This window comes from Lepidochelys olivacea, assembly GCF_965140295.1.
Source record: "Lepidochelys olivacea isolate rLepOli2 genome assembly, chromosome: 28".
Classification (NCBI taxonomy): domain Eukaryota; kingdom Metazoa; phylum Chordata; order Testudines; family Cheloniidae; genus Lepidochelys; species Lepidochelys olivacea.
This window is the reverse complement of record NC_140438.1, coordinates 82,930-136,110: the sequence shown is the minus strand read 5'-3', so window position 1 is coordinate 136,110 and position 53,181 is coordinate 82,930. Positions and strand designations below refer to the sequence as shown.

General features: G+C 62.3%; 4 protein-coding genes across 9 annotated transcripts; 2 read left to right on the top strand and 2 right to left on the bottom strand.

Annotated features, from left to right (window-relative positions):
- Positions 1–1,341: 1,341 nt before the first annotated feature.
- COPS6 (COP9 signalosome subunit 6) lies at positions 1,342–6,088 on the bottom strand. The gene is made up of 10 exons (XM_084616378.1): positions 5,907–6,088; positions 4,923–5,048; positions 4,381–4,512; positions 3,544–3,632; positions 3,142–3,204; positions 2,587–2,634; positions 2,377–2,491; positions 2,154–2,246; positions 1,816–1,916; positions 1,342–1,556 (listed from the first exon to the last, which is right to left on the bottom strand). Exons 1-10 carry the CDS (start codon positions 5,992–5,994, stop codon positions 1,416–1,418), a joined length of 996 nt encoding a protein of 331 aa, XP_084472504.1. The 5' UTR covers positions 5,995–6,088; the 3' UTR covers positions 1,342–1,415.
- A 2,797-nt stretch (positions 6,089–8,885) lies between these two features.
- Positions 8,886–13,806, top strand: LOC311514006 (lysophosphatidic acid receptor 6-like). Its single transcript, XM_084616262.1, has 2 exons — positions 8,886–10,436; positions 11,838–13,806. The coding sequence occupies exons 1-2, from the start codon at positions 10,122–10,124 to the stop codon at positions 12,924–12,926; spliced, it is 1,404 nt and encodes a 467-aa protein (XP_084472388.1). The 5' UTR covers positions 8,886–10,121; the 3' UTR covers positions 12,927–13,806.
- Positions 13,807–28,424: 14,618 nt separating this feature from the next.
- Positions 28,425–43,355, top strand: LOC311514080 (lysophosphatidic acid receptor 6-like). 3 transcript variants are annotated; one of them, XM_084616408.1, is made up of 4 exons: positions 28,425–28,501; positions 32,028–32,166; positions 35,094–35,199; positions 40,422–43,355. In XM_084616408.1, exon 4 carries the CDS (start codon positions 40,570–40,572, stop codon positions 41,581–41,583), a length of 1,014 nt encoding a protein of 337 aa, XP_084472534.1. In that variant the 5' UTR covers positions 28,425–28,501; positions 32,028–32,166; positions 35,094–35,199; positions 40,422–40,569; the 3' UTR covers positions 41,584–43,355. The 3 variants fall into 3 exon arrangements, with proteins under 3 accessions (XP_084472534.1, XP_084472535.1, XP_084472533.1); XM_084616409.1 differs by lacking the exons at positions 28,425–28,501; positions 32,028–32,166 and adding an exon at positions 30,351–30,401; XM_084616407.1 differs by lacking the exons at positions 28,425–28,501; positions 32,028–32,166 and adding an exon at positions 31,088–31,168.
- A 1,240-nt stretch (positions 43,356–44,595) lies between these two features.
- Positions 44,596–48,626, bottom strand: LOC311514079 (uncharacterized protein). 4 transcript variants are annotated; one of them, XM_084616403.1, is made up of 6 exons: positions 48,603–48,626; positions 48,143–48,369; positions 47,663–47,801; positions 46,447–46,577; positions 45,890–45,942; positions 44,596–45,735 (listed from the first exon to the last, which is right to left on the bottom strand). In XM_084616403.1, the coding sequence occupies exons 2-6, from the start codon at positions 48,355–48,357 to the stop codon at positions 44,951–44,953; spliced, it is 1,323 nt and encodes a 440-aa protein (XP_084472529.1). In that variant the 5' UTR covers positions 48,358–48,369; positions 48,603–48,626; the 3' UTR covers positions 44,596–44,950. The 4 variants fall into 4 exon arrangements, with proteins under 4 accessions (XP_084472529.1, XP_084472530.1, XP_084472531.1 ...); XM_084616404.1 differs by lacking the exon at positions 48,603–48,626 and adding an exon at positions 48,587–48,598; XM_084616405.1 differs by lacking the exon at positions 48,603–48,626 and adding an exon at positions 48,558–48,573.
- Positions 48,627–53,181: the final 4,555 nt, after the last annotated feature.

Genomic DNA, 53,181 nt, shown 5'->3' with positions numbered 1-53,181 from the left:
CTTGTCATATGGAAGCTGTTTCATACTTCTAATAACCTTTGTTGCCCTACTCTCTACCTTTTTTCATTTCTAATATAACCTTTCAGAGATGGGGTGACCAGAACTGCACCGAATATTCCAGGCAGGGGCCTACCATGGATTTCTATAGTGACATGATATTTACTGTCTTGCTATTCCTTTCTTAAGGGTTCCTAACATTGGGGTAGCTTGTTTGCCACTGCATGTTGAGTGGATCGTTTCAGAGAACTATCCCCAATGACTCCAAGATCTCTTTCTTGAGGGGTCACAGCTCGACCCCTGGGGGACACCACTATTCACCTCTCTCCCCTCTGAAAACTGACCATTTATACCTCCCCTTTGTTTCCTTTTACCCAGTTACTGATTGAGGAGGGGACCTTCCCTCTTATCCCATAACAGCTGACTTTGCATAAGAGCCTTTGGTGCGGGACCTTGTCAAAGGGTTTCTGAAAATCTAAGTACACTATATCCACTGGATCCCCTTGTCCACGTGCCTATTGACCCCCTCAAACAGCTTGTCCCCAACAAGTTATGCTCATCTCTGTCTGATAATACTGGCCTTTGGTCTAGTAATAACCACTGGGCCTGGGACTGAAGTTAGACTGAAAGCAGGTGTCCTGTGAGCTCTCGGCCACTCAGCTAGTCCGGAAGTGGCTTTAAATGTGTGATTACACCTCACAGGTAGCGTTCTGCATTTGTTATTTGAGTTCCTTCAGAAGGCTTAGGGGCTGCCATCCAGTCCGGGTGACTCATTTGTGTTGGATTTATCAATTCTAACACCTCCTCCCGTGACGCCTCAGTGTGGGGCAGTTCCTCGCAGGGGCCCAGCTCTACCCAAGGTGGCCTGGGGAAGAGCTGCATGAGCTCAAAGCTGGCCTCTCTTCAACAGAGGTTAGTTGGATATGATCTCCTGCGCCTTGTATCCCTCATTGCTTGTGACCAACGCAGCTACAGCACACATCAAGGCGAATGCGAGGACCCCACTCCCCTCCCAGAGCTGGGGAGAGAACCCAGGAGTCTGGGCTCCCTGCCCCCACTCCCCTCCCAGAGCAGGGAATAGAGCCTGAGAGTCCTGACTCCTGCCCTTTCTCTGGGGAGCCCAACACTGGAGCTAACCCAGCCCAGCATCCCCTCGCTGCACCCTTGTGCCATATGAAAGGGGAGGGTGTCGCAGGCAAGCTTGGGGTGTCGACTTGTAACTTGCTTTCACAGGGGCGGGGTGAGGCCAGGGGGAGCAGCGGCTGCTGTCCGGGGGGGGGCAGGGCTGTGGGGAGCCTGCCCCCGCACAGCCCGTGGCCAGAGCAGCAGTGAGCAGGCACCAGCGTCTCTCCAGCAGGAGTTTATTGGCGGGGAGGGGAGAGGGCCGGGAAGGGGGCCGCGCCCCCCAGGCCGAGGGATCAGAAGAAGAGCCCGCGCATGCGACGCCCGATGCCCTGCCGGTCGTACAGGATGTTGAACTTGTTGACAAACTGGTTCATGGTGTTGCAGGTTTTGGTGATGGTGCCCAGGTAGGCCATGAGCCCCACGTCGTTGCATTGCTGTGGGGGGAAGGGAGGGCAAGGGGGTTAGTGAGATGCTCTCGGCCCCCCACAGCCCTGGGGAGACTGCTTCCTGCCCCCCCAACCTCCCCACCCCAGCACTAGGGAGACGGCTTCCCACCTGCCAGCAACCCCAGCAGAGATGCTCCCACCCCGGTCCCTGCCTGCCCTGGCCCAGACACCCTCCAACCCCTGCTCGCCCCCCTGCCCGCCCCGCCACAAACATCCCCCCAGCCCAGATGCCCCAGCCTGCCCTCACATCATAGAAGTCGGTCTTGAACTTGTCGGTGCTGAGGACAGGAAGGCAGTGGCAGAGGGCATAGGCCTCACGCAGGATCTCGTGGTTGAAGGGCACCTCGCCTGGGGGGGCAGGGGAGAGACAGTTAAAAGGGGCAGCACCATGGACCCTGCCCCACCTGGCGGGGGGTGGGGGGCAGCCCAGGCCTGACACACCAGGGCCATGGGATCAGTGTCAGAGCTAAGGGGGCAGCGCAGCCCAGGGCCCCGACGCACCAGGCGGGTGCCGGAGCTAATGGGGGGCCCTGATGAACGGAATGGGAGGGAGCGGGGGTCGAGACGCGCAGCCCGGGCCCTCACCTGCCTCTGAGGCCTTGACATACTCTAGGATGAGCTTGACCCGACTGTGGAGCATCTTGATGGCGCTGTGCTGGGCGATCAGGTGCTCAGCCACTGGGGGAGAGAGGGCAGGGTCAGGAGGCTCCGCCCCCCGGAGACTCACCCCTGAAGTCCCCCATCTCCAATGTCCCCTGCACGCGCACCCCTGGGGAGTCCTCCCCTACCCCCCCACCCCCACACTCACCTGTGGAGTTCTCCCCGCTGCCGGTCGCCGTCATTCGGGCCACGTGGTCGACCCCGATGCGCTCTGCCTCCTCTGTGGCCAGTGTGTAGGTCAGCTCCGCAAACAGCATGGTGGCCTGGGGGCAAGGGGGGGTCAGGGGGCTTTGGGCCGGCACCAGCCCCTCCCCCTAGGGAACACACACAGCGGGGGGGGCTGGGGGGAGGTACTTACCTCTCCATTGATGATATCGATCACTGACTCAAAGACACTGACTGGCAGCTGGGGACACAGAGCAAGAAATACCCTGATACGCTGCACCCAGACGCCCTCGCCCCACAGCGAGAGGGGTAGGACAGGCTGAGACACGGCCTCTCTGGGGTGAGGTACAAGGCTGATTATACAGGGCCCCCTCACCCGGCTCTGAGATGCAACTTATTCTGGGGTGGGGCGCAGGGGCTGTTCATACAGGGACCCCTCGCTTGGCACTGAGACGTGGCCCCTCTGGGGTGAGGCGTGGGGGCTGGTTCTACAGGGACCTCTCACCTGACACTGAGACGTGGCCCCTCTGGGGTGGGGCACGAGGGCTACTGAGTGGTGGTTTGAGACAGGAAGTGAAGGGAAATTCCATACACAGCCAAAGCTGCAGGGGGCAGGGAGGACAGATGCCCTCAAGCCAGACTTCGCTCCTTGGGGCAGGTGGGAGGCTGGTTTCCGATCCCCTACTGACCGGGCCCCAGGCAGCCACCTCTGGATCAGGCTGTTAGTGGGGGGGAGGGGGATACTCACATCCGTGTGCTTGGTCATGGGGTTCAGCTTCAGGAAGAGGGGGCTCTCGATGATCTCACACACCTGGGCTCGGGGAAAGGCGACCATGAGCATGGTGCGTGTCAATGTCAGGCCCCGTCCCCCCCACTGCACACTGGCTGCCAGCACCCAGGGGCTCCACCAAAGACCCCCAATGTAGGGGGGGGTCCCTCCCCTGTCACATGGGGTCAGAGGGACTCTGGGACTTTGAAATGGCAGCTCCCACTATTGCTTAGTGGTGGGCGGGCAGGGGCAGCTGGGAGCCAGGACTCCTGGGTTCTCTCCCCGGCTCTGGGAGGGGAGCTGATGGGTTAGAGCAGGGTGGGCTGAGAGCCAGGACTCCTGGGTTCTCTCCCCGGCTCTGGGAGAGGAGTGAGGGCTGACCTGTTTATGGACGTGGATGTCAGACTGGTCCGGGGGGCCACCCGTCGTGTACCAGCCCAGGAACTCCATATCCTTGAAGACCTGTTTGACTGGGTGGTGGAGACAAAGAGGAGCACGGTTAGCGGGGTGGGAGGGCAGAACCCAGCCCCCACCAGCTCCCGCAACTCAGGGATCTACAGACAGTCAGGTCAGCAGGGCCCATTCGATCCTCAAGTCTGAGCTCTGCAGTCCAGAGCTCTCACCCAGTTCCCCCGCGTCGTGTTTGGCTGGAAAGCCTCCGGCCTGGCCTGGAACCATCACCAGACTGGGAATCCCCCGTGCCCCGGGATTCATCCTCCCGGCTGGGGATCTGCCCCCTCTTTCTAACCTGGACTGCTCTAGTTTTAGCTTCCACCAGTTCTTGTTCTGCTCATGCTCTCGTACCTGGTACCTTCTCCCCTGTCACCTTTCTCCCCATGAAGGGACTTCATACCATCACCAAATCAGCCCCCTGTCTGCTTGCTGACAAAGAACACCAGCCAGGTGGGTAAGTGTCTCACTGGAGAACATTTCCCCAGCCTCCGAAGCAGCAGTGTGGCTCCTTCCTGCCCCCCCGTTTAAAATGCAGACACCGGGACTGGACACTGCGTGCAGAGGGAAAATCCCCTCCCTGCCCTGCCCGCTACGCCCCTGGTTACACACTGACCCCCTGCCAAAGCATCACACCCCCATTCCTACTCCAGCTGCTGGGCCCTGTTACTGCTGCCCTGTAGCACCAGGCCCCTCCGCACTGTGCCCATGCAGTCGCCTCAGGGAGGGCGGCCCGCCAGCCCCCCCACCTCCCCCGTGCGCACTCACACTGCTCCTCCTTGGTGTAGTAGTACTCCTTGTCAATGACAATGTTCTCCTCCACCGTGTGGGACAGCAGCTCGAAGGAGTTCATCACCTCGATGTTCCGGCCCTCCTGCCGCCCGATCAGCGCCCCGATCACTGGCAGACACGGTGGAGGGGTGTCACGGGGAGCCAGGACCCTCTCAGGGCTGGAATCACGGGCCTGGACCCTCAGACCACAGGAACCCGCTGGTTTACGGGCTGGACCCTCCCTCCCTGGCTCAGTGGGGGTGCGGGGCACAAATGCAGCCTTAAGCAGCAGATGCCCCCACAGCCCCCGCCAGCCCGGCAGGACCGGAGGTCTAGGGGCAAGGTGTGCCCTGACTCCCAAGAGCAGCCGCGAAGGGAACAGGGGGAGGGGTCCTCAGAGCAGCGCTGGGACGGGACCCAGCCGGGTGTCACGCCGGGAGGCTTGGCCTGCATCCGGGGGACCCCCGGGCTGGCGGCTGCTGGAGCGGGAGGGCCACCCAGAGGCTTGAGCGGGGCGGGTGAGGCGCGGAGGCTGGTACCTTGCACGGGGCGCCCCTCCTGCGAGCGCATGCGGATCCAGTGGTCGGAGATGTTGAGGATCACCAGCGGGTGCAGGGCCACCGAGACGCTGCCCGTCACGCCCGACGCCATGACGGTGGGGAGCACTGAGGGGGGGAGAACGCGGTCAGCGGGGGGGAGGGAAACAATCGGGGCGGGGCAGTGAGCCCCACTGGACACCTCTGGGGTCCCTGCCCCGCGGGGGGGGTCCTCGAGGGCAGACTGGGGCAGGGGTGGGTGGGCCCATGAGAGGGGCGGAGCCCCATAGGGAGGGGGTGGGGTCTTTCAGGGGCTGGGCACAAGGGGAAGGGGGAGGAGTCCCATAGGGGCGTGGCCTATTGGAAGAGGTGTGGCCTGCACAAGGCCACTCTGGGGCGGGCCTGAGGGGAAAGGAGGGGGCGGGGCCTCTGAGGGGGCGGGGCGAGAGGGATCTCGGAGGGGGCGACGTCTAGGCCTGGAGGAGATCCTGAGGGGGCGTGGCCCGAGGGGCGGGGGCGGGGTCTGCGCGCAAGGGGTTCCTGAGGGGGCGTGGCCCGAGGGGCGGGGGCGGGGTCTGCACGCGGAGGGGTTCCTGAGGGGGCGTGGCCCGAGGGGCGGGGGCGGGGTCTGCACGCGGAGGGGTTCCTGAGGGGGCGTGGCCCGAGGGGCGGGGGCGGGGTCTGCACGCGGAGGGGTTCCTGAGGGGGCGTGGCCCGAGGGGCGGGGGCGGGGTCTGCACGCGGAGGGGTTCCTGAGGGGGCGTGGCCCGAGGGGCGGGGGCGGGGTCTGCACGCGGAGGGATTCCTGAGGGGGCGTGGCCCGAGGGGCGGGGGCGGGGTCTGCACGCGGAGGGGTTCCTGAGGGGGCGTGGCCCGAGGGGCGGGGGCGGGGTCTGCACGCGGAGGGGTTCCTGAGGGGGCGTGGCCCGAGGGGCGGGGGCGGGGTCTCGCTGGCCTCCTCCGGCCCCGCCCGCGGCGGGCCGGTACCTGCCGCGTCCACCTCCATCCCGCCGGCCCCGGAGCCCCCGTTGCTCCCCGCCGCCGAGCAGGAGGCCCCGGCCGCTGCCGCCGCCATCTTGACGCCGTTCGTCCCGGCGGGGCCGCTGTAGCCAAGTCTCTGCGCCTGCGCCCTACGGCCGCCGCTTTAGGGAGCTCCGCCCCCTCTCCCGCGCTCCAGCTTCTGGCGCATGCGCTGTACGAGGGCAAGAGGCCGCCGGCGTCCGGAGCATGCGCATTTGCAAAGTTTAGAGCTCCTTTGGCTATAGAACTCCGCGCCGCGGCCCCGCGCATGCGCGGAGGAAACGGAACCTTCACGTGAGGCGCCGGTTCCGGCCCCAGCTCAGGGCGGCGGCGGCGGCTGGGAACCGCCCCCCCCCCGGGCCCCGTCCCCCCCGGCACCGCCCCCCCGGCCCCCCCCGTGCTCTGCCCCCCCGGCCCCCCCCGTGCTCTGCCCCGCCCACCCCGGAACCGCCCCCCGGGCCCCCCCCGTGCTCTGCCCCGCCCACCCGGGCCCCGCCCCGCTCCCCCCGGCACCGGCCCCCCGGCCCCCCCCGTGCTCTGCCCCGCCCACCCCGGAACCGCCCCCCGGGCCCCCCCCGTGCTCTGCCCCGCCCACCCCGGAACCGGCCCCCCCGTGCTCTGCCCCGCCCACCCGGGCCCCGCCCCGCTCCCCCCGGCACCGGCCCCCCGGCCCCCCCCGTGCTCTGCCCCGCCCACCCCGGAACCGCCCCCCGGGCCCCCCCCGTGCTCTGCCCCGCCCACCCCGGAACCGGCCCCCCCGTGCTCTGCCCCGCCCCCCCCGGCACCGCCCCCCCGGGCCCCCCCAGCACCGCCCCCCGCTCTGTCCCCCTACGGCCCCCCCCCGCTCGCTCCCTCGCCTGCCCCCGGGCCGCCCCTCTGCACCGCTCCCGCACCCTCCCGCTCCCAGGCCCCCCTGCTCTGCCCCCCCACCGGCACTCCTCCTCGGCCCCCCCGCTCCTCATCCTGGGCCCCCCCCGGCACCTCCCCCCGCTCCCTCGCCTGCCCCCCCCAGACCCTCCTGCTCCCAGGCCCCTCCGGCACCGCGCCCCTCGCTCCCTCTCCTCCCCCCACAGACCCTCCCCCGGTCCACTCCCGGCACCGCCCCCCTCGCTCCCTCTCCTGTCCCCCCGGGCTCCTCCTCCCGGCACCGGCCTCCCGCTCTGCCCCCCTGCGGCCCCCCCCCGCTCGCTCCCTCGCCTGCCCCCAGACCCCCCTGGGCCGCCCCTCTGCACCGCCCCCGGACCCTCCTGCTCCCCTACTGCTCCGAGGCCCCCCCGGCACTGCGCTCCTCGCCCCTCGCTCCCTCTCCTGCCCCCGCAGGCCCCCCCGCTCTTCCCCCCCCAACCGGCACTGCCCTGCTCTGCTCCCCCCCTCGGCCCCGCGCTCCTCCTCCTGGGCCCCCCCCGGCACCACCCCCCCGCTCCCTCGCCTGCCCCCCCCAGACCGTCCTGCTCCCAGGCCCCCCCGGCACCGCGCCCCTCGCTCCCTCTCCTGCCCCCGCAGGCCCCCCCCGCTCTTCCCCCCCCAACCAGCACTGCCCTGCTCTGCTCCCCCCCTCGGCCCCGCGCTCCTCCTCCTGGGCCCCCCCCGGCACCCCCCCCGCTCCCTCGCCTGCCCCCCCCAGACCCTCCTGCTCCCAGGCCCCCCCGGCACTGCGCCCCTCGCTCCCTCTCCTCCCCCCCCCAGACCCTCCCCCGGTCCACTCCCGGCACCGCCCCCCTCGCTCCCTCTCCTGCCCCCCCTCTGCACCGCCCCCGGACCCTCCCGCTCCCAGGCCCCCCCGGCACCGCACCCCTCGCTCTACCCCCCTCCACTGGCACTGCCCTGCTCTGCTCCCCCCTCGGCCCCCCCGCTCCTCCTCCTGGGCCCCCCCGGCACCCCCCCCCCCGCTCCCTCGCCTGCCCCCCCGGACCCTCCCGCTCCCAGGCCCCCCCAGCACTGCGCCCCTCGCTCCCTCTCCTGCCCCCCCAGACCCCCCCCGGTCCACCCCCGGCACCGCCCCCCTCGCTCCCTCTCCTGCCCCCCCTCTGCACCGCCCCCGGACCCTCCCGCTCCCAGGCCCCCCCGGCACCGCACCCCTCGCTCCCTCTCCTGCCCCCGCAGGCCCCCCCCGCTCTACCCCCCTCCACTGGCACTGCCCTGCTCTGCTCCCCCCCCGGCCTCCCCGCTCCTCCTCCTGGGCCCCCCCCGGCACCACCCCCCCGCTCCCTCGCCTGCGCCCCCAGACCCTCCTGTTCCCCCCGCCCCTCCCGCTTCCAGGCCACTCCCCGGCACAGCCCCCCTTGCTCCCTCTCCTGTCGTCCCCCCAGGCTCCTCCTCCCGGGACCGCTCCCCCTCGGCTCTCCCGCTCCTCTCGGCCCCCCCCAGCACTTCCCCTCCCCCCTCGCACCAGGCACCATCCCCAGACCCTCCCCCAGTCCACCCCCAGCACCACCCCCCCAGACCCTCCCGCTCCCAGGCCCCCCCGGCACCGCGCCCCTCGCTCCCTCTCCTGCCCCCGCAGGCCCCCCCTCTCTGCCCCCCCTCACTGGCACTGCCCTGCTCTGCTCCCCCCTCGGCCCCCCCCGCTCCTCATCCTGGGCCCCCCCGGACCCTCCTGCTCCCCGGCCCCCCCGGCACCGCGCTCCTCGCCTCTTGCTCCCTCTCCTGCCCCCGCAGGCCCCTCCCGCTCTGCGCCCCCCCCTACTGGCACTGCCCTGCTCTGCTCCCCCCCTCAGCCCCTCCCCGCTCCTCCTCCTGGGCCCCCCGGCGCCTGCCCCCCCCCCGACCCTCCTGCTCCCCCCACCCCTCCTGCTTCCAGGCCATCCCCCGGCACCGCCCCCCTCGCTCCCTCTCCTCCCCCAGACCCCCCCCCCCGGGTCACCCCTCTGCACTGCCCCCGGACCCTTCGGCCCCCGGCTCCCCCCCGCTCCCTCTCCTGCCCCCCCTCTGCACCGCCCCCGGACCCTCCCTGCTCCCCCTCCTGGGCCCCCTCCCGCTCCTACTCCTGCACACACCCCATCACACCAACACGTCGCACGCGCACACACACCCCGTCGCACAACGCGTTGCACGTGTGCACACACCTCATCGTGCACATACCTTGTCTCACACACACAACACGTCGCACACACACAACACGTCGCACAGCACATTGCACGCGCACAGCACGTTACACAACACCCCTGGGGTTGGACAGACCTGCCACACACGGCACCCCACCACGATCATGCACACGCCACACCCTCTCACACACAACACATCACAATCACACACACACGCAGGCCACCGTCACTGTTGCACACCATATTCACACCCAATGCCGCCCACTTCTCACGTACAGTACCACTCACAGCCATGCCCCCCTCCTGATACACCCAGCCCAACACATCTCACATATCACATGACATTCACGCCCGCCCCCTCACACCTCACCTGCGACCACACCACAGTCACATACCACACTCACCGCCCCCCCACCGCAATGTCACACCCACAGCAGCAGGAAGCTGGTCTCCGGAAGCATTTTGCAAACAATCAGATTACTTAATAATGGGAATTTCCCAGCCCTGGGGCTGTTTCCCGTCAGCCTCCCCCCTCCTCCCCGTGGGCACAAGACGGGGGCTTCCCGCTCCCCTGGCCCGGCCTGCGGGCAAATCGGCCAAAAATGATTTGTGCCACGTTGGGGGAGGGGTGAAAAGGCCAGCAAAACGCAGGTTGGGTGTGTCAGGCTGAGTGGGGAGGCGTGCGTGGGTGTGAGCAGAGGTGTGCAGGGCGTCGGTGCAGGTGTGTAAGGTGTACAGGGCGTAGGTGTGAGTGAAGGCATATTGCGTGTGCATGAGAGTGTGTGCAGGAAGAAAGGGTATGAATGTGTTGAACTGCGGGGGGGGCGCGCGTGTGTTTGGGTTAGTGTGTGTGTTCTTGTGGTGCAAGGATGTCTGTTCACACGGTTGTGAGTGTGTGTGCAGAGCGTCAGTGTGCATTTGTGTCTGTGAGGGAGCGGGAGGCTGAGTGTGTGCTTGTGTGTGTGTTCGGTCGGGGGGGCGGGTGGCAGACAGCGGCTGGTCTGTATGTAGGTGTAACGCCCATCGGCTGAGGCCCCCCCTCCCCGGGGGGGCTTTCACCCCAAAGGGAAAGGAGCTGCTGGCTCCAGGAACAGCAGGGTCGCTAGATGCCCAGGGACGGACCTGGTGCCCCTCGGCCATGGAGCCAGCAGCCTCGCACCAAACACAGGGAGCCACAAGCGATGACTTGCCGGGACCCCTGGCAGCCCCCCAGGGCTGGTCTTATTGGGGATCAGCCCCCGCCCTGCCAAGGCAAATCGTCTGCCCAGGGTTAAGGTGTTCTCCCGTCCCTGCTGGGGAACCTCCTCCCTGGCTAAGGGGCGGGATTAGGGTATTCTCACTTCCCCCCACCCCGCCTGGGCCTCCACCCTGGACAGGCGGGTCGAGCAGCCCAGTTTATCTGAGCCTGGACTCTCCCCAGAGAAGCCGCAGGATCCTGGTTCCCATGGACGGGGTGAGTCAAAGCCACACTGGGGGTCGGTGGGTCTCCCTGGGTCCGGGGGACGAGTGGGGGGGGGGTGGTCTGGTTGGGACAGGTGGGAAAGGGTTGGGTTGGGGCAGGGGATCCCTGTATCTAGGACAGCTGGGAGAAGGGCGGGATGCCTGGGGCTGCGCTACACTTGTGGGGGGAAGGGGTCCCTTGTAGGGTTGAGGGCAGGTCCCACCCATGGGGAGCTTGCTCCTGCTGTGCAGCCCCACCCAGTTGCTGAGATGCTGAGCAGAGAGTGGGGAGTTTGGGGGAGACAGGGCAGAGGGAGGCACCATGGTGGAGAAGGGGGTTGGGGTCCCCTCATCCTGCTATGGGAACAAGGAGTTGTGGGATGCAGTGGGGGAAGGAGAGGGCCCCTGGGGGCAGGTTACCCCAGAACTGACACAAGGTGGGGGGTCACCCCATCCCCTGCATCCTGACCCCCCTGGGTATCCTGTCCCGGGGGTCAGCCAGGCTCGGGAATCTCTGTCCCTAGGGCAGCTCATTTCACCTACCTGCCACTGGGTACGGGGCTGAGCAGGGTTCTAAACAGGATGTGTGTGTGTGGGGGGGGGTGTTATATGGAGAATGACAACATCCAGAGTTATCCCAGGAAACCCCCTCCCCGAGTCAGGGAGAGAACCCAGGCGCCCTGGCTCCCAGTCCCCCTGCTCTAACCCACCAGCCCCCGCTCCCCTCCCCAAGCCGGGGAGAGAACCCAGGAGTCCTGTGGGCAGCCAGGTGATGGGGGGTATGGCGCAGGCAGAGGGAACTCACTCTGCCAACTGGCGCCCAAATTTCTTCCTGCCCATCCCATCGCAGCCTGGCTCTGACCCCGGGTTCCCGCTGGCCTCCTCCCCTCCTGCGGCGGGCAGCCCCGCCTATGTGCGCAGCAGGGTGCAGATCCCGTTAAGCAGCATTTGGGTTGCGACACGGTTCCTCGGTGCCAGGCCGCCCCCTCCCCACACACAGCAGACGCCCCCTCCCCACACACAGCAGACGCCCCCTCCCCCTGCACCTTGGGCATTCCTAGCATCCTCCTTTGCAGCTCCCTCCCGGGCTCTTCCCAGGGCTCTGGGATCCAGGGGCAGCCCCCTCCCTGCACATGGGGGTGGGGGGAGAGCTCAGTTCTTGGGCGCTAATGGGGCCCCCTGGGACACAGCCTCTCCCCCCCGCCCTCCCCGGGACCCTGCACTGGGATGCAAACAAGGAGATTACTGGGCCCCAGCCGACGTGTAACTGCACAAAGCCAACCGTAGAGTTGGGAGTGAGGGGCACCGGCAGGGCTGGGAGGGGCAGGGCTGGGCTGGCAGGGGCTGCGGGTCAGGAGTGAGGGCCGGCCGAGCTCTGTGTGGGTTTTAACCTCCGTCCGTCCCTCCCTCCCAGCCTCGCTGGACCCTGGCCGCGAACGCCTCAGCACTGCCCCCCAACGAGACAGGTTGCGGGGAACAGGCCGACTTCCAGTACGTGCTGTTCCCCGTGGTTTACAGCCTGGTCTTCGTGCTGGGCCTGGCCGGGAACCTCTCCGTGCTCTGGTATTTCCTGCGCACCCGGACGGCCACCGCCCCGGCCAACATCTTCCTGGCGAACCTGGCGTCCCTCGACCTCATCTTCGTGCTGACCCTGCCCTTCCGCGTGGCCTACCACGCCCTGCGCAACGACTGGGTGTTCGGGGAGGCCCTGTGCAAGATCACTGGCTCCCTCTTCTACGCCAACCTGTACGGCAGTTCCCTCTTCCTCACCGGCATCTGCCTGGAGCGCTACGTGGCCGTGGTGCACCCGCTCCGCTCGCTCCGCCTGCGCCGGCCCCTCTACCGTGTGGCCAGCTGCCTGGCCATCTGGGCCCTGCTGGCCGTGGCCGTGCTGTACCTGACACTGCGGGGGCCCCTGACCCGCCCCTTCCCCAACGGGCGCCTGGCCTGCCTGGAGAACTTCTCCAGCGACTCCTGGAAGGGCCGGATCTCCAGGGTCAGCCTCTTCGCCGCCGCCGTGGGCTTCCTGGTGCCGCTGGCACTCATCGGCGTCTGCTACCCGCTCATCGCCCGCCGGCTGCTGGAGACGCCGGGCATGGCGCCCGGCTCGCGGGCTGCCCGGCGCAAGGCGCTGCGCACGGTGATGGTTGTGCTGGCGGTGTTCCTGCTCTGCTTTGCCCCCTACCACCTCACCCAGGTGGTGCACACGCTGTGGCGGCTGGGGGCGCTGGAGGGCTGCCAGCTCCTCCGCGGCACCTACGCCGCCCGGCGCGTCACCATGGCCCTGACCAGCCTCAACGCCTGCCTGGACCCGCTGGTCTATTACTGCGCGGCCGAGCGCTTCGCCTGGAGCCCACCCTGCAGCGGCCGGTGCTGCTGGGGGCGGCCGGCTGCCTCCGGGGACGCCCAGGGCTCGGGGCTGCAGGCACTGGACAGTGGAGCCTCCCGTGGGGCCCACGCCGAGACAGTGACCTCGCCCCACGGCACCCGTGGAGGGGCCTGAAGGGTCCCCCCGTGCTCGGCTCATGGGGCTACACCAATGGACTCCCCCCGCTTGCTGCGCCGTGGGCCCCGGGGCCCTGCGTCCCAGCTCTCGGTGTTACCCTCCCCCGGAGCAGCGATGTTGGGTTCTCTGCTGCTGGAGAAGGGAGGGATGGTGAACAGGGTTACAGGGGTGTGTACGTCCGCATAGTATTACGTGTACGCACAGCCGTGTGTGTGTGTGTGTGAGTGAGCGCACAGATGTGCCAAAGACCGAGGGGTCGCCGTCTCTCCCTTGTTCACGCCTGCCGGGACCATCAGATCTCACCAGATTGGACGGACGCTGTGTGTGCGTGCGTGGGAGGGAGCCGATGGGTGTGACTGTGTGCACCAGGGTGTGAGTCTGTGCGCTTGTTACAGGAGCGTGTGTGTGTTTTACCCCTGTGAACGGCTGAGCTTGCATCTCCTTGGCTGTGACACTGTGTGGGACTGTCCTGTGAGGAAAGGTGCGACTCGGGAGGGTTGTACCTTCCCCGTTAGGTGTGTGTCTGTGTGTGTGTGAAACAGAGAGAGAAGCCCTGGGCAGGGGGCACTGGGGGACACTGGCATTTGTGTGTCTTGGGGTGGAGGGAGGCAGCTGTGTGTGTGCACGACACTGCAGGGTGCTGGGTTTTGCGTGGGGTGCTGAGATGTGCGATGCTGCGTTGTGCAATGCTCTGTGTGTGTGTATGTGACCCGGTGCTGGGGTATGTGTGTGTGATCCTGGGATGTGCGATTTGCGTCTGAACAACTGGCGGGGAACCTGTGAGTCGTGGAACCTCCCCTGTTGTGTATTTGTGTCCTGCTCCCCCCATCCCGGCTCTTTTGTACATTTTGCACTTTCCTGCCAAGTAAAAGCAATGTTTCCATCGTGCTACGTCCCGTCCCTCCCTGCGCAAACACCCCCCGGATTCACCTCACAACACCCCAGGCTCAGCACAGGCCCCAGGGGGCCCAGGGCTGGAGTGAGGGGCCCCGGCGGAGCTGGGGGGGCCAGGGCTGGGCTAGCAGGGGCTGTGGGTCGGGAGTGAGGGGTACCGGCGGAGCTGAGGGAGGCAGGGGCGTGGCTGGGTCACATGTGGTCTCCCTGCTGCCCCCTCTCCCCCCCCCCGTCCATGGCGCCCCTGGTGGGGCTGGAGGCTCCGGATGCGGTGCGGCGGCTCCCAGGGACCCAATGGGCAGGGCAAGGTGAGTCCTGCCCCCCCGGGGCGACTGTTTGTGTCTCTGTCTCCAGCCCGGGGAGCCCGGGGCAGGGAGAGCCAGGGGAAGGGGGGTGAGGGGCATGGAGGGGGGAAGGAGGGGGGTGAGTGGGGGGATGATGGAGTACAGTGGTGTGTATGGGGGTGAGGGGGGATGGAGGGGTGTGGGGGGTAAATGGGGAGGAGGGATGTATGTGGGGCTGTATAGGGGGATGGAGGGGTACAGGGATGGGGATGGGAGTATGGGGGCATGGAGGGGTATATATGCAGGAGGGAGGGATGTATGGGGGGATGGAGGGGTGTATAGGGCTGTATGGGGGATGGAGGGAAGTGAGGGGGATGGATGGAGGGGTGTGTGAGGGGTGTATGGGGTTGGATGGAGGGAGGAGGGGTGTGGGGGCATGGAAGAGTGTGTATAGGGATTGAGGGATGTATGGGGGGGATGGAGGGGTGTATAGGGCTGTATGGAGGATGGAGGGGAGTGAGGGGTGTATATGGGGCTGGATGGAGGGGGGAGGGGTGTGGGGGCATGGAGGGGTGTATACGGGGAGGGAGGGGTGTGGGGGCATGGAAGAGTGTGTATAGGGATTGAGGGATGTATGGGGGTGATGGAGGGGTGTATAGGGCTGTATGGAGGATGGAGGGGAGTGAGGGATGTATGGGGGGGATGGAGGGGTGTATAGGGCTGGATGGAGGATGGAGGGGAGTGAGGGATGTATGTGGGGGATGGAGGGGTGTATAGGGCTGGATGGGGGATGGAGGGGAGTGAGGAGGATGGATGGAGGGGTGCGTGAGGGGTATATGGGGCTGGATGGAGGGAGGAGGGGTGTGGGGGCATGGAGGGGTGTATACGGGGAGGGAGGGGTGTGGGGGCATGGAAGAGTGTGTATAGGGATTGAGGGATGTATGGGGGTGATGGAGAGGTGTATAGGGCTGTATGGAGGATGGAGGGGAGTGAGGGATGTATGGGGGGGATTGAGGGGTGTATAGGGCTGGATGGAGGGGAGTGAGGGATGTATGTGGGGGATGGAGGGGTGTATAGGGCTGGATGGGGGATGGAGGGGAGTGAGGAGGATGGATGGAGGGGTGCGTGAGGGGTATATGGGGCTGGATGGAGGGAGGAGGGGTGTGGGGGCATGGAGGGGTGTGTATAGGGATTGAGGGATGTTTTGGGGGAATGGAGGGTGGGTATAGGGCTGGATGGGGGATGGAGGGGGTGAGGGTATATGGGGATGGCACAATGGAGGGGTGTGGGGAGGGGGTGAAGAAATGTGTATGGGGAGGAGGAAGGTAGATTAGATCCCCCCCCCCCCCAGTTCCGATGCCCCCCAAGCCCCGTCTCCGATCTGTGGGTGCCCTGCGGCTAATGCCCCCCCTGCAGGGATCTGGGTGCTGTGTGGGAGGCAGGGCCCCTGCTGCTCTCTGGGGTTCAGGGCCGGCTCCTGCCTCCCCTGGGCCGAGGGGCTGGGACCCAAACCCCGTGTGCCCTGGCGGGGGCCAGGGACATTCTCCTTGCCAGCCGCCAGGGGTCACTGCTCCACCCCACATCTTGCAGCAGACACCAGCCTAGGGACCGGTGGTAAATCCAAACGCTGCCAGCCTCCAGCATCAATGGCCTTCCTTGTGCCTCACCCCAGAGCCAGCCGCCTTTCAGGGCCAGGTCAGGGGTCCCTGTATAAACATCCCCCGTGCTCCACCCCAGACCTGGCTGCATCTCACCGAGCTCCTCTTCACCCCCAGGCCGATGGACCCATGCCGGTGGCCGCGCTTGCCCCGGAGGTCAGGCCGGGGCTGCATCTACGTCGCCTTCGCCGGCCTATGCCTTGCAGTGTTGTACCGCTGGGCCTGGAGACGGGGCTGGTGCTGCAGCTTGGGGGCCGGCAGGGGGCCCGGGGGGCACCAGCCGCGCCAGGGAGAAGATCATCCGGGGCCTCAACGCGTCCCCGGGGACCAACAGCGCCGCCTTTCCCTCCAGCAAGGCCAGCCGGATGCCTGGGTCCCCTGGGGAGGGGCCTAGGCCCCCCCAGCCAGGGGCCGGCTCCCCGGAACTGGCAGCTTCTCCCGGCGCCCGATGGAGGTGCTGTTCGGGAGGGGACCCCACGGCTCAGTGGCCCTGGGGGCCCCTTGCCCTGGCACCTCTGGAAGGAGGAGATGTCCCCCGCAGATGCTGGGCCCACGGCTCCAGCGTGTCTTCAAGAGCTACCAGGCCGGACACAAGTACCAGGTGCCCCCCGAGGCCGGGGCCGGGCGGACAGGGCCGGGGCTGCTGTGCCAGCTGAAGGCTCTTGTGACGGTGCGGACCCTGCACCCGGGGGAGGGGCCCTTCTCCGCCCCCGAGTGGAGGGGGGTCCTGCCCCAGAGGGACCTGGTGGAGGAGCTGGGCCCCCTGCACACCTGCGCTGTGGTGAGCTCGGCCGGGTCCCTGCAAAATTCGGGCCTTGGCAAGGAGATCCGTGAGTGCACGGGGAGCGTGAAGGCAGGTGGCCCGATTTGCACAAGTGGTGTGCTAGCAGAAGCAGCCCCATTTGCACAAGGAGGGTGTGAGCGTGAGCAGCCCCATTCGCACAGGGGGCACTCGAGGGCGTGCGACCTCTCTGCCCAGACGCCCACGAAGCGGAGCTGAGGTTCAACGCGGCCCCGACGGCCGGCTGCGAGCGCGACGTGGGCTCCAAAACCACCCTGCGGCTGCTCAACTCCCGGGGGGGCGGGGGGGAGGAGCCAGGGAGGGTCAGCGGGGGCAGTTCTGCAGCTGGAGGTGAGGGATGGGGGGGGTTTGCAGGGGTGGGGAGGAGGCAGCTGGGGGGTTGCAGCGTATGGGAAGAGGTGGTTGGGGGAGCTGGGGGGTGTAGTAGGGCGGGAGAGGCGCTTGGGGGGGTTGCAGGGGAGGAGGTGGTTGGGGGGCTGGAGGTTTGCAGGGTGGGGGAGGAGGCGGTTGGGGGGCTGGGTGGTTGCAGGGCAGGGGGAGGGGGCACTTGGGGGGCTGGGGGGTTGTAGTAGGGCGGGGGGAGGCGGTTGGGGGGCTGGGGGGGTTGCAGGGGAGGGGGTGGTTGGGGGGCTGGGGTTGTAGTAGGGTGGGGGAGGAGGCGGTTGGGGGGCTGGAGGTTTGCAGGGTGGGGGAGGAGGCGGTTGGGGGGCTGGGTAGTTGCAGGGCAGGGGGAGGGGGCAGTTGGGGGGCTGGGGGGCTGGGGGGTTGTAGTAGGGCGGGGGGAGGCGTGTGGGGGACTGGGGGTTGCAGGGAAGAGGAAGGAGTGGTTGGGGGGGTTGCAGGGTGGGGGAGCAGGCAGCTGGGGGGTCGCAGAGCAGGGGAGGAGGCGGTTGGGGGGCTGGGGGGTTGTAGTAGGGCAGGGGAGGAGGCGGTTGGGGGGCTGGGGGGGTCGCAGGGCAGGGAAGGAGGCAGTTGGCAGGGCTGGGGGGTGCAGGGCAGGGGGAGGGGTGGTTGGGGGCTTGCGGGGGAGGGAGCGGTTGGGGAGCTGGGAGTTGTGGGGCAGGGGGCAGTTTGGGGGCTGGGGGTTCGCAGGGCATGGGCGGAGACGGTTGGGGGGGTGTGACGAAGTGGAACTGTTCTTAATGTTTCCTCTGAATAGTGTAGGGGTGCCTCAGTTTCCCCTAGGCAGTTCTTTAGTATTTAGGGGGTGGGAGAAGGGCGTATGATCATTGCAGAGCCCTAGAGGGCAGGTGTGTGCAGGGGGCTGGACACAGGGAATGGCCGACACCCTGTTTCCTGGCCACTGATGGCCTGGGCCCTTCCCCCCTGCAAGAGCTAAAGGGTTGGAGAACAAAGGAATCCGGTGACCTCCTGGCCCAGCAAAGGGACAAAGCCCAGAGGAGGAGGGGCTGGAGGGAGTTTCAGTTTGGGGCTGGCTGGGACATGGAGTGAAGGGCAGACGGGGTTGTCTGGCTCACTGCCCCCAAAATGGACCCAGCTGAGGGGTCCCGGTCTCTGCACCTACAAGCTCTGTGTTAGACCATGTCCCTGTCGTCTAATAAACCTTCTGTGTTACTGGCTGGCGGAGAGTCCCGTCTGACTGCGGAGTTGGGGGGCAGGACCCTCTGGCCCCCCCAGGACCCCGCCTGGGCGGACTCACTGCGGGAAGCGCACGGAGGGCCAGAGAGGATGCTGAATGCTCCGAGGTCAGACCCAGGAACGGGGAGGCCGGGGGAGCTGTGTGTCCTGCAGGCAGGCTGCTCCTTGAGAGGAGACTTCCCCAGAGTCCTGCCTGGCTTCATGGGGAGCAATTCCAGAGCATCGCCTGGGGACTTGGGAAGAGCGGAGTGATGGCCTGTCACCGTCTCCTGAAGAAGGACTTTGTAACCCGGTGCAGAAAGAGAGGGTTGAGCATTGGAAAGTTCACCAAGGCACAGTTAATCGTGCAGCTGGAGGAGGATGACCGCTCTAAGGAACAGATTCCTGACCCCAAATGGGGCTATAGCAGGATCTGGGAGCAGCTGGAGTGGGAGCCAGGCATCCCCAAGACTCCTGTCCCCGACCAGACGGGGGTCTTCACGATCGGGTTCCCCATCGGGGGATCGGAGACGGACGGGATTGGAGCTGAGTCCGAGACAGCAAGAGGACTGTGAGGGACAGCGAGAGCCCAAGAAAGAGCTGCAGAAGCAGCAGCAGCATGAACTGGCGGTGGTGGGGTGGAGAGGCCTAGGGGACCTCCCCGGGGTGAGTGGGGATAGACCCCAGGGGGCCAGTTCCGCAGGGAACCTCGAGACGAAATTGCTGCCCCTGGTTAAGGAGGGGGGGGATGTGGATGCCACCTCACTGCCTTTGAGCAGGCTGGAGATTTGAACCGGGGGACCCTGCGGAAAAGCCCCGGTGTCTAGCTCCCTTGCTGGGTCCCAAGGCCGTAGACTCCGTCAGCCAGATGGGTGGGGAGGTGGACAGGCTCCCACTCCTGGTCCCAGCCTATATGTCTGTGTGGAGGTTCCTGGGGCCAGGCCCCTCAGACCCCCAGTGGGAGCGGAAGGTGATGGTCAATGGAGAGACATTCCTGGGGTGGCGAGATCCTGGGACAGAGAGAACTGGTGTCAGGCCCCGGGTGGTGCAGCCTCAGATGCTGAGGGGCTGGGTGAGCTGGGTGAAGGTCCCAGGGACGAAGCCCCTCGCCCTGCCTAGGGCCCAGATCCCCGTGCAGACCCAGAAGGGGTGGGGCTGGCTGGTTGTTAGGGTTCTCCAGGACACCAGCTGCGAGACCCTGTTGGGGGGTGACTGTCTCTTTGGGACAGGATCCAGGCCTTACTCCTGTAAGGGCCAAGGGTTTGAATTTGAATCCAGGGGCGGAGAGGGAAATGGTCAGTGAAAATGCAGATGACCTGGCTGGCAGCAGGGAGGAGCGGCTAGGCTCAGGCTACCTGCCTGCCTGTAACCAGACCCCTGGGGCTGGGTGGGACAGAGAGATGCTCCCTGCCCCCTTGCACACCGGAACGGGGGGGGGCTCAGGGGGCTCACGCTGTCTCTGATGCTGTGAGGAAAGCAGCGAGCTCGCTGCCTACCCCCACTGGGACAGCAAGGGCAGTGCTGAGCAAGGGGGGAGATAAGACCCCAGCTGAGTCGGGGGGAGACACAGGCAGGGCAGGGGATCTGTGGGGAGTGGCAAGGTGCTTGGTAAGGAAAGTCTGGATGAGCCTAGGCAGCCTTGTTAGCTGATGGCTGTGTCTAGTCAGCAGGGTGGGAAGGCAAGGAGAGTGGAAGCTGAGTGTCCCTGGACCTTACCTGTTAGCTGGGTGGAGAATTGGGACAGGGAAGGAAACGTGCCTGTGTCTGTCAGGGGTATTGACTTGCCTGTGGAGGGAGCTACCCTGATCTCCAAGCAGTTGTCTGTGACCAGCCTTGTGTGCTGGGACCAGGGGAATGAGATCCCAAGCTGTGTGTCTGGGAAAGGAGAAGGTGTGTCCGGCTCTTCTTTGTCTGTGGAGCAGACAGAAGGGGCCTTTCAGCCTGTGATGGTTGAGGGTCGTGCAGTTGTCTCAGAGTTGGTTCTGGATTCAGCCAAAGCCCAGGAATGGAAGGGTCCTAAGTTTGGGTCTGCTCAGGAGAATGACCCTGTAACTAGGTCACATCCACTTAGTGTCTATGTAAAGAGAAAAGGAGGACTTGTGGCACCTTAGAGACTAACCAATTTATTTGAGCATAAGCTTTTGTGAGCTACAGCTCACTTCATCGGATGCATACTGTGGAAAGTGTAGAAGATCTTATTATATACACACAAAGCATGAAAAAATACCTCCTCCGACCCCACTCTCCTGCTGGTAATAGCTTATCTAAAGTGATCACTCTCCTTACAATGTGTATGATAATCAAGTTGGGCCATTTCCAGCATAAATCCAGGTTTTCTCAACCCCCACTCCCCCCCCGCCCACACACTCACTCTCCTGCTGGTAATAGCAGTGTCTATGTAAAATCCCAGAGACCAGACAATTCTGGTGCTTGTATTTTGCCTGTTGCTCATGTGTGGCTGGGAAAGGGTGCAGCAACTCTGTCTAATCAGAGTGAGATCCTAGCCGGGGCACAAGGAGAGCATGAAGGTGATGTGATTGTGTTACCTACTGAGGGTGTGGAAACCTGTAGCAAGAAGGAAAAGATTCCTGAACATGTGTGTGGCAAAGGGAAGGAGAATGCTTCTAACCTTTTATCTAGGAAGTCTGTAAGTTTGCCTGAAAGGGGATTGTGTAGGAATCCGCCGGATGGGCCAGAGGTAATTCTGGATGTAAGGGAGACCCAGAAAGAGTCTGTTGTTGCTCAGGAAAGTGTTCCCCTAGAGCAAGCCCTAGGTAAAGAGGGTAAGAGCAGAATTTCTGTGAGGGGGTGAATTGTTGCATAGAAAAGCCCTCGGGAAAGGAATCCTCATGGAGTCTTTGCAATCAGTTTACTGCAACTGAAGGGTGTGAAAGTGATTTAATCAAGAAAGTTTCAGTTCCTAACAGCCAGAAATTTTCTGTTGTGAATGGATCCACTGACTGTCCTGTTGAAAGACCCAGCGTGGATAGCTTTGAGAAGGTCTCAGATGAAGTGAAAGCTGTTAAGAAAGTTAAACAGTCCTATAACCAAATGGCTGTGTTTGGCCAGTTTGTGGGGAGAAGACCCAATCCCAGTTTGACCCCTGGGGTTTTGGGGGTGGCCAAAGGGCACAGGCCGCATAAACCTTCCCACATGCGGCCTGCGAGTGCTATCGACCACCCCCGACCGAAGGGAGGGCGTGAAACTGGAAGGGCCTGGTGTAACTAGTGTACCTAGTGACAGAGGATGTGGAAAAAGCTAATGTACTCAATGCTTTTTTTGCCTCTGTTTTCACTAACAAGGTCAGCTCCCAGACTGCTGCACTGGGCATCACAAAATGGGGAGTAGATGGCCAGCCCTCTGTGGAGATAGAGGTGGTTAGGGACTATTTAGAAAAGCTGGACGTGCACAAGTCCATGGGGCCGGACGAGTTGCATCCGAGAGTGCTGAAGGAATTGGCGGCTGTGATTGCAGAGCCATTGGCCATTATCTTTGAAAACTCGTGGCGAACCGGGGAAGTCCCGGATGACTGGACAAAGGCTAATGTAGTGCCAATCTTTAAAAAAGGGAAGAAGGAGGATCCTGGGAACTACAGGCCAGTCAGCCTCACCTCAGTCCCTGGAAAAATCATGGAGCAGGTCCTCAAAGAATCAATCCTGAAGCACTTGCATGAGAGGAAAGTGATCAGGAACAGCCAGCACGGATTCACCAAGGGAAGGTCATGCCTGACTAATCTAATCGCCTTTTATGATGAGATTACTGGTTCTGTGGATGAAGGGAAAGCAGTGGATGTATTGTTTCTTGACTTTAGCAAAGCTTTTGACACGGTCTCCCATAGTATTCTTGTCAGCAAGTTAAGGAAGTATGGGCTGGATGAATGCACTATAAGGTGGGTAGAAAGCTGGCTAGATTGTCGGGCTCAACGGGTAGTGATCAATGGCTCCATGTCTAGTTGGCAGCCGGTATCAAGTGGAGTGCCCCAAGGGTCGGTCCTGGGGCCGGTTTTGTTCAATATCTTCATAAATGATCTGGAGGATGGTGTGGATTGCACTCTCAGCAAATTTGCGGATGATACTAAACTGGGAGGAGTGGTAGATACGCTGGAGGGGAGGGATAGGATACAGAAGGACCTAGACAAATTGGAGGATTGGGCCAAAAGGAATCTGATGAGGTTCAATAAGGATAAGTGCAGGGTCCTGCACTTAGGACGGAAGAACCCAATGCACCGCTACAGACTAGGGACCGAATGGCTAGGCAGCAGTTCTGCGGAAAAGGACCTAGGGGTGACAGTGGACGAGAAGCTGGATATGAGTCAGCAGTGTCCCCTTGTTGCCAAGAAGGCCAATGGCATTTTGGGATGTATAAGTAGGGGCATAGCGAGCAGATCGAGGGACGTGATCGTTCCCCTCTATTCGACATTGGTGAGGCCTCATCTGGAGTACTGTGTCCAGTTTTGGGCCCCACACTACAAGAAGGATGTGGATAAATTGGAGAGAGTCCAGCGAAGGGCAACAAAAATGATTAGGGGACTGGAACACATGAGTTATGAGGAGAGGCTGAGGGAGCTGGGATTGTTTAGTCTTCAGAAGAGAAGAATGAGGGGGGATTTGATAGCTGCTTTCAGCTACCTGAAAGGGGGTTCCAAAGAGGATGGCTCTAGACTGTTCTCAATGGTAGCAGATGACAGAACGAGGAGTAATGGTCTCAAGTTGCAGTGGGGTAGGTTTAGGTTGGATATTAGGAAAAACTTTTTCACTAAGAGGGTGGTGAAACACTGGAATGCGTTACCTAGGGAGGTGGTAGAATCTCCTTTCTTAGAGGTTTTTAAGGTCAGGCTTGACAAAGCCCTGGCTGGGATGATTTAACTGGGAATTGGTCCTGCTTTGAGCAGGGGGTTGGACTAGATGACCTTCTGGGGTCCCTTCCAACCTTGATATTCTATGATTCTATGATTCTAACTCCTACCAAGGAATGGGAGAGATGCTGGGGCATCCATGGGAACGTGGGTGGCTTCAAACTTCCCCAGGTCACTGGTATAGTGAACCCGCTCAGTTCGATCTCGAAGGGCGGAGAGATGTGACGAAGTTGGACTGTTCTTAATATTTCCTTTGAATAGTGTGGGGGTGCCTCAGTTTCCCCTAGGCAGTTCTTAAGTATCTAGGGGGTGGGATAAGGGTGTATGATCATTGCAGAGCCCTAGAGGGCAGGTGTGTGCAGGGGTCTGGACACAGAGAATGGCCGACACCCTGTTTCTTGGCAACTGATGGCCTGGGCCCTTCCCCCCTGCAAGGTGAGAGCTGAAGGGTTGGAGAACAAAGGAATCCGGTGACCTCCTGGCCCAGGAAAGGGACAAAGCCCAGAGCAGGGGGGGCTGGGGAGAGTTTCAGTTTGGGGCTGGCTGGAGACATGGAGTGAAGTGCAGACGGGGTTGCCTGGCTCACTGCCCCCCAAAATGGACCCAGCTGAGGGGTCCCGTTCTCTGCACCTACAAGCTCTGTGTTAGACCATGTTCCTGTCGTCTAATAAACCTTCTGTGTTACTGGCTGGCTGAGAGTCCCGTCTGACTGCGGAGTTGGGGGGCAGGACCCTCTGGCTTCCCCAGGGCCCCGCCTGGGTGGACTCGCTGGGGGAAGCGCACGGAGGGGCAGAGGAGGCTGAATGCTCCGAGGTCAGACCCAGGAAGGGGGAAGCCGGGGGAGCTGTGTGTCCTGCAGACAGGCTGCTCCCAGAGAGGAGACTTCCCCAGAGTCCTGCCTGGCTTCATGGGGAGCAGTTCCAGAGCATCGCCCAGGGACTCCATGACAGGGGGGTCGCAGGGCAGGGGAGGAGGCGGTTGGGGGGGTAGGGGGGTTCGCAGGGCAGGGGAGGAGGTGGTTGGGGGGCTGGAGGTTTGCAGGGCAGGGACGGAGGTGGTTGTGGGGCTGGGGGGTTGGAGGGTGGGGGAGGAAGCATTTGGGGGACTGTGCTGCTCTCCCCCTAACTAACCCCACCCCCACCCCCCAGCTGATGGCGTCCAAGGAGCACCACTTTCTGGACAATCCGCTCTACGACTCCGGGGGGCTGGTGGCCTGGGACCAGCCACGTACGCAACCGACCTGCAGGAGGTGAGACCTGGGGGGCCAGGGAGGGACTGGCTGCCTTGCCCATGGGGCCAGGGGAATGGGGGTTATGGATGGTTGGTGCGCTGCAGGATCATGGGACGGGGTCCCTGCGGGGACGGGGGTCTGTAGCGGGTTGTGGGGACCCTTCCCTGAGCGGGTGAGTTTCCAGTGGGCCCCACAGGGGCCGGCTCTTGGCCCCCGGCAAGTCCTGGGATGGACGCAGACGGGGGAAAGGGGGCCGAGGCTGGGGCCTCAGATGGCAGGGGTGGACCCCAGCCGCACCCCAGCCTCACCCCCGAACACTCCTCCATGGCCCCCTAGGAGGGCGCGCCCCACGGTTTGGCTGGAGAAGAAGGTGTAGGGTTTTCACGGTGCTGGATTAACCCTGGGTGATTCCCCGAGGGGCCTGTGGGGTCACCATCGGGGCAGTTTCTCGGAGCGAGCCGCGCCAGGAATGAGTGGGGGGCCAGGTCTCTGGCCGGTGTCCCATGGGGGGTCGGACGGGATCCCGCCCAGCTTTGGACTCGATGAATTCCCTTGGGGGGACCCTGGGGCGGGTGCGGGGTGTTCAGGGCACCGCGGGAGTGCTGGGAGGTGGCGGGCAATGGGGGGGATGTGGGGCATTCATTCCCCGTGGGGGCCCCCTGGGGGTGGGGTGTATGGGGTGCTGCAGGGATGTGGGTGCCGAATGTCCCAGGTTAAAGTCGGGGGGCTGGGGAGGACACATTGGGGGTGATGGGCACCAGGGCCCTGCTGAGCACAGCGGGATGGGGGGGGCTGTGAGGGGGCCTGACAGTGGTTCCGAAGCCGGAATGACCCCATCCTGTGGGGGGTCCTGGGGGCTGTGTTGGGGGGCTGAGGGGCTGCATTGGGGTATCAGTGGGGGGCTGGAGAGATCTGTCTCTCTCACCGACCAGCCCCTCCCTGTAGTGGTAGCGGGGCCCCTGACGACCCCATCTTCACCCAGCTCCGGGTGGGGTGGGGCGGGTGCAGCGCCCCCACCAGGCCGCCCACGGCGCCCCCACCAGGCCACCCACGGCCTGCACCCGCAGTTCCAATGGCAGCTCTGGGACCTGCTCCAGGGGAGCGCGGCCGAGGTCGTTCGGGGTGAGCCCCCCCGCGGGACTGCCCGGGACCCCCCCCTGGAACCACCCCCCGCGGGACTGCCCGGGACCCCCCTGGAACCACCCCCCGCGGGACTGCCCGGAACCCCCCGAGCACCTCCCCTGGAAGCACCCCCCTGCGACTGACCGGGACCCCCCCGGAACCCCCCCCACGACTGCCCGGGACCACCAGCAGTTGCCCTGGCATCCCCCCTGGAACCACCCCCCCACGACTGCCCGGGACCCCCCTGGAACCACCCCCCGCGGGACTGCCCGGGACCCCCTGAGCACCTCCCCTGGAAGCACCCCCCCCCGCGACTGACCAGGACCCCCCTGGAACGCCCCCCACGACTGCCCGGGACCACCAGCAGTTGCCCTGGCATCCCCCCTGGAACCACCCCCCCACGACTGCCCAGGGCCCCTGAGCACCTCCCCTGGAACCACCCTCCACGGGACTGCCCGGGACCCCCTGAGCACCTCCCCTGGAAGCACCCCCCCACGACTGCCCGGGACCCCCCAGCACCTGCCCCTGCACCCCCCCCAGAACCCCCCCCGACCAGCCAGGAACCTCCCCAGCACCCCCCCAGGAACCACCCTCCCATGATTGCCTGAGACCCTCCCAGCACCTGCCCCAGCACCCCCCCAGAACCCCACCATGACCAGCCAGGAACCCTCTCCCGGCACTCCCACTGGAACCACCCCCCGGGACCCCCCAGCACCCCCGTGGAACTCCCCCGGCACCTGCCCGGGCATCCCCCCTGGAACCTCCCCACGACTGCCCGGGACCCCCCAGCACCCCCCGGAAGCCTCCCCACAACTGGCCAGGCCCCCCCCCGGCACCTGCCCCAGAGCCCCCCCACGACCAGCCAGGAACCTCCCCAGCACCTGTCCCGGCTCCCCCTGGAACCACCCCCCACAACTGCCCCGGGACCCCCCAGAACCCCCCTGGAACCACCCCCCCCACAACCAGCCAGGAACCCCCCCGGTACCCCCCAGGAACCACCTCCCCCACGACTACCTGGGCCCCCCCAGCACCCCCCTTGGAACCCCCCCACAACTGCCTGGGTCCCCCCCGGCACCTGCCCCGGCACCCCCCAGGAACCACCCCCCCATGACTGCCCCGGGACCCCCCAGCACTCCCCTGGAACCACCCCCCCACGACTGCCTGAGACCCCCCCGGCATCTGCCCCAGCACCCCCCCAGAACCCCTCCATGACCAGCCAGGAACCCCCCCAGCACCCCTCCCGGAACCACCCCCCCACAATTGCCTGGGACCCCCCAGCACCCCCCTGGAACCCCCCAAGCACCTGCCCCAGCACCCGCCCTGGAACCCCCTCCACGACTGCTGGGACCCCCCTGGCACCTGCCCCAGCACCCCCCCTGGAACCCCCTTCACGACTGCCCGGGACCCCCCCGGCACCTGCCCCAGCACCCCCTCTGGAACCCCCTCCACGACTGCCCAGGACCCCCCCGGCACCCCCCCATGACCAGCCAGGAACCCGCCCAGCACCTGCCCCAGCACCCCCCCGGAACCACCCCCTGACGACTGCCCGGGACCCCCCCGGCACCTGCCCCAGCACCCCCTCTGGAACCCCCTCCACGACTGCCCAGGACCCCCCCGGCACCCCCCCATGACCAGCCAGGAACCCGCCCAGCACCTGCCCCAGCACCCCCCCGGAACCACCCCCTGACGACTGCCCGGGACCCCCCCGGCACCTGCCCCAGCACCCCCTCTGGAACCCCCTCCACGACTGCCCAGGACCCCCCCGGCACCCCCCCATGACCAGCCAGGAACCCGCCCAGCACCTGCCCCAGCACCCCCCCTGGAACCACCCCCTGACGACTGCTCGGGACCCCCCCGGCACCTGCCCCAGCACTCCCCCCCAGAATGCCCCTATGACCGCCTAGGGACCCCCTCCCCAGCACCTCCCACAGCACCTGTCCTGGCACCTGCCCCAGAAACCCCCCTGAACCCCCCCCGACCGGCCAGGGACCCCCCCAGCACCTGCCCCGGCACCTGTCCCAAACCCCTCATCCCTGAGGCCCCCCCTTGGAAACCCCTCTGAAACCCCTCCACACGACCAGCCAGGGATCCCCCCGGCACCTGTCCCGGCATCCCCCCTGGAACCCCTCCACGACTGCCCAGAGACCGCCTGGCACCCCCTGCCTTGTGTGTGTCCCCCCATGGGGCAGTGACCCCCTGAAGGGTCGGTGCCCCCTGGTGGCTGGGAGGGGCAGTGCCCCCTGGTGGCTGGGAGGAGCCGGGAGGGGCAGTGCCCCCTGGTGGCCAGGAGGGGCAGTGCCCCCTGGTGGCCGGGAGGAGCCGGGAGGGGTGGTGCCCCCTGGTGGCCGGGAGGAGCCGGGAGGGGTGGTGCCCCCTGGTGGTTGGGAGGAGCCGGGAGGGGCGGTGCCTGTAGGCCCCCCTATGGGGTAGTGCCCCCTGGTGGCCGGGAGGGGCGGTGCCCCCTGGTGGCTGGGAGGAGCCGGGAGGGGCACTGCCCCCTGGTGGCTGGGAGGAGCCGGGAGGGGTGGTGCCCCCTGGTGGTTGGGAGGAGCCGGGAGGGGCGGTGCCTGTAGGCCCCCCTATGGGGCAGTGCCCCCTGGTGGCTGGGAGGAGCTGGGAGGGGCAGTGACCCCTGGTGGCTGGGAGGAGCCAGGAGGGGCAGTGACCCCTGGTGGCTGGGAGGAGCTGGGAGGGGCAGTGCCCCCTGGTGGCCAGGAGGGGCAATGCCCCCTGGTGGCTGGGAGGAGCCAGGAGGGGCAGTGCCCCCTGGTGGCCGGGAGGAGCCGGGAGGGGTGGTGCCTGTAGGCCCCCCATGGGGCAGTGCCCCCTGGTGGCCGGGAGGGGCGGTGCCTGTAGGCCCCCCACGGGCCAGTGACCCCGCTCTCTGCCCCCCAGGCACGGTGCTGATGACGTCCCTTTGCCGGCTGGTGCAGTTGTGTGAGTTCCTGCCCTCGCAGCGCCGGACCGACCGGTGTCACGAGCCCTTCCGGGAGGCGGCCTGTTCGCTGGGCGCCTACCACCCGCTGCTCTTCGAGAAGAGCCTGGTGCTCGCAGGAACCGCGGCTCCGACACTGACGTCTCCCTGCACGGCCGGGTCACGCTGCCAGGGCTCGGCACCCTGAACTGCACCGGGGCCCCCCGGGGGGGGGTGAGTGCCCCGCACTGCAGGGGGGCACCTTGGGGGGAGGGGGGAGCACCCCGAACTGCAGGGGGTGCCTGTGGGGGATGATCACCCTGAACTGCAAAGTTCACCCTGTCCACCCTGTCCACCCTGTCGCCCTGGAAGGTGGAGCACCCCGAACTGCAGTTCCCCAGGGAAGATGCCCCCCCCGCCAAGCCCCACAGTCCCCTACCTAGGCAGGGCATGGAGGAAATGGTGCAAGGATGGAGCAATGGGAACATGGGGAAGCGACAGGGGGGGCCTGCGGGGGGGCAGCGCTAGGGACTGGGGCTCCCCCACCCCGCCAGAGTCAACCTAGGGTTGCCAACTTTCTGACCCCCTAATTCTGCCTGTTCCCCGAGGCCCCGCCCCTTTTCCCGAGGCCCCGCCCCTTTTCCCGAGGCCCCGCCCCTTTCCCTGAGGCCCTGCCCCTGCTTACTCCATTCCCCCTCCCTCTGTGGCTTGCTCACCCTCACTCACTTTCAGTGGGTGGGGGAAGGGGGTTGGGGGGCAGGAGAGGGGGCGGGCTCTAACTGAGGGGGCGGGAGAGGGGGCAGTCTCTGGGGTGGGACCAGAAATGAGGGGTTCAGGGTACAGGAGGGGGTTCCAGGCTGGGGCAGGGAGTTGGGATGCTGGCTCTGGGGTGGGGCCAGGGATGATGGGTTTGGGGTGCAGGAGGGGAGTGAGGGCTCTGGGGTGCAGGAGGGGGCTCCGGGTTTGGGAGGGCTCAGGGCTGGGGGTTGAGGTCCAGGAGGGGGTACAGACTCTGGGAAGGGGGCGCAGGCTCTGGGGTGGGGCCAGGGATGAGGGGTTTGGGGTGCAGGAGGGGAGTGAGGGCTCTGGGGTGCAGGAGGGGGCTCCGGGTTTGGGAGGGCTCAGGGCTGGGGGTTGAGGTCCAGGAGGGGGTACAGACTCTGGGAAGGGGGCGCAGGCTCTGGGGTGGGGCCAGGGATGAGGGGTTTGGGGTGCAGGAGGGGAGTGAGGGCTCTGGGGTGCAGGAGGGGGCTCCGGGTTTGGGAGGGCTCAGGGCTGGGGGTTGAGGTCCAGGAGGGGGTACAGACTCTGGGAAGGGGGCGCAGGCTCTGGGGTGGGGCCAGGGATGATGGGTTTGGGGTGCAGGAGGGGAGTGAGGGCTCTGGGGTGCAGGAGGGGGCTCCGGGTTTGGGAGGGCTCAGGGCTGGGGGTTGAGGTCCAGGAGGGGGTACAGACTCTGGGAAGGGGGCGCAGGCTCTGGGGTGGGGCCAGGGATGATGGGTTTGGGGTGCAGGAGGGGAGTGAGGGCTCTGGGGTGCAGGAGGGGGCTCCGGGTTTGGGAGGGCTCAGGGCTGGGGGTTGAGGTCCAGGAGGGGGTACAGACTCTGGGAAGGGGGCGCAGGCTCTGGGGTGGGGCCAGGGATGAGGGGTTTGGGGTGCAGGAGGGGAGTGAGGGCTCTGGGGTGCAGGAGGGGGCTCCGGGTTTGGGAGGGCTCAGGGCTGGGGGTTGAGGTCCAGGAGGGGGTACAGACTCTGGGAAGGGGGCGCAGGCTCTGGGGTGGGGCCAGGGATGAGGGGTTTGGGGTGCAGGGGGGGCTCTGGGTTTGAGGGGGCTCAGGGCTGGGGCAAGCTTCTTGCATGTCCTGGGGCACCGCACTGTGCCCCGGAAGCGGCCAGCAAGTCTGGGTCCTAGGCAGGCCGGGGGGGGAGCAGGAGGCTCCATGTGCTGCCCCCCCCCCCCCCCCCGAATTGGCCAGTTCACGGCCAATGGGAGTGCAGAGCCGGTGCTCGGGGCAGGAGCAGCACACGAAGCTCTATGGCCCCCCTGCCTTGGAGCCGAGGGACTCGCCTGCTCTAACCCCACAGCACCGCGACCGGGGGCTGACCGGAGTCGCCAGGGACCCTTTAGGACCAGGTACCGGACCCCTGGTCGCCTAATTTCAACCCCTTGGGCTGCCTTGCTTTGCCGCTGAGCAGGGCACCAAGTTCCCATGGAACCGGGGGGGTGCGCTGGGTCCCCTGGAACTGGGGGGGCTCTGGGTCCCCTGGAACTGGGGGGGGCGCTGGCGTGTACGTGCTCTCAGTTATTTTTAAATAAACGACTGTGGAAACCCCCCCCTCCCCCGTGCTGTGGTTGCTGAAATTCCAGCCAAGCCCACAGACAGACCCCCCCCCAACTGGGCGCTCAGCCCCCCCATTAGCTCCCCCGCCCCCCCCAACTGGGCGCTCAGCCCCCCCATTAGCTCCCCCACCCCCCCAGCTGGGTGGTCGGCCCCCCCCCCGCTCCCCTGGCCCCCCCAGTTCCCCCGGCCCGCCCAGCTGGGCGCTCTGCAGCCTGCAGCAGCCTGGGGTTTGGCTGCACCCCACCGCGTGCGCTCCAGGCCGCCGCAGGTCCCCACCACAGGCTGCTCCCCTGTGGGGCCCCTCGCTGTCAGCGCCTCCTGCCCACGGGCCCTTCACAAACAGCTCCCAGGTCGCTGGGAGGACAGGCCCCCGCCCCAGCACCCGCCTCCTGCCTCGGGCAACCCGCCCCCCAAGTCAGAGTCATCAGAGTCATCAGTACCAGGGAGAGAACCCAGGAGTCCTGGCCCCCAGCCCCCTCCTTTTCCAGAGCCAGGGGTGGAACCCAGGAGTCCCGGCGCCCTCCCTACACCCCAAAAATAAAGGCTGTCCGGTTAACTGGTAAGTGGGTCCCTGGATAACTGCTGAGGAGTGGGGTATAGTGGGTTTGGGATGGGGGCTGGAAGCCAGGACTCTTGGGTTCTGTCCCCAGCTCTTGGATGGAAGTGATGGCTGGTAGTTGGGGGGCAGGGGGCTGGGAGCCAGGACTCCTGGGTTCTCTCCTGGCTCTGGGAGGGGAGTGGGGGCTGGTGGGTTACAGCATAGGGGGCTGGGAGCCAGGACTCCTGGGTTCTCTCCCCAGCTCTGGGAGAGGAGTGGAGGTTAGAGCAGGGGGGCTGGGTTCTCTCCCCAGCTCTGGGAGGGGAGTGGGGGCTGGTGGCTTACAGCAGGGGGGGCTGGGAGCCCGGACTCCTGGGTTCTCTCCCGGCTCTACGAGGGGAGTGGAGGCTGGTGGGTTAGAGCAGGGGGGGCTGGGAGCCAGGACTCCTGGGTTCTCTCCCGGCTCTACGAGGGGAGTGGAGGCTGGTGGGTTAGAGCAGGGGGGGCTGGGAGCCAGGACTCCTGGGTTCTCTCCCGGCTCTTGGATGGAAGTGACGGCTGGTAGTTGGGGGGCGGGGGACGGGGAGCCAGGACTCCTGGGTTCTCCCCGGCTCTGTGAGGGGAGCGGGGGCTGGTGGATTAGAGCAGGGGAGCTGGGAGCCAGGACTCCTGGGTTCCCTTCCCGCTCTGGGAGGGGAGCGGGGGCTGGTGGATTAGAGCAGGGGGGCTGGGAGCCAGGACTCCTGGGATCTTCCCTTGCTGCTCCAGTTTCCCCACCACGTAGCGGGGTGACGGTGACCGCGGGGGCTGCTGCGGAGCAGGGCCTGCTGGCACCTCTGCCCCCGCGGTGGGGGTTATTCTGTGATATTTTTGCTCTCAGGAAGGGCGAGCGGCTACGAAACACACAGCGTGCGACAGGCGCAATGGTGGTTGTGCCGAGCTGCTGCCGGGCTCAGTTCCTGCTTTTCTCTTGCTGTACCAGCAGCAAGGCGGCCCGGGCTGGGCAGAGGCCCTGCTGGGTGAGACCCCTTGCCATGGCTCAGGGCTGCTCCAGCCCAGAGGGGCAGCACAGGGAGTGGGGAATCAGGCAGGGTGAGGAGCCTTCAGAGACGGGGTGTGAGGGGCAGGCGGGTAGCCGGGTATGCCTGGGGCTAGGGGGTTGGCTGGGGGATGGGCATGGGGATGGCGGGGGTGGGTGTCCATCTGTGTCCGTCCCTCTCGTGCCTTTGACTTTCCCAGTGGGCCCGATCTGGAAGCGAATTTGGAGCGCGGTGCGTTGGGGAGCGTTTGCCATGAGCTGTGTCCTTTGGCCCCTTCGGCTGAGGCCCCATCCCTCCCCACGGCAATAGACACAAACCCTGTCTAAACATTGTTTCCTCCATAGTGTAGGCGTCACCCGCACCGTGCGTGAGGCAGCAGGGAGGGGGGAGTGTTGACCTGGGGATGGGAGACCTGAGAGCCTGTCACCTGAGCCAGGAGGGGGAGGTGACACCTCTGCCCGGAGGGAGCTGGCTGGGGGGGGGGGGTTAGTTTCAGTTTGGGGCTGGGTGGAGGAACACAGGGAACCCCAGGGCTGGGGTCTGAGCTCCCTGCTCCCCCAGAAGGACTTGACTGAGGGGTCCTGGTTGTACCCACAAGCTCTGTTGTGGACTGTGTTCCTGTTGTCCAATAAACCTTCTGTGTTACTGGCTGGCTGAGAGTCACGGTGAATCCCAGGAAGAGGGGTGCAGGGCCTGGACTCCCCCACTCTCCGTGACACCTTGTTCCGTCACTGGGCCCGAGCCCCAGGAAATCGCTCTGGTGAAAATCCTGGGGTGGGCTGTGGTGTCGGAGGAGGCAGGACCTAACTGTTCCCAGCACGGGGGCGGGCACATGGCGTCTCCATGGGTGTGGGTGGGCACCCCCGTGGATCCTTGGTGCTGATGACCCAGGACACGGTCTCTCTGCTCTCGCTGGGCCAGAGGCTATTCGCTGTTGTACTTAATCCAGGTCACTGATGAAGTACAATGATGAGGTCAACTACCTGAAGGGGGGTCCAAAGAGGATGGATCTCAGCTGGTCTCAGTGGTAGCAGATGACAGAACGAGGAGCAATGGTCTCAAGTTGCAGTGGGGGAGGTCTAGGTTGGATATTAGGAAACACTATTTCACGAGGAGGGTGGTGAAACACTGGAATCCGTTCTCTAGGGAGGTGGTGGAATCTCCTTCCTTAGAGGTTTTTAAGGTCAGGCTTGACAAAGACCTGGCTGGGATGATTTAGTTGGGGATTGGTCCTGCTTTGAGCAGGGGGTTGCACTAGATACCTCCTGAGGTCCCTTCCAACCCTGCTAGTCTATGATTCTGTGAAGATAAACTCCCTGCTGATGAACTGGGGGTGGGGGAGGAAGCAAAGACTGACAGATAATTGGTAAGTAAGTGTGAGGCTGGGACAGTTGTATGGCGCTCAGCTGGGCCCAGCCAAACCCAGTGAGATGGATAACAACAGCCGGGGCACAGTTATACATCGGGGAATGAGGAAGCCAGGCCGTACTGCAGCACGGCAGGGGATTGAATCCTGGATAGTGGCGACTGGAAAGGACTTAGGGGGCATGGTGGGCAAACAATTCCACCCGCGTGCCCAGCACGCTGCTGGGGGAAAAGGGCCAATGTGATCCTCAGATGGAGAAACGGGTGGAGTGAGAGGAGCAGGGTGGAGTGTTTACACAGTGCTGATCAGATGGATACTGGCTACTGTGCCCAGCTCCGCTGTCCAGGTTATCAAGGGGAGGCTGAAAAGTTGGCAAAAAGGCAGAAAAAAAGCCCCAGTGATTCAGGATTCGAGGGCTGGAGGAAATGTCTTTACCGTGAGGGACTCAATGCGTTTCGCTTCTCAAAAATCAAACTGACTTTGCTTCCAGTGTCTACGTAGCTTCAAGGGGAGAAAATACCAGGTACTAATGGGGTCTTCAACATAGCAGAGAAAGGCAGAGCAAGAACCAATGGCTGGGCGTTAAAGCCAGACACGTTCCAGCTAGAAATCACAATTGTTCGCAGTGCGGGTGATTAACCATGGGAACAAACTCCCCCGAGCAGTGGTGGATGGTCCCTCTCTCGGACTGGAGCCTTTCCGGGAGATGCTTTAGTCCAGCACAAGTGACCGGGCTCCATGCAGGGCTAGCTGGCCAGGATTATGCAAGAGACCCTGCTGGTGTAATGATTTCATGGGAGACTAGCCAATTTAATGATCCCTTCTGCGCCGGGATTTCCATCCCCACAGGGAAGAGGGGAGGTCGGCAGAGGGTCTCTCTTTTTGGTGGCCGGTGGGGGGCACGGGTGGGGGCATCCCTGGTAGTTTGCTCTGACGGGTTTAAAAGGGGCAGACGACATAACGCTTTCCTAGCCTGTGACATTTCCAGCGATGGCTGGTTTCACAGGTGTGAAGGCAGGTTGACAGCTCTGAACGCTTTGAAGGGCGGAGCAGCTGTTGTCTATTCATGGCTCAAACTCAGTCACGTTGCCCAGGGAAGCAGCCCCCGTCCTGTTTGCTGCTTCCAAGAGTCTCTCATCTGCCCTCTGCCAAACCCCCGACACAACTTCTGAAGTAAAATCTGAGGCCCGGCACCGCAAAGGCTGTCTACACACGTTTCTCAGAAACCTGCCCAGGGCAGGGCTCAGCCTTGCGGCACGCGGGCACTGCCAAGGGCTGCAGCATGTCCCCTTGCGCCTCTCGTGCGGTCTGGGGCCAGGCTGCCTGCGAATATTGCAAACGTGACTGTGTGTCGGCTCCAGCCACTTTTACCCTCAGTAAGGATTTCAGTGTTGGTTCTCCAACAGGGCCGAGGGGGCCGGACCCCAGCTGGGATCAGTCCCAAGGGCCGAGATCAGCTGGGGGAGGCCGAGTCTGCGCCCTAGCCTGGCGCTTTGTAAGGATGGCAACATTTTGATGGTTTCCATGATTTTTATTTTAGGGGGGGAGCTGATTCTTGGGAAACCTTCCCGCAAACAGCCTCCAACCTGGATCAGTGACGTTACCCGGGATCCCCATGAGACACGGCGCTTTCCACGTCAATCCAGGTAAGTGTCTCGGTTCTAGAGCACGTAGAAAAAATGGGTAGTAAAGAGTCACAGAGTATCAATCTTAACCATAACGGTGCTACTCCGGCCCTCCTTTCCTCCGTCCATCCAACCATCCTTCCCTCCCTCCGTCCATCCTTCCCTCCCTCCCTCCGGCCCTCCATCCTTCCCTCCTTTCCTCCCTCCATCCATGCTTCCTTCCTTTCCTCCCTCCCTCCCTTTGTCCATCCTTCCCTCCCTTCATCCATCCCTCCGACCCTCCATCCATTCCTCCCCCTTCCCTCCATCCCTCAGTCCATCCTTCCATCCCTCCCTCCTTCCCACCATCCATCCATCCCTCCCTCCCTCTTTCCTTTCATCCATCCATCCCTCCTTTCATTCTTCCTTTCTTTCTTCCATCCATCCATCCTTCCCTCTTTCCTTCCCTCCATCCTTCCTTCCGAATGATTTCCTTCTCCCTGCCCCAGGAGCTTGCTGGAACCCGACTCCTGGTAGCAGGCCCAGTTCTTTGGTGCAGGCTTCATCTCCCAGGGCTGTTCGAACCCCCCCCCCCACCATCACACACACGCAATCTCTGAGCGAGCAGACCCAAAGCAGGCCCCAAGCCACAGACAAACACAAACAAACTCAGCCGATAGCATCTTTGCACAATCCCCCAACGGACGGACGTGGTGGTGGTGGAGGGGGCGGGGGGCAGAAAGGGCTTGTGGCTCAACATGCTGTAACTTCTGAGCATGAAACATGAGGCAGATTCCCGCTATAGTCACCCCTGCTGGTGCCTCTCAATCTCAACCTGCTCTAGCCCCCTGCTAGCCCAGCCCTGGGTCCCCCTCCCGCAGCTCTGCTGGTGCCCCTCAGTCATGCCCTAGACTTCGCCTCCCCACGGTTTGGTGGGTGAGAACCGGATGATAACAGAGGAAAGATAATTCCTTCGAAGTGTCTTGTTTGCACAAATGCTGAGCTATTTTTTCCTCTCCCTGCATAAGGTTGCCCCCATTGCTACCTGCGATCTGTGGCTGCTGACTCAGCCGTGTCCTCTCCTCACTGATGACATTGGCGGGGCAGCCAACAGCTCGACATGGCTTTGCCACCCTCACGGCCTTTGGAGAGAGGAGATGCAGTGTCTCACCAGGGCAGAGGCCAGGACTTTGTTCAGCCAAACACTTAGCAAACTGCCCGGCTCAGATTCCCTCACCCCCAAGGGCTTAGCTATTGCCTGAGAAATGCAACTGCGTCTTAACATAGATTTGTTAACAACAGCTGTTCTGTTCCCCTGGGTAGATTGCTTTAAATCCAAGTGAGTCAAGCCACTGACACAAATCAGCAAGCAGGAAATCTTGTTTTAAATCATCGGTTTTAATCTTCTTTTGCCTTTGTACTTCATTATTTTCCTAAAGAAAGGTAGATTCTCATTGGTTGGTATAATTTGGGACCTTTCTTTTGCGAACCAGGATGATACAGTGTATCTAACCTCATTTAGTCAAGCAGTTACACAGCATAACATACTTTTATCAGTCCTCATTTTAACATTTGTTGTGATGTTAGAAAATGGTGAATGACACATTTCCTATTGACAAGATGAGGAACTTTTTACTCGTCATTTGGTCATGCTGCATTTGGGTGGAAACTGGAATTCAATGCACAAAACCAGCATTTTAAATTTGTTTTTGTTGCGTAAATCAAACTATTTTACATGTGCTGGACACGTGAAGAGAAAAAGGAAGTTTTCAAACTATGTTTTGCATTTAAAACTGATGGATTTATTAAACAGAGGAACTATTAGTATCTGCAGTCAAGTGAATTGAACTTATTGTTTCTGGTCACCTCACCCTTCAAGATTTTAGAATTAGTAGATCTCATCCTCACACCTAGTTTTTATTCAGGTATTGGAAGAGGAAAAACAAGCTTTCCTGCTTTTTCAACTCGCACTCCATGTCACACAGAATCATGAAGATTAGGGCTGGAAGAGACCTCAGGAGGTCATCTAGTCCAACCCCCCTGCTCAAAGCTTTGAACTGAACTATCTGAATAAACTTCAATGAAGAAAATATTCCCTCTGCACCTCGTGAAGAAACTACTGGCCTCACCGTCAACAAACTGTGGTTTCCGGTGCTTAGCCAGTGACATCCACCAATTCAGTGGTTTCATGTCCTGCTTGAATATCGTTGCCACTGTTGACCTGAGTCGTTCACCAATATTCGGAGTGCAGGGGTTGTTTCCACTGGAGGGGGGGTGGGGGGGGAGAAACTGATGATGGTCTCAAGCATTTATTTGACGCCATCCTGTTTATTTACAAAGCTAGCACTCTGCCCAAAAGCTCCTTCTCTTCGCCATTTCTCAGCGCTTCTCTGGCTGTCTCTTGGGACTTCCTGCTGTTAGTTCTGTGTGCTGCTGTGGCCTTTCTGCTCCCTCTTTCACACGGACCCAGACCCAGCTCTCTCCCTCCGACAACCAGCTTTCTCACTCCAAGGAGAACCCCGCAGACTTGGGCTTGGTTTTGTGTGGGTGGCTCCTAGTGTTTCGAGCGACTGTTCCACAAAGGGGCTCTGTTCCTCTGTACATTTGTCGTGAATTCAGGATGGCTACTACACCCACCAGCTTCAATTAGGCTTTGCTCAATCCCCAGCATAATAACAGCATTACTTTTAAAAAATAATTATTAAAAAATTAAAATTTAAATTTAATTAAAAATTTAAAAATAATTATTATTTTAATACATTATAGTGTGCCTCAATCCTGGATTGCAGCCCCCTGCTAGCCCAGCCCTGGGCTCCTCCCAGCTCTGCCAGTGCCCCTCACTCCCGACCCGCAGCCCCTGCTAGCCCAGCCCTGGGCTCCCCCCAGCCCTGCCGGTGCCCCTCACTCCTGACCTGCAGCCCCTGCTAGCCCAGCCCTGGGCCCCCCAGCTCTGCCGGTGCCCCTCACTCCCGACCCGCAGCCCCCTGCTACCCCAGCCCTGGGCTCCCCCCAGCCCTGCCGGTGCCCCTCACTCCCAACCCGCAGCCCCCGCTAGCCCAGCCCGAGGCAGTCTCCTGGTGGTGGTGCTCTGTACAGGGTGGGTTTCACAAGGCCAGATGGATCCATTGTGATCCTCTCCTCTGATCTCTTCCCTTACCCAAACCACAGGATGACTCCCTATTTAGGGATTGAAATTAGGGGCTTGATTTTCGGCAGAACTGGGCCCTGGGCAATCTCTCGCCCGCATGGCCCCCCGCCCAGCTGCAGTGGGGAGTTCCAGGCGCTCAGCAACGCTGAGGATCAGATCCAGGTTTGTCTCTTATGTGTCTGTGTCTCAAGCCCGTGGTTTCCCTGAAGAGACTTCTGCTTTTCTGCATTAGCCACCCTTGTTCGTGTGACTTCACCCTGCCCCTCCTGCCCACTGCCCTGTCTATCCATCTGTTTATCATTCACTTGGGCAGCGATGGTTGTCTGGGCAAAGTGTCTGCCCAGCGCTGGGCACAGCAGGCCCTAATCCCCGACTTGGGCGTCCACAGCACAGAGACAGTCTGGCTACAATGGGCCAGGCGGCCCTGCGATAGAAAATGGGGTGTCTTCTCTTCAGCTTCACAGAGGGACAGTTAATGACCAGGAAGAAACCTACTGTGGGGGGCGATTATCCCACTGCTGCCACCGCAAGTTCTCATGCCAGGATGCTGCCGCTGCAGGAGACAAGACGGGCCTCGGTTCCGGTCCCGCCTGGTGCTGCCTAAGGATCTCTGCCCGTAAGTACCAGCTCGAGCAAACAGGCTTTCTCACCGCAGGCGGCTTCCACAACAACAGACGTCTTCTGGGCATGTTGAAATTTTTCACAGGTTTTGGCCAACTGAAAATTTGACAAATCCTCCAAAAGTGTCATTGACAATGGACGTTTCCAGTTCAACCCAAAAGCCATTTTCCACTGGAAAAGATTTTTCTACCCTCTCTGCGAAGTTGCTGAATGAAGAGATGTCTGGTCCTCATGTTCTCCTTTATCCCACAGGAAAAGGCAGAACAAGATGCAACGGACGGACAAATTCAGACTGAAAAGAAGTAGCGAAGGTTTCAGAAGGGATGGGAATTAACCTCAGGACTATGGTGTATTGAAAATTGTATTGCAATTATAAGCCGTCACTTTAAATCCTAGAATAGCAGGGTTGGAAGGGACCCCAGGAGGTCATCTAGTCCCACCCCCCTGCTCAAAGCAGGACCAATCCCCAACTAAATCATCCCAGCCAGGGCTTTGTCAAGCCTGACCTTAAAAACCTCAAAGGAAGGAGATTCCACCACCTCGCTAGGTAACCCATTCCAGTGTTTCACCACCCTCCTAGTGAAATAGTGTTTCCGAATATCCAACCTAGACCTCCCCCACTGTAACATGAGACCATTACTCCTCGTTCTGTCATCCTCTTTGGAACCCCCTTTCAGGTAGTTGAAAGCAGCTATCAAATCCCACCTCATTCTTCTCTTCTGCAGACTAAACAATCCCAGTTCCCTCAGCCTCTCCTCGTAAGTCATGTGCCTCAGCCCACTGATCATTTTCGTTGCCCTCCGCTGGACCCTCTCCCATTTGTCCACATCCCTTCTGTAGTGGGGGGACCAAAACTGGACACACTACTCCAGGTGTGGCCTCACCGGTGCTGAATAGAGGGGAATAATCACTTCCCTCAATCTGTTGGCAATGCTCCTATTAATACAGCCCAATATGCCATTGGCCTTCTTGGCAACAAGGGCACGCTGCTGACTCAGGGGTTTTCCTGGTCCTACTTGCAGGCTGGGGGCTCTGTAGGGAAGTAGGAGATCTGGCTCTAGCATTGGCCAGTCTGCAGATGGCCTACCACAAAATGGGGTGAGTTGGGCCTTTCTGCCTTATGGAGCAGCCTGCTTTCTCTCTCTCTGTTTCGGTTTGTGTGTGACAGGGCTCTGGATTCTAAGTAGTAAACTAATGTTGCTTTGCAACCCTACAGCAAGGGTGTTTTATGTTTTTATCTAACGTGTGTGCACGTCTGCACATGCATGCCATGAACATACAGGGGCTAACTGACTCAGGGATGGGGGCGAATTCTCCAGCATGTGGAAATTAGGCATCTCTTTCTTATAGTTCCTCAGATCTGGGTTGTATGCAGGAGCCCGGTGCTGGGGCGATTTGAGACCCCAGAATGTTCCCACAAATCTATTTAATCCCGGGCTCCTCTTTGACCCCACGGCCAGTGGGACGCACTCACTTCTTCCCTGATTTCTCCTAGGTTGAAGACGGGCGGCGCTCGGAGAGATCGTGGATCACGGAGCCACGTGTGGGGCAGCATCTGGTGCTCAGTGGGGCCGATGTTTCCCTGACCCTCGTGGGACACTGCCCCAGCTTGTCCCTCGCGTGGCCTGGAGCTTTGCAGCAAGATGACCTCCAATTACAGCAGCAACAGCAGCTCGACGGACCCGGTCTTCGTGGGGCTGTACGCCCTCATCTTCACGCTGGGGCTGGTGCTCAACCTGGCCGCCCTCTACATCTTCTTCCGCTGCAGCAGCGTCCGCTCCTTCACCACCGTCTACATGAAGAACCTGGCCGTCTCCGACCTGCTGCTAGTGGTGTCGCTGCCCGTCCGGATCTATTACTATAGCAGGCGGCCCAGTCTGGGAGTCCAGGTCTGCGAGATCACGGGGCTGCTGCTGCTGGTCAACATGTACGGGAGCATCTTCCTGCTGACCTGCATCAGCGGGGACCGCTGCATGGCCGTCTGCTTCCCCCTGCACCCCCGGGTCAAGGCGCTGCGCAAACAGGCCAAGTACATCTGCCTGGGCGTCTGGCTGCTGAGCTGTGCCGGTACCGTCCCCACCTACTTCACCCAGCCTGGGAAGGAGCCGCCGTGGGACCACTGCTTCGACAACAAGCCCAAGTACGTCACCCAGCCCAGCGTGTCCTCGGCCATGGCTCTGTGCTTCGTCCTGCCGCTGCTGGTCATGGTGGTCTGCTCCTGGGCCCTGCTCCGAGCCATCCAGCGCAGCGCGGCCGCCCAGATGGAGCTGGTGAACAGCGCCAAGATCCGCAGAATGATTGTGGCCAACATCACCATCTTCCTGGGCTGCTTTCTGCCTTTCCACCTGGTGCTGATCTGCTACCAGGTGGATGCCCTGCAGGGCGACATGCTGGACTTTTCCTACCGCTTCACCTTGCTGGTGGCCTCCGCCAACGCGGCCCTGGACCCGCTGGCCTATTACTTCGCCACCGAGACCTTCCAGCGCATGGTGGTGATGGATAATCTGCGCAAGGCCTGGGGCTTCCACAGTGACAGCGCTGAGGGGCAGAGCCGCTCCCAGACTGCACTTGGGCAATGCGTCTACCTGCAGAACACCATGTCTTTGCCTAACAGCACCCCACTGGTGGGCAGCCCCAACAGGGAGCCCAGGAGCTAACTGGCCATGGGGCTGGGCTCCCCTGGGCAAGGCACAGGGCAGTGGGACATGCATGAGCAGGGCTGGGAGCGAGGAAGGTGTGCAGTTTGGTATTTGGGCATCCCAGGCTGGGTTTGTGCTGGGACGGGGGTGTCGCCGGCTTGGGTTACGATGGGCGCTGGGACGTCGCAGGCTGGTTTTGTGCCGGGCGCTGGGACGTCGCAGGCTGGTTTTGTGCCGGGCGCTGGGACGTCGCAGGCTGGGTTTGTGCCGGGCGCTGGGACGTCGCAGGCTGGGTTTGTGCCGGGCGCTGGGACGTCGCAGGCTGGGTTTGTGCCGGGCGCTGGGACGTCGCAGGCTGGGTTTGCGCCGGGCGGTGGGATGGGGGCGTTGTGGGCTTGGGTGGCACTGGGAGCTGGCGGTGGCAGTCTCTTGGCTAGGGAAATGTAGTGCTCGTTGCCCTTTAACTCTGCTCAGAGCTTTGCATGGGTCCCTTCTTGTTCTCACCAGACTGTTAACCCGTGGGAGGTGTTATAATCAGCAAGGGCCCAGCTGTGAACTGTCACCCTGAGCTGCCCAGGGCTCGCAGCCCCATCTCCTCATCGTGGGGCCCAGAGACCCCGAGCTCCCCTTTCCCCCAGCCCGGCTCGCAGCTGCCTCTCCATGCAGCGAGGGCTGCTCAGGGGTGCGTGTGTGTGAAATTGGGCAGAGGGGGGTGTTAATTGGGGCTGAGCCTGCAGGATTGTGGCATGGGGAGGCGTCTCACCATCCCAGGCCTCCACTGCAGCCCGGGGGCCAGCATAGTGCAGCGTTTCCGCCGTGTGTGCTGATGGGGTTTGCCCTGAGGTTTCACGCCGAGGCTCCTGGCAAAGGCAGCAGGAATTTCCCCCCCGAGCAGCAAGCGCTTGCGGTTAAACCGCCCCACCCCGGTGCCAAGGATGACTCAGGGCTTGAGCAGCGGCCGCTCCTGCTCTGGGCTCCAGGGGTCCCCAGTTCCGTCCCCAGCTGTCGGTCATCACACGGGCATTTCTACTCTGAGCAGCGTCTGAACCCCAGTGTCCTGTCTGGGCCAGCACCGGGGTGGAACCAAACCCAGAGCTTGAGCATCAGACATGCAGCCTGTGCCAGCCAAGCCCCGCTGAAACGGGCTTTAAGCTGCACGGGGCAGGCCAGGGTTTTGTGAGGTCAGATTTCACAGGAGCACAGCTCCCATCTGGGTGCATCAAAGAAGTTTTGTCTGCTGCGGGGGTGACCCTCTGGGAGCCTGAAATCCTGGCCTTTAACTGATCGGCCTGGCCAGTCCTGACTCTGCCCCGGGGTTTCGAAGAGTCTCTGTGGCAGCCCAGGGGAGTGGCCAGGCTGGGCAGGCGGCTCTCAGCCCAGGAGCTGGTTAGGGCGGGGAGCCGGGACTCGGGTTCGGGGCCTGACTCTTGGCGGGAACGGAGGGTGACGCCAGAACTCCTGGGCTTCTGCCAAGCGCGTGCCAAATCCTGTCCCCCCTAAACGGCTCCGGTTCCCTGGCGGTGCAATGGAGTTAATGCCACCCGACTTCGGACGGGGGGTGTTTGCTCGCTCGAGATGCCAGGACCCGGTGGAGCCCCGCGGCCCGGCAAAGGGGCCGGAACTCAGCCACTTTGTGACATTTGCACTTTAGCGCCGGCACAGGAGGTAATAAGCATGTCGGGCCAGACGGTGGTATTCAGGGGGCTGCCCCCCCTGCCCTTCCCCTCCACAGGCCTCTGCCAGCATGGGCTGGGCATGCAGCCAGGAACCTCCCCCGTGGAAGGAGGAACAGGCGGCGGGGGGGGGGGGGGCGTGTGTGCGTGCGTGCGGGGGGGGCTGTAGTAATAATGCAGGAGACTCTGAGGGGTTGGACAGGGGAGGGGCTGTGCCTGGACCCTGGGGCTTGATCCTTGTATTTGCAGTGACTCATTTCCAGCTCTGATGGGGCTGGTTCTTTTACAGCAGCAGCAAATAAATAATAATTTTGAAGCAAGAGGCAAGTGTGACGCTGCAGGTCACTGGGGGCACTGCCGGGGTGGGGGCCCTCAGGCAGGAAGCGCGGCTGCTAATACCCCCCCCCGGTGCTTGTCCCTCCACCCCCCTGAGCTCCCAGCCCTTCCACCCGCCCCACTGCCCCTGATTCTGGTGCCTTTTGCTGAATAGAGGGCAGGAGGCCCAGCAGCAGAGCACCTGGCCTGTGAACTGGTTTGGTTTATGTGTGAGCGTGTCCATTGGCGGGTGGGCTGGGTTGGTCCAGGAGTGTCTGCATATCTATGGGGCGTTTATAGCATGTGTCTAGGGTGGTGTTTGGGGGGTCTGTAGGGCTGTCTAGGGTGGGTGTGTGGGTGTGCATATGGGATTATTGATGGGCTGTGTCTGTCTGGGGGCGTGACTATGGGGGAGATCCTAGTACGTGTGTTTTTGGGGGCTGTTCATGGGGTCTGTGGTTCTACCAGAGTTTTTATGGGGTGTCTGCCTGTATCTATAGGGAGCGTCTGGGGGGGTGCACTTGTTTATATAGGGTGCTTGTGTGTCTAGAAGGGATGTTTGGAAGGGTGTCTCTATCTGGGGTGTCGAGGATGTTTGTGTGCTCCTGTTGGGGTGGTGTTCACGGTGTCTATAGGGGGTTATTTATGGGGCTGTCTATGTCTAGGAAGGGGTGCTCTAGTCCTTTGATCACAGAGCCTGTGGGGGCAGGGAGGGGTTATCACAACAGGGCCCACTGCCCGCTGGGATGGTCGCCCCCTCCATACACAGGTCCCAGAGGGATTAGAGGGATCATGGGGGGCACAGATCCCCGTGGCCAGGGTGGTATCTGAGCTGGTCTGAACTTGGTCCAAATCAGAGACCACCAGCCCCGTGCCAGTCAGGGAGGTGAGACTGGGTTTGCGCCAGGCATCGAGCCCTGTGCCCAGGGGAGAGGAGCTGACAGTGGCCTATGCCCGTTTGCCCCTCCCCCATCACAGACCATGGGGCAGTGAGGGGTGATTCCCCTCCCCCCGCCCCAGCTAACGTCCATGGGGCAGCAGGTTCAGTTTTTAGACTTTATTTGCTCATTTCTTTCCTATCAAACCGCCCAAGACCGAGGTTTCAGCTCCTCGTGCTAATGGCGCCGATTCCCCACCGGCCCCGATGCTCCTGGGGATTTTATCCCTGCTCGGGTGTGGTGGGAGGGCTGGCCGAGCCCCCGGCATCCTAGGGAAGGGGAAGGGGCTCCGGCGGCACTGGCTGGGTCAGACGACGACCCGCCCGCTAACCCTCAGCCGAAGACCGGGGCCAGTCCGGGAGCGTGGCACGACATGGGTGTTGGCGTTGCCCCCTGCCCCTCTGGGCTGTCCCCATTGTGCAGAAAGGGGCAGTTAAATCCCCTCGCCTGGGGTCCCCCTCATCGCCCATCTTCAGCCCCCTTCCCCCCAGGGTCAGCCCCCACCAGCGCCCACTCCTCAGCACTCAACACCCTGTAGTTGAGGCTCCGGTAGCTGGAGACGTCCTGCCTGCGGCTCGCCTGCGTGGCCTCGTAGAGCTTCCTGACCACCGGGGGCAGGGGCTCGAACCCGCCCAGCCGCGCCAGCTCCTGGCAGTAACCCCACTGCCGCCGCCCCAGCTGGTGGAAGTGCCTGGGGGCCCCGCCGGCCGCGAGGTGCTGCCGCAGCGCCCCCTCGGCGGCCGCCTGCCTCTCGGCAGCGGAGGGCAGGCGGCAGGCGCCCCGCAGCACCGCCAGGCAGAAGAGCAGCTGGCAGTGGAAATGGGGGAAGGGGCAGACCTGCTGGCAGACCCCGACGAAGAAGAGGTCAGGGTGGTGCGGGGGCAGCAGGTGCCGATACAGCGGCGTCACCGTGTGGGCCGTGATCCGCAGGCCCAGGCGGGCGGGCGCCAGGAAGGGGAAGCGGTACCGGTACCCGGTGCAGAGGATGAGGACGTCGGCCCTGTGCTCGGCGCCGTCCCCGAACTGGACCGTGTCCCCGGCCACGGCCACCACCGGCATTGCCTGCAGCACGTTCCCGGGCAGCGGGGGCAGCGGGGGCTGCCGGTGGCTCAGGATCACCCGCTGGGCCACGGGGGCCAGCTGCAGCGTCAGGTCCACGCCGGACGGGCCGGCCCCCAGCAGCACCACGGTGCGGCCGGCGAAAGGCTCCGGGCTGCGGTATTCGTGGCTGTGCAGCAGCCGGCCTGGGGGAAGGGAGAGGGGGTGAAAAGGGGAGCTGCGGGGGTTCCCCACGCACAGGGCTGCCCGACCCCACGGAGCGTCTCCCTCCTGCTGTATTCGCCAGGGCAGCCCATGCCCGGAGCCCAGAGCAAAGGGCGGGTCACAGGAGGCTCTTACCTGGGAAGGTCTCCAGGCCGGGGATGGCGGGGATGAAGGGGTCGGAGTAGTGACTGCAAAGGGAGCAGAAAGAGGGACCCTATTACTGCTTCCTTGGGGCTGCCCTTTGGGGCCTGGGGCCCCCCATTTACTTACAGAGGCCCCCCAGGGAGGGGGGAATCTCCAAACTCCAGCCCAGGACCAGAAATTTGCTCACCCCCTGGGGAGGGGTTTTTCTGGGGCTCCCCCTTGACACCCCAGGGACTGGTCCATGACTGCCCCCAACACCCTGGGTTCCCCCACAGCCACGGTTTTTTACCCCCCCCCCAGGTCTGGGCTTCCCCACAGCCACCCTCTGCACACCCCTAGGGACCCTTGCACCCAGGGGAGAGGCCTCTGCAGAGCACACAGCCCCCCCTGCAGAGCCGGGAACCCCCCCCCACGCACCCACCCACCCTGGCGAGTGACCCTGCTCAGCCCCTTTGCCAGCAGCTCCGAGGCGCCCGCAGGGCCAGGGGAGCAGCAGCAGGAAACTGGGAGCGACCCCCCCACCCCACGCGATCGCCCGAGGGCCTCACCCGCTGCAGACGATTACAGCATCGAAGTGCTCGGTCACTTGCACCGTCCGGTCCTGGGCCCGGCAGGTGGTGACATCCCAGCCGCCCTCGGGGCCCTCGGCCGGGCTCACGGCATCCACCAGCCGCGAGAACTGGAAGGGGAGACAGGACGGGTCAGATCCGGGCGGCGAACAGTAACAACCTCAGACGGGGACTGCCGGAGCAGCCCATGCAGGGGCCTTGGCTGGGCAGGGTCTCGGCTGTGTCTCGGGGGGGGGTCACGTCCTGCCGGGGCGAGCAGGTGTCCGGTTTTCGACCCTGGCGGCTCTGGTCAGCACTGCCGACTGGGCCGTTGAAGGTCCAGTCCTCAGGGCTGCAGAGCTAAGGCAGACGTGTCCCTTGGAGCACCGCGCTGCACCTCGGAAGCAGCCAGCCGGTCCGGCTCCTTGGGGGGTGGGGGGCTCTGTGGCACCGGCTCCCCCTGCCCCGCGCACCGGCTCCGCACTCCCATCGGCCGGAACCTGCCTTAGCCCCGCTGTGCCGCTGACCGGGCGCCGCCCGAGGTAAGCCTGCACGCCAATCCCAAACCCCAACCTGCTGCCCCAGCTCTGAACCCCCCCAACCCAGAGCCCCCTCCTGCACCCCAAACCCCTCATCCCTGGCCCCAGCCCAGAGCCTGTACCCACTCCCACACCCCAGCCCCGAGCCCCGCCCAAACCTGGAGCCCCCTCCTGAATCCGAGCCCGCATCCCCAGCCCAGAGCCCTCTCCCGCACCCAGAACCACTCATCCCCAGCCCTACCCCTTCTGCACCCCAACCCCCTGCCCTAGCCCCGTGAAAGTGAGTGAGGGGGAGCGAGCCACCGAGGGAGGGGGAATGCAGTGAGCGGGGGGATGGGGACTCGGGGAAGAGGGGGCCTCGGGGAAGGGGCGGGGGTAGGGTGTTTGGTTTTGTGCCAATAGAAACTTGGCACCCCTAGCCGTGGCCCAGCTCTGTGCTCAGGCCCGGTCTCTGGGTGGAGGGAGTTGGGGGTCGTGTCCTGCCAGGGCCCAGCTCCGTGCTCAGGCCTGGTCTCTGGGTGGAGGGGCTGGTCTGTACCCCTGGGGGGGTCTGGTCTGTGCTCCTAGGGGGCCGCGTCCTGCCAGCCAGGGCCCAGCTCCGTGCTCAGGCTCCGTCTCTGGGGGGCAGGCAATAGGGATCCCCAGGCGTTCCTGCTCTGCCCGGCCCCCCCACTCACCCTGATGTGTTCTCGGACACAGAAGTGATCGGCATAGCTTTCCAGATAGGCCAGCACGTCCGAGTGGTGCAGGAAGGACGGCAGGGAGGGGTCGAAGGGGAAGTCTGGGAACGCCATCACCTCCTTGGGCAGGTTGGTCCTGGGGGTGCAAACACCGGTTAACGCCCCCCCCCTCGCCAGGAGGGATGTGCTGCCCTCCCCTCACAAGGTCCCCGTCCCCTCCTGCACCTGCCTGCTCCTTCCAGGGCTCGTAGCAGAGGGTGCCCCAGCTGCAGCGGGGAATGGGGGAGGTGTGGAGAGGGGGCAGTGAGGAGATAGACCCCCTGGAAAGATGGGGGGGCTGGTCTCAGGGGAGGGGATCCTACCCCCACGAATACTTGGAGGCTTGGCAAGCTCACGGGACTCTGACGCTAGGAACAACTCCTCTGACCCTGCCTGGTGCCCAGAAACACATGACGCTTGCGGCCCCATGCCGGCTACCTGAGGTCCCGGTACATGCTGGAGTGGATGGGGAGCCCGTCCGGGCTCTGCCCCGTCTCTTCGGTATAGACCCAGGTGCCCCCGACGCGGTCGGACGCCTCGAACACCACGGGGGGCGCAAAGGACTCGGGGCAGGCAGCAATGTGACGGGCTGCGCACAGCCCGGCTGCTCCTGCCCCGATCACCACCACCCGCAGCTTCCCTGGGGCCGTCATCCTGCAGCGCGGCTGGGAACAGGCAAAGCAGGGGATGTGAGTTGGGGCCCAGGCCTCTCTCGCTCCCGCCCAGCCTTCCCGCTACCCAAAAACTCCCTGCAAATGCCACAACCCGCCAAAGTTCCCCATTGCCCCTCACCCCTAGATCTCTCCCAGCCACTCCGTCCAAACCCTCCCCTCACCCTCACCCCCATAACTACCCCCCACTTTTCCCTTCCTGCCTCCTCACTAGAACAGGCTCCTACCCCGTTCACAGACACAAAACACGTCCAAAGCCTGAGTGGACTTTGGCCACATCTCACAGACACTCAGCAGATTCCCCACATGCCATCACGCTGCCGTAGTCACCAGGGGAAAAACTTTTGTAAAGAGTTTGGCACCCATATCCCCAAAACCTTCCCACCACTGACTCCAGACAAAGTAGTTACACCAACAGGGATCCCTTGCCCAGCACTGAGGTGCAGCTGCCTCTGGGGTGGAGTGTAAGGATTATTTATAGAGATGTAAGGGACATGGAGGAGGGGGATTTTTATGTGTGTATGTTTGTGAGGCCTAGTCTGGAAACCTTGGGAATATTGAGAAAAATGGAAAAGAAAGAGCAGTGCAAGAACTTTTAGAGTTGCTACCCTTCAGTCCTTCAAAAGTGCTTTCTACTAATAACTCGGAGGTTTTTACAATTAATCAAATGTGTCTCTAGCAACACGAGTTTCTGCTATTTCTGCACGATAATATCAGGTCATTTCTGAGCCCACAGGATGCAACCTTCCTCTTTGGTTTCAACAACATCAATAAGTGTCAGAGGGGTAGCCGGGTTAGTCTGGATCTGTAAAAGCAGCAAAGGGTCCGGTGACACCTTATCGACTAAGTGCCGTAGCTCTCGTGGGTGACTCCCCACTTCCTGGGATGGGTGTCGATATTGATGTGTTCTCGTATCAATGGGTTTTTTTTTCTTGTTTGCTAACCGGCAAAAAAATACACCCAAGTGCCCCAATACCAAGACTAAACCATTTATACTTATTCCAGATATATCCTAAACAGGGTTTGTTATGTGCTAACACATCTGATTCTTAAAGAAATAAAGAAAGTTTACTTCTGATCCGCAAGTAACCAGGTATTTCAACTGTCCCTTGCGTTCTCTAGCGGGTTTACAGGGTCAGGAAGTGAAAGATAACCCTGTTTCCAGCTGACACTGCGAGGGATATTCCCCCTCCCTGGGGCCAGGACACTGGTCTCTGACCAGCACAGCAGGGCAGGGGGTGGGGGTCTCAGTCCCTTTGTTGCTGGCACCTAGTGCCAAGAGGCTAAACAACAGCTGAAGTTGGTTTGTTACCTGGTGTGCTACACCCAATATTTACAACGGGGTGGAGAAGCAGAAAAGTTTATTTGAAGCTTTAAATAGGTACAGGGAGATTTGAATTTTAAATGTTGTATATAGAGCAGGAAGTTACATAGGGCAGCTTGCTATTAAATAAATATGCTAAAAAAAAAATGTATAAAAGCCTAAGTATTTATATAGCCAGCCAATTCAGTTTTTAGCTAGTTTTTTGATTTTTTGTATTATTTGTTAAACTATATATAAAGCTGCTTTATTCAGCATTGTTTTTTTTATATTTGCCCTGTGTAGCCTTGCTTAGTTTTAGGCAGTCTGACTTTGCAGCATATTGTTGCAGAGTCTCAGCATAACTGCTGTGTGTGCCTCCAGCCGGGGGGGCCAAGGACACTTGGGCCTAGTACGCAGAGCTGCTGTGAGTGCCTCCAGGCAGGAGGGGGGCCAAGGACACCTGGGCCTAGTGCAAGGGGGCTTCATTGACACTCGTGGTCTTTTATCCCCTCGAGTTACCTAGTGGCCATGCCCCAGTGTTCCCAACACCTTCGCCCCAGGCAGGGGCTGCCCCCGAGCTGCTCCCTGGGGCTCCGGCAGAAGGGACGCCCCTCAGTTCACCCTCCTGGTAACTGGGGCTCCCACCCCACCCCGGGCACGGCTCATTGCCCGCCCCCTCTCAGCCCCACGGCTGCCCCCGACTCACCCACTGCACTCAGACCCACATGCTCCTGCCTCGGTGGCACCCCATACCATGCTGGGAGTTGTAGTCTTCTGCTTCCTGCCCAAACTTGGCGCCGAGGTGTGGGGTCCTGTATCCCCGTCTGAACCTCCTCAGCGCCCCCCACCCCCCCGCCGCCCCGGGGAGACAGCAACCAACCCCCTTTCCCAGAGGCCAGAAGGGCGCCAGGGTTGGGTCCGGTGAACTGCAACCCGCACCAGTGTCTCCGCAGGCTCAGTGCGGCCGATGGAAATCAGTACAAACAGCATTTGGAAGTTGGGTTTTTAAGAGTTATGTCAAACGGCCTTAAATGTGCTGGAGACGTAAAAAAAAAAACGCTGAGCAAAGCGGGTGAAGTGGCGTGAGACTCGAGGTTGGAGGCGAGTTAGTGATAAGTTAGGACAAGCCCCCAGGGCATGTTGTAAACAGATTTGGGTCTTAATGACTCTTCTAGACGAAAGGTGGCTGTCTGTGGTGCTAATTACTGGGATGGCACTTACCCCTCAACGGAGCAACCGGGACAAGCGCGGCAGGAAGTGCGGCTACCCCAACGAGACCCTGCCCCACGTCCTGTGTGGATGCCAGCACCACTCCGGAGCCTGGCGGCACAGCCACAGTGGATGCCAGCACCATCCCGCCGTCCCTGGGGAAGGTCACCGTCCCTGAAAAGAACAGCCGGCTGCGACCCAACATTGTCGTGACTGATGCGGAAGAGAAGAAGATCCTCATTGTGGACGTCACGGTGCCATTCGAAAACAGATCATTGGCCTTCCACGAGGCCCGAGCTCGGAAGGTGCTGAAATACAGCCCGCTCATGGTGTCTGACACCATCAGGTGGTCCAGAGACATACACACAGAGCACATCATGGGACACCGACAGTACCAGGTGTTAGGATATAGATATTCAGGCCTGTCGGTAAAGGCCTGTACTCTAAGAATTTAGGTGTATTCTTATCACTTAGCTAGTTCTAGAGGTATAAAAGAAAGAATCAAAATCACTGTCTGCCGGTGTAAGGGCCTTCTCTCACCGTGACAGTCTGAGGCCCTGTTCTTAGGCTAAGGCCTTTGGCTAAGCAGCAGAGGCAGCCATGAGCTGGGAAGCCACCGGTCACCTCCTCACATTCCAAACTAGTCACATTGAAAGAAGGTGCTATTGGGCTGTTAGGAATACAATCCTGTCCTGATAATGCCTATCGCCTCCAGAGAAAGGGAAGTGCCTAGAAAATGTAAAAGGAAACTTAGTTTGAGAGCATCCTGTCTGGCAAGAACTCACTTATCAATAGCTGGGATGTGAAATCCTCACTTCTATAGTGTTTTGTCATTATAGTTCCCACTTTGCTATTGTTTGTCTGTATAATCTCTGTCTGGTGCTGTGATTGTTCCTGTTTGCTGTATAATTAATTTGCTGGGTGTAAACTAATTAAGGTGGTGGGATATAACTGGTTACATAATCATGTTACAATATGTTAGGATTGGTTAGTTAAATTTCAAGAAAATGACTGGTTAAGGTATAGCTAAGCAGAACTCAAGTTTTACTATATAGTCTGTAGTCAATCAGGAAGTGGGGGTGTGTGGGTGGGGGAAATGGGAACAGGGAATGGGGGTGTGGAAATTGGAATCGTGTTTGGCTAAGAGCAGGAATGGGAACAGGGACACAGGTGTAAGGCTTTGTGGTGTCAGAGCTGGGAAGGGGGACACTAAGGAAGGAACCTGGAATCATGCTTGCTGGAAGTTCACCCCAATAAATATTGAATTGTTTGCACCTTTGGACTTAGGGTATTGTTGCTCTCTGTTCATGCGAGAAGGACCAGGGAAGTAAGTGGGTGAAGGAATAAGCCCCCTAACACCAGGTCAAGTAATCGAGAACACTGGTCAGGGAAACAACCCACTTCCTTCCCTGATGAACCAAGGGACGCACCCCACCCATGTACTGATTCACTACACCAACACTGACTTGGACTCTGAATAGAGTCTATGGGTGGCGTACCCTACATCACTTATCCACTGATGTTTTAAAAAATCCCGCACCCCAATCTGGGTCTCTGCTGGTTATGTGCTATGTATGCATCTTATGAACCTTGTACCAACACCTGTAATCCCTCATAACCCAAGCCTGACCCCAGAGGTACAGTACCTTCCTTCTTCACTTGTGTAAATGTGATTTTAAACATTAACTTTAATAAAAATTTTAAATAGCCAATGAGGGTGTAGAAGGTATTTCAATTTAAGGTAGCAGAAAGATAGATCTGGTAAAAGCCAGACACTGTTAATTAATTAGTGATGCTATTGTAAGTGACTAGAAAAAGGGTAACACACTAATTCTAGGTTTCAGAGTAACAGCCGTGTTAGTCTGTATTCGCAAAAAGAAAAGGAGTACTTGTGGCACCTTAGAGACTAACCAATTTATTTGAGCATGAGCTGAACGGGTGTCGGGTGTCGTCTCCACCTCTCCTCGGATGTGCTCCGGGTGCTGGCCCAGTGATTGAGTGGGGTGAACGAGAAAAAGGATCATACGTTGTGAGAGGGACCTGGAGGGTTTCAGGGCTGAAAAGCCAAGGGGGGAGATGGCTGCTCCCAGCTACCAGGGGGATGGGGCCCATTAAGGAACCTGGATAGAAAATGCAGTGGAGAGAGCCTGTGGCGGGGACAGGGCCGGCTCTAGGCAGCAGCCTGGCAAGCAGGTGCCTGGGGTAGCAAACGGGAAAGGGCGGCTTCCTGGGCGGTCTGAGCGGGGCACTGCGGTGGCTCCTCCGGTTCCCTCTTCGGTGGAATGCGGGTGGCA

What these genes read in the sequence shown, in the direction of transcription:
- LOC311514006 (XM_084616262.1), top strand. Translation starts at nt 10,122, where the DNA reads ATGGAGCCAGCAGCCTCGCACCAAACACAGGGAGCCACAAGCGATGAC. An exon ending in TCCTGGTTCCCATGGACGGG is followed by an intron (nt 10,437 to 11,837) that starts GTGAGTCAAAGC and finishes CCTCCCTCCCAG; the next exon opens with CCTCGCTGGACCCTGGCCGC.
- LOC311514080 (XM_084616408.1), top strand. Translation starts at nt 40,570, where the DNA reads ATGACCTCCAATTACAGCAGCAACAGCAGCTCGACGGACCCGGTCTTC.
- LOC311514079 (XM_084616403.1), bottom strand. Translation starts at nt 48,357, where the DNA reads ATGACGGCCCCAGGGAAGCTGCGGGTGGTGGTGATCGGGGCAGGAGCA. An exon ending in AGCATGTACCGGGACCTCAG is followed by an intron (nt 47,802 to 48,142) that starts GTAGCCGGCATG and finishes TTGCACCCCCAG; the next exon opens with GACCAACCTGCCCAAGGAGG. An exon ending in GCTGTAATCGTCTGCAGCGG is followed by an intron (nt 45,943 to 46,446) that starts GTGAGGCCCTCG and finishes CTCCCTTTGCAG; the next exon opens with TCACTACTCCGACCCCTTCA.
- COPS6 (XM_084616378.1), bottom strand. Translation starts at nt 5,994, where the DNA reads ATGGCGGCGGCAGCGGCCGGGGCCTCCTGCTCGGCGGCGGGGAGCAAC. An exon ending in ACATCCACGTCCATAAACAG is followed by an intron (nt 3,205 to 3,543) that starts GTCAGCCCTCAC and finishes CCCCGAGCCCAG; the next exon opens with GTGTGTGAGATCATCGAGAG. An exon ending in TGTCAAGGCCTCAGAGGCAG is followed by an intron (nt 1,917 to 2,153) that starts GTGAGGGCCCGG and finishes CTGCCCCCCCAG; the next exon opens with GCGAGGTGCCCTTCAACCAC.